The following is a 72,089-nucleotide window of genomic DNA, read 5'->3' as shown; positions in this document are numbered from 1 at the left end:
TGACCTATAAACCCTCCTATAGTCTTCAAACCTCCTTGCCATCATTTCCAAGCCTGCATTGCACCCCATGCATCATTTTTTTCCTGTCCAAAAAAAACATAGGAAAAAACAGTCTTTCAGTAAAAGAAAAAAAACAAAAAATAAGAGAGGAAGTAGCACCATCCACCTCACCTAAAGTCTTCCTACTACCTCTCCATCTTTATCTATACCTATGGCATCATCCTCAAGCTCTAAGCATAGGAAGAAGCTAAATTTTCAAGGGGATAAGCAGCTACAGGAGCTCCTATAGGAATTCCTGTAGTAGTTGATCCCATCAAAACCCAGCACCAGTAGTAGGAGAATGTACACATGAAGGTTAAGAAGTCACCTAAAGCTCAGACCCAGCTAGAGAAGAACTTGCCCAAGACACAGCCACACATCAGCAAGTAGACATCATGCATCAAAATAAATAAAGGCATGCAGTAGAGAGAGAGAGCCACATCACTTCACAACAAATACATTCGGATCACAGGTAAGTAACTAAATCGCTCCTCTGTTTGCATTTGTGCAATTATAAGTCATGCAAAAGCAATAAGATGGTTGAGGTTGAATGAAGGAAAGGTGGCCAATTAACTTGAACACCTTCATCTAGTTGACTCCACTCATCCGAGATGTCACCTACACGTGCGCACAATCAACTCCAGCACAAGATGCCAAGGACAGGTAGTGGAGGAAGTGTGAACTCCGATGCAATGATGGGAGATGATTATGAGGAGGAGCCATGATGACCAAGCAGGTGGGGGCTAACGGTCATAATATGGCCAATGTATACCTTGCCAGCTCACCCCTCATCGCTGGAAATATCCATAAAGGGTAATAAGTACTCCTCCCCGAGCATTCTCACCACCTTTTGCTTCATTCTCTCCTTGTAACTCAGCTACAATAGTCTCCTTGTGCCCCCACAGCCTCGTAACCATTGTCCTCCATCTATCTCTCCCATATTCTTGCTCTCGGCATTTTATATAGAAGGACATACAGGTTCTACAAGAGCACCTACACGAATTCTAGAGGAGGGAAAAGAGGCTTCTATAGGAGAGGCAGTGAGTTGTTTTGAAGGGAGAAAACACGAGTTTTAGCACGATTTTTGGTTTGAAGAGGTAGGGTTCATGCATGGCCCCTATTGAATATGAATATATGAAAGAAGTGGGTTCAATTTGAGGAGGAAATAAAGTCTTTAGGAGAGGAGAAAATACATAAAGAAAAAAAAATATGCTTATTTAAAAAAACAGTCTCCTCTGTTTCTCTGTTTTTCTCAAAATTGTTGTCTCCATCTCCACATTTGGTTTTGCAAAAGAGTATAAAAAAATGATCGGAGGGTTTATGAGAAAGGGGCCCACTAACTCCACTAGGATCCATGCACATCCACAAGTGGTGGACATCTTCACAAGGGCAAATTGGATGAATTTCTTTGAGAAATTCTAGGGGTTTGATGAGGAAATTGCCCAAGAGTTTGCTCTCTTTCTGGTACACCGCACGAGAACTCATGCCACTATCACCTTTAGAGGTTTTTCCATGGAGATAACCACTGAATTTATCAGTAGGGTCACTACCCTTCCTCTTGGGCGGCCTTGGAGTAAGGATGAGAAACCAATTGGCTAGGCTACCAAGAAAAACTTTTTCCAAAACAATGAAACCCCTGTAGAGGAAAAAAATGGAATTAGAAGGGCTAACATACCATATCCTTGGGATAAGGTTAGCTATCAAATAATCAAATACATTTCCTGTGAGAGGAGGTACATCATTGTCTATGGTTATCACTTTAGAATCCTCCATGAATTAAGGTATGGCATGAATACTCCAACACCTCAGAAGCTCAGTATCCCCTACTTCCTCCTGTAGTCCCTCATTGACTCTAGCACTAAGGTTCAAGTAGGAATTTCAGAGCATCTAACTCACCATGGGTTAATCAAAATCCTAGTGGAGGAAGCCCTCCATACATTTACACTCCCTATAGCATGGGAAGTCTTTCGAAACATGACAGCTGAGGATGGCATAAAGGCCTTAACCTATGATGTCAGTCCTACTAGCAGTGAGCAGGAAGAGAAGCAAGGGGGAGAAGGTGAAGCCACTGGTGACTTAGTAGAACAAGAAAGGAAGGAGGAAGAAACTGAAATAGAGGAGGAGAGAGCTGAAGAAATAGAGTAGGAAGAGACAGAAAAAGAGACAAAGAAAGAGACAGGAGGAGGAGAAAAAGAGGCAGAAAAGGCAGAACAAGGAGAAGAGTCCCCTGAGACTCTAGAAAGGGAGGTAGCAACTACCCTCACTACCCTTAGTACACCAATCAAGCCAAAGCAAAAGAGGAAAAGACAGGTCTCCATGTATTTCAGGGCTAGGAAGAGCACAAGAATCAAAACAAGCAAACCTCAACCCTCTTCAAAAGTGCCAATTACAATTGAAGATTCACCCTCTACCAAGGGGAAAGAATCCCCTTCCAAGACACCTATCACATATGAAAGGGGGACTCCTAGATCTTCCACATGGAAGGAAAAGGTAGTACTACAGGACCCAAAAACAGTCCTACAGGAGGCTCAGACAGTTCTACAGGAGACACTGTCAAAACTACAGGAGACCCAACAACTTGAGAAAAGGATAGAAGAACAACCACAGGTGAAGGAGGAAGCACCAGAGATACAAGAACCTGATCCCCAACCTAGTCTTGCTTCCTATTACAATCTACTTGAGGGAGGAAGGATAATCCCACAGAAATTTGCAATACTACTATTATTTGAATTGGATAAAGAAAGAGTAGGAACACATAGGTGGATGCAAATATCCAAATCCAAAGGAGTTGAGGATGTTGGCCATATGAAAAACAAACTCAGAGAAATGGGCAGAAAGTTGAGTGCTCTCAGAGAGACTGAGGCAATTATAAGAAGCCATCTTGAAACTAAAAATGAATTGTTAAGGAGGCAACTGCAAGAGAAAGAGACTCAGCTGGCATGCATGGCCAACTTATCCATGGAGGCATTGCAATGTAGAACACTAGCAAAATCCTATGGCTTCTATCTCAAGGACCAATGCTTACAATTCCAGATAGAGACTCTGGCACAAAGAGGCACAATGCATTTCCAAGATTACAAGTAGTTTATGGATCTGTGTGACCAAAGCACATTAGAGGGCCCTAATGCCAAGCTAGGGGACCTGCAATTAATGGCCATGGCCTCATGGATGAACCATGAAGAATTGAGGGAAGAAAAAATAAAAATATTGATGATAAAGGAGCAGAATGAGCCACTAATGATAAGAGTTGAGCCATCAGATCCTATGACACTCATCAGCACACACAACCTGCTTGCCAATGACCCTCATATTGGCCCCAGATATCTCACCAATTAGGCACAAGCCATTGCACATTTTGAGGATAAGTAAAGGCTACTTGGGGATGACTGTGTGCATGCATGCATGAGGAGATGGAACACCTTACCACATAGTTTGCATATCAGGGAATATCATTCCCCCATGAGGCCGAAGGAGGCATTGAAAAGAGTGCCAATGTACAAGTACTCCATGCAGAGACTGAAGGTCAACTGGATTGGCCTCAAATTGAGTCCTCCACTGCTATTAGGCATGCTGGAGGGCAGAAGGGAAGAAGAAGAGGAAGAGCAGTGGAAGGAGATAGACAGGAAGGTAGGATTTTATGGCAAATATGAGAAGAGCACATCAGAAGCCTGGGATGCTAGGGAGGCCACCAGGGCCATAAAAGATGAGGAGATTGACTAAGTTGCTCAGAGGATGAGCAACACTTTCAGTAGGGGGTGACAATGAGCCTCATAAATGGGTAATTATATGGGCTCATTTTACCTCCTAACCTAGTCAAACCAACCATTCTCTTAGATTATTACATGATTTTCTAATTATATCTATGCTTATAGAGTGAGTTGAGTTAGTTATTGTGCCATGTGGTCTAACATGTATTTAATGCAGATTATTGATGATTTTCAAAGTCAAAGTCAAGGATCCAGTGGACAAATGGAAGCAATAACTCGAAGTGGACAAAGGAGAGGACTTATAGGAGGGAATCCCCTAATTTATTACTCCTTACTTAGAATTCCCCTTCATTCAGCTCAGAGTACAAGTAGCCAAACCATGCACTAGAAGGTAGCTGAGCAAGTGGAGGATGGCTGATGATTATCTCGAGTTTTTGGAGCCACGCCTCCCTAATTTTTAGGAAGTTGTTCGTAGCTTCATTGTATAAGTAGAGAGGCCTAGGGCCTCACTAGGGTTAGATTTTTGTTGGATTTTTTCTTATGAAAACTCTGCTCAAACTTCGAGCTTATTTTTTGTGACAGTTTCATGTAATCTTGCTATTGTTTTGAAAATAAAGATGGAATCATTTTTGAGCTAGCACTAAGTTACCTTAGAGGGCTGAATCTCTTGGGTTAGGGCCCAATCCAAGCATCCAAGCTCCTCTTTACATGTATCTGTATGCTTTGTTTTAGTTTGTAGATTAGTTTGTTGTTAGACATATTTCTTTTGTGGTTAAGAATAGGTTGCTTTTGATGCTTTAGTAGTTTGCTTCAATTTGTGCTTTTTGTAGTAGGTTAAGCAGTGAACAGCACAGATTAAAAAGGCTAGCAATAGTGCCTTGGCTTCTCTTCCTCCCTCTGGGACCATGATTTGAGGCAAAGACTCTCTTGCTGCCCCGAAAACACAGATTTTCCTCCTTCATAGGAATTCTAGTGTTTGCAGCGTTTTAGAAGGTTAATAGTTCAGTTTTGCTTCACTTTAGATCTTATTCATCATGCTTACTTCCTGATTTGTAGTAGTCTTCATTCATGCTTTCCTTTCCTACCGTATTTCTTAACATTTCCTTTCATAGATCATAGTTTAGACACTTTTTATGCAAAACTCTGCTTTTCCTCAATGCATTCGTTTCACTTGTTGCTTGATTTCCTTGGTTGATTGCTAGTTTCTATGCAGCAGATCTCTTCTAGCAGTAGTCTAGCTTATCAGTAATCACACCCTCCATCTAATCCATGCCCTATTGGTCTCCCAAACCTCACCTCAATTCTGCATTAGTTTCCTGCATTTTTCCTAGAACTTCATCCCCTCTCCTTGAGCAAATACAATCATCTTTCTCTCTTTTGGTAGTTCATGGTAGACCATAGGCACCCTAACACCTCATTCCAACCTTCATCCACCTTTTTCACCCATTCTCACACGCTCAAAATAGTGAAAAGTGCTCTCGGCCTCCTCCTGTAGGCCTCCTGTAGAACGTTATTTTTCCTCCTGTAGATTTCCTGTGTCCTCCTGTAGATTTTCCCGTAGGCTTTCTTTTGAAGGCTGAGTGTGGGAAATGTCTCTAGAAGTCCACCTGAGACCTCCTAGGATGCATCCACATCATCCTACATCCTCTCAAGTACCAAAACTTCCCTCCAACACCACCTATTCACCGCTACATTCACACACAATAAATTACAAGCATGTCAATTTCACATAAAAATACATAAAAATCCAAAAATATGTTCTTTGCTTATTTACTTCCAAAAATAGCATAGTTAGATGTTTTTTACTTCCTTGAGTAGGTAGTGGCATTCCTTTCATGGTTTTCATAGTGCTTTATGCAAAAGTAGAATTAGTTGGTTAATTAGGGTTTACTAGGTTTGTTTTACATTTCAGTGTTTCTCCTTTCTGCGGTTAGAATAACATCTGTAGAGTAATATTCCTTTCCTTTCATCACATATAGAAGTTCTTCTGGAATCCATAGAAGTTGGCTTGAGCTCCTAGTGATCTTGCACCGACTGACCAAGTGACAACTTGCAGTGAGAATTAGTACTTGTGCATACAACACCATCACTTCCAAGTTTTTTACGAACTACCGGGTTGATAAGAGTAAAGTAGGTAGCCCAGGGGTTGCAAAATTCTTGCTACAATACTAGTGCTCACCAGTTATCTCGATCTCCTAACCCTGTATCACAAGAGAATTTAAGTCTGAATCTGAATAACTCACTATTCAGGATAATAATGGCTCACCAACCCTTATCAATTGGTTTACATAAAACTTAAGCAACCCATACCATGCAACAACCCCTTTGACTACTTGGTTCAGTTGAAACTGAGACAGAAGGTCCTCAAAATCTCATTCTCACCATAACACTTTGTGGGTTTCCATATCTTCACAATACCATCATACTTTGTGAGTCTGAGAGTCACCAAAGAGCATTTCTAGACCTAAGTTTTACCTTCTAAGAGCCTCCCAGTTTCCTCTCTTCACTAGGTACCCAATGATGAGCCTTGGTATTACAACAGGAATGTTGCAACTCCCGAGGCTACTGACTTTAATTATCAACCCGGGGTTCGTACAAACTTAAGATGTGTGGGCACTATATGTGCGGCATACAATGTGTCATTCCTTTGTTGTCATGATGTAATGGAGTGCATGTACTAAAGTCAAATCCTAAACTAATTGTAGAAAATGAAATGTTCAAAATGGAACCTTAACATATTTCGAAAAAGAAAGTACAAGGAAAGATATGGAAATTCAATGTTAAATCACACCAATTCCTAATTAACTACCAAGAAACTATGCTTTACAATAATGATAAATTATCATGAACCAAATGCTATTATCTAAGCATGGGAATAAGAAGCATCAAACATCACTAATGTGCAAGTAAAGGGACTGAAATAAATCTATTTTTATCTTTTTTCCTTTTCATGCAAAATCAGGTATGCAAACTAATTTCCTTTGGTGATGTGGCAGGTGAATTAAGAATGTTGGATGGAAGTGTTAGGAGATGACTGGATGGTGTGGGAGACCCTTGGGAGGCTTTTGGTGACTTCCTAGAGGTTTTCTCTCAATTCGGCCTCAAAACAAGCCATTTCAAGAGAACCTACAGGATGTACTAGAAACCTACATGATCATTTGGTGACTTCCTAGAGGTTTTCTCTCAATTCAGCCTCAAAACAAGCCATTTCAGGAAAACCTACAAGATATACTAGAAACCTACAAGATGATCCTATAGGAATTACAATGAACCTACAAGATACAACCGAGAGAAAAATGTGAGGTGCTGGAGGTGATGGGAGGCCTAGTAAAGGTGTGTGATGGGTGGAATGGAGTGGGAAAATTCCTAGGATCACTCAAAACTCAAAGCCAAAGTCGGGAGATGGATGGATTCACTCAAAAATCTTGGAGATGTTTCCTTGTGAATGATGAAATTGGTGAGGGTTTAATGACCAAGAAAATCAAATCAAAATTGGATGGGACAAATTTTGTTATTAAATAGGATGTCATAGGTCCCTATTCCAAGTGGAATCACTCGAAAATACCTATGTTAACCCATGCAAAAAAAATAGAAAACATTACTAGTCGAAAATCTAGAAATTTGAGAAATAGTGAGCTAGTAAATCTACAAAATGCCTAACCAAATCAAGTGAAAATGCAATGGGGTAATTTTGGTTCTGAACTAGAATGTTTTTTGATCTAATGCAAGTGGAATCAATTCGATTGAAGCTTGTTAGGATGATGTAAAAAATAGCAGAAATTTACTGTCCTTTGCTAAAAAGGAGGTCCAACAATCTAGATTTGGGATTAAGAAGACTAATCCAAGTAGATCAATGATTACTATGAACTTGTAAAGCTTTTCTGAGGATGAAATAATGCATGTGATCCTGCAAAAGAACTTACATCAACCATTTAACTCAATCCTACAACAAGAAATCATTAATACTAAATGCAGAAATAGAAAGAAATAAAAACTAGAGATGCACGTGAATATGTAATGGAAAGAAAGAAAGAAAATGATACAAAAGGGCTCTGAGGTTACTGGGATGGCCAAGCCCAAGGAAACTTAGATACCTATGGAGGAGAACACGATTTACAAGTTGAACATGACACCAATATTCATTGTTTTCATCAATATAATTACATCCATGCAAGAAAATAAAATGGCGCTGCAAGAATACAAGCTCTCTCCACAATAACTGTAGAGAAAATCTATATCTAGAGGCAAATTCGACTTGGTACTTATACAAAATGATTAGGAATCATTCCCCATGAATAGAGGAAGCTTTCCACACTAAAATCCCTTGATTAGTGGATCTAGTCCCCAATACTCGGAATCCGCATTAAATGGTAAGGAACACATTCCTAGATTTTCTCAATCATTCCCTAGAGGCAAATTCGACCTGGTACTTATACAAAACAATTAAGAATCATTCCCCATGGATGGTGGAATATTTCCCCACCAAAATCCCTTGATTAGTGGATCTGCTCCCTTGATTACTGGAACACATTCCTATATTTTCTCAATCATTGGAGTTCCACAATTTGTGCCATAATTCCATAATATCTTGTTGACTTATTATTTATTATTGATCCTTGAGCAGTAGGAAACAAGTCACTAAATTATCTCCTCCTCCGACTCTTCATAATCTGCCCAATATTCTCATATTATTCCACAAAAAATAAATAATATTAAGCACAAATATTAATTTATTCATAAACCTTTTTAATGAATATATTAAAGTTAAAAGTAAATTATCTAATGCAAAAGGAGAGGTTTAATGTGTTGAAGGACGGTCATAGACCTTAATTTATGTTTTAAATTAGAGGCATGGGCCTTAATTTAGAGGCCCATCATACCCCCTGCTGAAAGTGTTGCTCATTCTCTCAGCAACTTAGTGACCTCATTGTGCTTCATCCATGGCCCTAGTGGCCTCTCTCTTTTCCATTAAGAATCTTGGCTGTAAGTTCTGTAAGGACAAGCCAAAAAATATATTTGTGCAAAGAAAAATCCTTGTTTCTTGAGACCATTAGTTTTCCTTCTTCCCCTTATTCAAGATGGTTGTTGATTATTTTTTCAGTTTGGCAAGGTCTTCCACACCCTTATCAACATTCTACTACCTTGTTCCACAATTTATTTTCCTTGGGACTACCTCCTAGGATTTCTAGGCCACTGTAATTCCTACGAGATCATCGTGTAGAAAACACAGTCCCTTTGTGAACTGATGTAAAGGAGTGGAAAAAATGATAGAAATGGTGGAGGAATGAATGGTAATGAGTGGTAAAATAAAAAGCTGAGTGACAGGGGTATCTTTTTGATCCTCCTTTGCTCTTTGAACATCTTTCTTGCTAACCTGCAAATGGAAATTTCATGAAAATGGAGAGGATGCTCTCTCTCTTTTCTTTTTTTTCAAAGAATGAAATGGGATGGATGAATGATGAATAGATAGTGAATATGAAGTGGATGGAGGGCTTGGAGTTATATGGTGACCTTAACCTTTGCAAAAATTTCTTCTTTTAACTGTTGTCCTCATTCCTTAAAATCATCACCCTTCTTAATTTGACTTTTCAACATTGAATGAGTGAAGGACTGAGTTTCAATTAACTAGCTTAAGGTGGCTGAGATTGCTGACCAATCCTTAGCTTATAAAACCTCATCTCTCATGCATTGACAACAAATTTCTAACTATAATATGCTTAAGAGAAGAGGTGAGGAATATTGCATACATGTACCTACCTGATGGTTGTTGGAGAGACATGCATGATGCTGTTGAGTTGATGTTAATGTGCAGGGGTTGGATGGTGATGTTGATGATCCTGATGCTATTGCTAAGCTCTGGAGGAGGTTCTTTGACCTATGGATCTCATTTAAGCCTGCTCATTATCAATCCTGTAGGTGTTGTTCTGTATCGTGTATGTTTACAAGACAACGACTTGTTTTTCTCATATCTCCCAAATGGTACACTGGACTGAGCTAAAACTTTTTGAACATGTTTCCATCATCATTATGCACCTCCCCATAGAAGTATTTTGATCAATGGATGCACGGATCTCGATAAAAACTAAAAATGGCTGAAGGTGATGGAGGTCAATTTCTTGGAAACCGTGCACTGGAATTTGTTGAAATTTCTTGGGCATGATACCACCATCCATATGCATCTATGAATGAAACAAATTTTGAAATAGATGCATGGATATTGAGAAACTGCACAAATGGCTGAAGGTGACGGAGGCTAATTGCTTTGAATCCATGCACTGGAATTTACTGAAATTGCTTGAGCATGTTACCATCATCTATATGCATCTCCCCCTGAAAAATCTTGGAAAATGGATGCATGGTTTTCAAGTTATGGCAAAACAAATTTATGCTATGTATTTTTGTATCCTGTAGTAAAACAGAGCATCATGTAGTTTTTTAGGACAACAAGGAAAATGAGTGGTAGAATCTTGAGATTAATGGGTGGATTTTGAAAATAGATGAGGGTGATGGGTTGGCATGGCCTTGGCCTTGTTGGAGCATTTGATCGAAGTAGGAGAAAGTCAAATTTTGACTTTTTTTGACTAGGATTGACTAATTTTCTTTTTGGTACCAACTTATTCTTGTTGTTTGCAGATGTTGAAGTGTACATGCATGCATGGAGCAAGGATTCTTTTATTTTTTCTCTTTTTTTTCCTTCTAGGCCTACTAGCCACCTCACTGAGGTATTCAACTAGTAGGTCTGCCTAGGCATCTCAAAGGAGGTTTTCACCTAAGATCTTCTTTTTTCTCTTTTTATTTTGTTTTTTTTTTCAACCCATTGACTGCCTCATAGAGGTTTTCAATCAATGAGCTAATCTGAGGCACCTCCAAGGAGGTTTTCACCTTAGATTTTTTTTTTTCTCTTATTTTTTTTTTTTTTACCCTACTCTACTTGAAAAACAAAATCACTTTCAAGTATAAGAATACTTCCAATGGAGCCATGTGCACATCAAGATGATAGAAAAAATGATGTGGAGGCTTGAAATGTATGCTTTGACATGTACCTGGATTTCAGAGACCAAATGATTTGACTTTGAAAATATCAAGCATAGTCGAGGAAGAGAGTGATGCTGCAACTTTTTTCCGGGGAAAGAAAATTCATAATTTCATAAATAGTGATGCTGCAACTTAGTGACTTTCTGGTACCATATTCAATATAGTTGTGATGCCTCTAGTCCACTTGCTAATTTAGATCATCTTGTATGTCTTATTCTACCATGACCTTCAAGTCTTCCTCTTTTTTCTGATTGATCTCTTGAATACATGGAGGATTTGATGGTAACCATGAGGGATCTCTCTTGATCTCTAATTTTGATGTCTACTCTTCATCAACTGCAACCCATGATTCTTTGATCTTCTCTTTTTAATTTTATTCTTCTAGATGTAGTCCTTCAATTATATTAAGAGAATCCCCAACAACAACACCATAAAGTGATGAGCCTCAGTATTGCAACAAGAATGCTACAACTCCCAAGGCTACCGATTTTAATTATCAACTCGGGCTTTGTACAAACATAAGAGGTGTCAACACTATACTTGTGGCATACAATGTGTCCTTCCTTTGCTGTCATGATGTAATGGAGTGCATGTACCGAAGTCAAATCCTAAACTAATTGCAGAAAATGAAATGTTTGAAATGGAACCTTAACCTATTGCAAGAAAGAAAGTACAAGGAAAGAGATGTAAATTCAATGCTAAATACACCATTTTATAACTAAATTCTAAGAGGCTTTGCTTCAAAATAATTCTAAGTTAACACGTATGCAATACAAATGTCCTAAGCATGTAGATTCAAACCATCAAACCTTCTATTCCTGTGCATGTAAATGAATAAAATAAATTTGTTTTTCTTTTTGTCTTTTTTCATGTGAGAGTGTGAAAGGTAATCTCTTTTGGTGATGTGGCAGGTAGCGTGGAGATGATGGTGAATGGTTAGAAGGTTTGGGAGCCAAGCAGGGACCCTTTGCTAGCTTCCTAGAGGATTTTTCCTCAATTCAGCCTCAGAACAAACTTTCCTAGAGGATGCTACAGTGATTTCCTACAGGATGTACAGATTTACTATAATTCATCGAATGACCAAGCAAATCAAATCCAAGTTGGATGAGACAAATTTTGGTATTAGCTAGGATGTATTAGGTCCTCCTTCCATGTGGAATCACTAAAAAATATCCTTGTTAACCCATTCTAAAAAAATAAAAAAACATTACTAGTCGAAAATCTAGAAATTCGAGAATTAGTGAACTAGTAAATCTAGAAAATTCCTAACCAAATCAAGTGAAAATGAAATGGGGTAATTTTTTTTATGAACTAGAATGTTTTTGTGATCTAATGCAAGTGGAATCAAGTCGATTGAAGCTCGTTAGAATGCTCTAAAAAATAGCAGAAATTTACTCTTCTTTGCTAAAAAGGAGGTCCACGAATCTAGATTTGGGAATAAGAAGATTAATCCAAGCAACTCAATGATTATTATGAACTTCCAAAGATTTTCAAAGGATGAAATAATGCTTGTGATCCTGCAAAAGAACTTAAATCAATCATTTAACTCAATCCTATAACTAGAAATCAATAATACTAAACGCAGAAATAAAAAGAAATAAAAACTAGAGATGCATGTGAATAAGCAATGAAAAGAAGGAAATAAAATGATACAAAGAGGCACTGAGGTTCGTGGGATGGCCAAGCCCAAGGAAACTTAGAGGCCTATGAAGGAGAAAAAGATTTTGAAGTTGAGCATGACACCAATATTCATTATTTTCATCAATATAATTACATCCCTACAAGAAAATACAATGCAGCTGTAAAAATACAAGCTCTCTTACAATAACACTAATGAAAGTCTCCTTAGAGTTAAATTCGACTTGGTACTTATAAAAAATGATTAGGACTCATTCCCCATGAATGGAGGAAGCTTTCCCCACCAAAATCCCTTCATTAGTGGATCTAGTCCCCAGTACTAGGAATTTCCATTAAATGGGAGGGAACACATTCCTAGATTTTCTCAATCATTGCCTAGAGGAAAATTCGACTTGTTACTTATACAAAATGATTAAGAATCATTCCCCATGAATGGAGGAAGCTTTCCCCAGCAAAATCCCTTGATTCGTGGATCTGCTCCCTTGATTAGTGGATCTACTCCCTTGATTAGTGGAACACATTCTTAGATTCTCTCAATCATTGGAGTTACACAATTTGTGCCATAATTCCATAATATCTTGTTATCTTATTATTTATTATTGATCCTCGAGTTGTAGGAACAAAACCCTAAATTATGTCCTCCTCCAACTCTTCATAATCTGCCCAATATTATCATAATATTCCACAAGAAATAAATAATATTAGGCACAAATATTCAATTATTGATAAACCTTCCTAATGAATATATTAAAATTAAAAATAAATTATTTAATGAAGAAAGAGAGGTTTAATGTGTTTAAGGATGGTCATAGGTTTATGTTTTAAATTAGAGGCATGGGCCTTAATGTAAGTCTAATTTATAGGCCCATCATGGACCTTGCAGACAAGCCTGAATTGGGTAGGTGTTGAACCACCGAAGCTAAACCCTCGTCTCATGAAATCCTCCGAATCATCCTAGCCAAAACATAGAATTGTGTTAGCAACAGTAGAGGACACATCTTACTGCAAGAAATTACATGTGAAACTAACAAGGGAAAAAATGCTCTTACTTGAAATGGTTTGGTGGATAAGAAATCTCTGGAGGACATCATGCAACCTTGCAGGAAACACTTCGCCCAGAGAATGACAGAAATGATTCATGGCATGACAGGGCAAACAACAAACTACCGTACCAAACCATGGATTGAAGGGATGAGGGTGTTCATTTCCATGAACTAGAGATGGAGTAGACAGAGCACTCTGTTGAACCAGAGCAAATGTGAAAAGTCACCCAACTGGTAAACAATAAGGGTTTAAGGGGAGTTCTCAACATCATCAGATGAAATTGTTGCGATATGAGCAGTGGATGCAATGACTTTCCCAAGATGAGGGATGACACTACATACCAACGGGAAGAGTCCATAGCGTAATCTCCCACCAGATCATTTGAGAATCCTAAGATACTCTCTGAATTATGGTCATATAACCATAGGACCATACATTAAACTAGAACGCCATCAATCATGTTGTAATTCATTACTAATGCATGTGTATAATGTTATATGTGTATAGAAATATATGCGTATGGTGAAATAAATGTGTAAATGCACATATATCTATAAGTTTTAATCTCAACATAAATATCAGCTAGTTGATATGGTAATTTTGTTGATTACTGTGTAATTTTCTTTTATGGTTTTATTAATGTGTATCTAGAAGTGTGACAAAAAGTCCTTATGAAAAAATAATACTTTTCTGTAGAATATATGACATCTCATTTTATGACATTTAAAAAAATATCTGAAAGCATATTAATATAGATTTCGTAAACTTAATAATAAATTTAATATTTTTTGTATTATAATATATAAACTTATTATTTTATTTTAATTTTTATTTAAGTTTTTTTTTTTTTTTTTCCTTTCAAACTTTTTATAAAATTTAAACAATCCTTATGAAATATTAAAACTCAAATCTCTTCTCGCTATAAAAGATTGTTTGCACCTTAAGAGATTTACTCTGGACCAATTGGATCAAATCTCTTTTCACTATAAAAGAGGTTTTCACCTCAAGAGATTTGATCCCTCTTGTCTCTTTGTAGATCCAAAATTAATATAAATCTAGATTTAGATATATATATAATTGTTATGTAATTTATTTGATTAAAAATGTTTATGTAAGATCATATAATATAACGTTACAACATCTCTTCCGTACTAGGTGCAGATTACCCCTTGATACAACCAAAATGACAAAATGCAAAGAGTAGAAAGTTATTAAAAAAAAATGCAAATCTACTTTTACTTATTGGTAATATATCTATAACATAAGAGTCAACCATTTTTATAAAAACACTTAAATATGAATTTATTAAACCATTCTTCGTGATATTTTGAATAATCATGATTAAGTTCCATTGTCTTTAAAAAAATAAAAACCTCAAATTGTATGTATTTTTTCTCAAATGCTTAATCTTTCATTAATCACATAAATATGTTGAGATTTTCTATTTTGGTCAAATAGGCAAAAATATCTGAAGGATGACAACAATAGGGATTCAGTTCCTAGATTAGCTCCAGGTTGTTGGGAGGGAGTTAATGCCTCCTATATTTGATGTGAGGGAGTTATGAGGCTGTTAGATTCTCTATGCTATATAACAGGCAGTCATTCGGATGATTTGCTATGTGAGTGTGAGGATTTCATGATGTAATCTCCTAATTTGATTAATATATTTCTGATGCCTATGTTTGGTGGACATAGCCCAGATTGGTTGGGTGAACCACGCTAATTCTTGTGTTTATGTGCTTGATATTTTGCTGTGTGTATTTATGTTTGCTGTGCACCTGATCCAACAATTGGTATCAGAGCGATGTTGGAGGGCTGGAGGTGCTGAGATTGCCTGCTGGAGGCGCTGCATGCGTGATTGCTGATGCTGGCGGACTGTGCTGAGGGTTTTTGTGCGGTGCGAATTACTTACTGTCCATGGCTGCGTTCTCTTAGCTGTAGCTCATGCCAATTACAGTCCATTCAGAGCCTGATTGCTGCGTGGAAGCCTTAAAGAAGGTGCGGACTGTGCTGGTGCTGCGCTGATCAAAGTTCCTTGCTGTGCGTGGAGCTGTGCTGGAGAAGCAAGGCAGATACCTAGTATGTTTTTTTAATTGCTGTGCGTGGAGCTGTGCGTGGAGCAGCAAGACAAATACCTGGTATGTTTTTTAATTGCGTGGAGCCTGTTGTTTACATTGCTGGTGCGTATGTAATACGGGTGCGTATTACATGTTTCATTGCCGGTGCGTGTGTAACATGTTACATTGCTGGTGCTGCGTATTTCTATAAACCGTTTTTTTTATATACCTGGTATCTGCTGCGCGAATCGTTTACGGGTGTTGCTAGTACGCATGGTTGCTGCGTTGAAAATTGTTATTATTTTATGGTTTGCTGTTCGTGCCAAGATAAACACATAAAACCTGCATGAAGTATTCAATTATAACCTGCGTGGATGTGTTTTTTAAAAAACATGGTGGATATATGGTTTTTTAAAAACAACGTGGGTATATATGGTATATATGTTTTTTGAAAATAGCGTGGGTCTTTTAAAAGTAAGTGGGTATGTTTTCAAAACAACATGAATATATCAATTAAAAACGGCGACGTGGGTATATTTTCAAAACAGCATGAATCTATCATATAAAACTGGAGCAGCTGTTGCCAGCGTTTAATATAACACAGCGTGGGTATATTTTTTACACAAAGCGTTGATACATATGTACAAACGGTGTGAAAATAGTTATATATCAGCGTGGATATATTGTTTTGGCAAACGGCGTAGTTATATTTGTTAAAAACTACGTATGCGCTGTGTTTTTTATATTTATGTTGCTTGGCACGAATTTTATCATAACAGTCGCACAGGGCAGTTTTTAAAAAACAAAAAAAGGCACAGGTACAAAAGGCATAGGCAGTTTTTTCTTTGTTGTAACAAAGGCATAGGAAATTTTGTTTTTTAAATTGCTGGTATTTCAAATTGAAATTGGAGATTCTTTGACAAGATGGCCAAAACACAAAGTGCCCGTTTTGAAATTGAAAAGTTTAATGGCAAGAATAATTTTGAGATCTGGAAGGTGAAAATGCACGATCTGCTGGTTCAACAAGGTGTGGCGAAAGCACTGTTGGGGAAAAATAAAAGACCTCCTTCTATGAGGGAGGATGATTGGGATGAGATGGACGATAGAGCTCTGAGCGCAATTCGGTTATGTCTGGCGGACGATGTTCTGTTCAACATTGTGTCAGAGAAAACCGCCGCAGGCTTGTGGACGAAGCTTGAGAAGCTCTACATGACAAAATCTTTGACAAATCGAATTCTCCTGAAACGGCAGCTTTACAGTTTGCGGATGAAAGAAGGTACCTCAATTGCTGATCACCTGAATGTTTTTAATACCTTGTTGGTGCAATTAAACAGTCTAGATGTGAAATTTGATTCAGAGGATAAGGCGATAACTTTATTATGTTCATTGCCCGAATCCTGGGATCACTTTGTTACTTCCATAAGTTTTAGTACATCAGAAATTCTTGAATTTGACGATGTTGTTGGAGCCTTGTTGGCTGAGGAAATGAGGAAAAGGTCAAATGCAGACACCTCTACATCAGAGGTAATGATGGCCAGAGGTCGCTCATGAGAGAGACACTCCGGGGGAAAGCATAGTGACTCTCGCTCAAAATCCAAAGGAAAGAAGCCAAAGGTGAAGTGCTGGCATTGTGGCAAGGCTGGACATCTGAAAAAGGATTGCTGGAAGCGAAAGCAGGCTGCTAAAGAAGGCTCTTCGACAGAAAAGAAGGAAGCCAACACCACAAATACAGGTTCAGTATCTCGTTCAGGTATGAGTGATGAAGTATTGTCAGTTAATATTTCAAAACATGATCAACATTGGTTGTTAGATTCCGGGGCATCTAACCACATGTGTATTCATAAAGATTGGTTTAAAACTTATAAATCAATTGATGATGGTGTTGTGTACATGGGTAATGATGTAACATGTAATATTGTGGGAATTGGGAGCATACAACTGCAAATGTTTTATGGGACAACAAAAATATTAACTGATGTGAGGCATGTACCAAATTTAAGGAAAAATTTGATTTCATTAGGAGCACTTGATTCAAATGGATATAAAATTGTAATTCAAGGTGGAGTTATGAAAATCTATAAAGGTATCTTACTAGTAATGAAGGCTAAGAAGGTAGGAAATCTTTTTCAGTTAGAAGGTAGAACTGGGTCAGATCATGTGTCTGTGTCTGAACATGACAATAGTTCCATTCACTTATGGCATCAAAGATTGGGGCATATGAGTGAAAGAGGATTGAAAATTTTGGCTGACCGAAAGTTACTTCCTAATCTAAGATCTGGAAAATTGGATTTCTGTAAACATTGTCTGTTTGGTAAACAAAGTAAACAAAAGTTTAAAACAGGCAAACATACTAGTAAAGGCATACTTGATTATATCCATTCAGATGTTTGGGGTCCAGCTCCTACAGCTTCATATGGTGGTTCATCTTATTTTGTATCATTCATTGATGACTTTTCTCGGAAAGTTTGGGTCTTCATGTTGAAAAAGAAGTCTGATGTTTTTACAGTTTTCAAGCAGTTTAGAGCATTGGTAGAAAACAACACTGGTAGAACTATCAAATGTTTAAGAACTGACAATGGTGGTGAGTTTTCCTCCAAGGAGTTTGACAGCTATTGCAAGGATGCAAGGATCGAAAGACATAAGACCACGGTTTATACTCCTCAGCAGAATGGAGTTGTTGAACGCATGAACATGACTCTTCTAGAGAGAGCAAGGTGTATGCTGAGTAACGCCGGGTTGCCGAAGGAGTTGTGGACGGAAGCAGTGGCAACTGCTTGTTATGTGATAAACCGAACTCCATCAACGACCATAGACTGGAAGGTTCCGCAAGAGGTATGGAAAGGACACCCTTGTGACTATTCTAAACTCAGAGTGTTTGGTTGTGATGCATATGCTCTAGTGCCTAAACATCAGCGAACTAAATTAGATCCAAAGTCTAAAAGGTATATCTTTGTTGGGTATGGTGATGGAACAAAGGGATTTAAATTGTGGGATCCTACTACCCGCAAAATCATCATCAACAGAGATGTAAAGTTTAATGAATCCTCTCTTGTACAGTTAGATGTAGATAGAAGATTGAAACAGGATGATGTATTTGATTTCCAGCATATTTAGTTTGACAGCATTTCTAATGATAGTCATAACGACCATAGTTCAGATTCTAGTCATGAACACGTTTCAGAATCAGATTATGAACAGGGTTCAGATGGAGGACATGAACAGGTCTCAGATGGCGATCATGAAGAAATTCCTATAGTTGATAGACAGCCAGTTGTGGAAGCACCAGAAACATTCTTAAGGAGATCTACCAGGATCAAACGTCGTCCGAGAAGGTATGATGATCATGTTACTTCAGTTGCTTTGATCGCTAATGATGATGAACCTTTATGTTATCAGGAAGCTGTAGAAGGTTCAAATAGTGACAAATGGAAAGCAGCCATGAAGGAAGAAATGATGGCCTTAGGTAAGAATGGCACATGGGATCTGGTTGAACTTCCCAAAGGCAGGAAAACTGTGGGATGCAAGTGGGTGTTCAAGCTGAAACGGGGTGTGAATGATACGGAAGACAGGTACAAAGCTCGGCTGGTTGCAAAAGGGTTTTCTCATAAAGCTGGCATAGACTTTCATGAGATATTTTCACCAGTGGTTAAAATTATTTCAATTAGAATTGTGTTAGCATTAGTGGCTTTGTTTGATTTGGAGTTGCAGCAGTTAGATGTTAAGACTGCATTTCTACATGGTGATTTAGATGAGGAAATATATATGGAACAACCGGAAGGGTTTGTTCAGCATCGCAATGCAAAATTTGTCTGCGGGCTCAAGAAGTCATTATATGGCCTGAAGCAGTCGCCTCGGCAGTGGTATAAGAAGTTTGATTCTTTCATGTTGAGTCAGAAATATGTTAGAAGTGAATATGATCATTGTGTTTATTTCAAACAGTTAAATAATGGCATGTTCATTATCTTAGTGTTGTATGTTGATGATATGCTTTTAGCAAGCAAAAGCATTGAAGAAATCAACAGGTTGAAGACTCAGATGGCAAGGACGTTTGATATGAAAGATCTAGGAGCCGCAAGACAGATTTTGGGCATGGAGATTTTCAGAGGCAGGGGCAATGGTAAGCTGTGGCTGTCACAACAGAAGTATGTTGAGAAAATACTTTTGAGGTTTGGTATGAACAATGTGAAGCCTGTGTCGATCCCTTTAGCTTCCCATTTTAAGCTTTCTTCGAGTTTATGTCCTAATACAGATGAAGAAAAGGATTATATGTCTCGAATTCCTTATGCCAATGTAGTAGGATGTTTGATGTATGTGATGGTGTGTACGCGACCAGATATTTCTCATGCAGTTGGGTTGTCAGCAGGTACATGGCAAATCCGGGTAAAGAGCACTGGTCAGCAGTGAAATGGGTGCTTCAGTACTTGACAGGCACAAGTAGTTATTGTATTTCTTACAATAAGAGTAGTGAATTTGTTTGTGGATATGTTGATTCCGATTTTGCAGGTGATTTGGATAAGAGAAGATCAACTTCAGGGTACGTCTTTACTCTTGCAGGTGGAGCTATAAGCTAGATGTCAAAGCTACAGAACATTTTTGCTTTGTCTACTACTGAAGCAGAATACATTGCTGCTTCTCATGCTTGCAAAGAGGCGGTTTGGTTGAAAGGTTTTCTTGGTGAGTTTGGTAGGTTACAGGATAACATCAGGTTACTTTGTGACAGTCAAAGTGCAATACATTTGGCTAAGAATCCGGCCTATCATAGTAAATCAAAGCATATTCCAATCAAATATCATTTTGTAAGACATGTTATCACTGAAAGGGGAGTTTCTCTTGAAAAGGTGCATACAAAGGAGAACTGTGCAGACATGTTCACAAAACCAGTTTTGTTGGAGAAGCTACGCTGGTGTTTGGCTTCTCTTGGCTTGCAGAAAAGATAAAATAATAATAACAGGGCATCAGGCGAATTGTTGTCAAGGTGGAGATTGTTGAGATTTTCTGTTTTGGTCAAATAGGCAAAAATCTCTGAAGGATGACAACAATAGGGATTCAGTTCCTAGATTAGCTCCAGGTTGTTGGGAGGGAGTTAATGCCTCCTATATTTGATGTGAGGGAGTTATGAGGCTGTTAGATTCTCTATGCTATATAACAGGCAGTCATTCGGATGATTTGCTATGTGAGTGTGAGGATTTCATGATGTAATCTCCTAATTTGATTAATATATTTCTGATGCCTATGTTTGGTGGACGTAGCCCAGATTGGTTTGGTGAACCATGTTAATTCTTGTGTTTATGTGCTTGATATTTTGGTGTGTGTATTTATGTTTGCTGTGCACCTGATCCAACAAAATAATTGGTCTTTATTTATCCTAGAGGAACCCAAGAACCCAAGAAAATGTAGTTACTAGTAAACCTTTGTGGTCTACAACTTGTCCTCCTCTCCATAAATCCTCTGGGTAAATGTAAGGGGGATTTGAACCTTATATCAATAATTGAGCTTCCCATGGGACAAATGTGATTCCCCTAGACTTTGGGTAGATTTAGAATTAAGATGGATTCAAACACTTGGAAAATGTTTAACTACCAGATTTTTTTTTTTTCTCCAGTTCTCTCTCTCTCTCTCTATATATATTATTAAAATATTTTTTTATTTATGATTTTCCACATTAAAATGTTAATACACGTGGTTATTAAAATTAAAATATTACATGGTTGTTTGACTATCTATTTGTCTATGGGTTTGTGTGTATGCGTTATTAATATTTTTAAAATGTTATATGTGAACGCCGTATTAGATATTGAAGTAACCTATTAATGAAATAAATAATGGAAAAATATTTTTTTTTTCTCTTCAATTTTTAGGTATTATATAAACTCACATTAAGATGAATAAGTACATGGCCATTATAATAAAAAAATTTATTCAACTCCTTTATAATAGAAAATTAAATATATGAAAAAAATAAAATAAATTTACTTTTATCTATATAAAACTTGATTATTCAATATGCATATTGAAGTATTTTGTTTATGACTCACACTAAATTTTTATTATCAATATATTTTTGTTTTAATTATTACATGTTAATTAAATATAAACTAAATTACACATTATATAATATCAATGGTATTATTTTTACTTGTTTTGTCAAATCTAATAAATTACATATCTCCCTCACACTAAAAAATAGTTTTTTTTTTTTTTTTTTTTTTCCATATTTGTATATAAAATTAATGTAAAACAAAGATGAAAACTGAAGTATTTTAATTATGACCCACATTGGTTTTTTTATTTTTTGGTTATTACTATTTTTTTAACTTGTTAATGTAAGCATTGTTTTATTATTTGCAAATGTAACACTAAAGAACAACATCTCCCTCACACTTGGTTGGAAAACCCATCTCTGCACAAAACTTTTAAATTAATATGTTACATTTATAAATCAAATCACTTGAATATATCTATATATATATATATATATTAACATAAAACCTATAAAAATATTTAATTGGAGTTATCCAAAGTAGTTGAGAGGAAGAATAGAGATCCTCCTCTTCCAAATTCAAATCTCATATTAATGCACTTTCATGTAATAAACCAAATACTTATATTCCTCCGATATACTATAAGTGAATATAAAAATAAAAATGAATTCACCAAAATCAATATAGCACACTGTATAGCAGAATAAACCTGTACCTCATCTGTTAAAATTATTCTTTTCACCTATTTATACGTAGTTATATATTTGTCCTTTCTTTCATATATATAAAATGCTGAAAACTATACAATAATATATACAAATTGATTCTCATCTATAATGGACAAAATTTCATTATTCCACTGCCAGTATATACAATCCATTGCAACCCATAAAATAAAAAGGATAACCGTCACTAGACAATCCACATGGATGAAAATAGCATGTCTCAAATGAAGGAGACATATTTACAAAATGACTTTCTAATATGCCTAATATTTGAATAAACATGATGACTCATGGTACTTCATTTTTATTTTTTTCATCTTCTGGCACGCCTATAATGTTCAACCCCAAAATCATATATTTTTCCACAACTAAGTGACTAAGTGCTCTCCATCAACTATGTATGTAGACACTTTCATTTTGCATGGCAAGCACTGTGCAGAGGACGTGTATTCCTCACTCTCGATTTTCTCAGGGTGCTCTCTCAAATAATTCATGTAGTTCTGAGCCTCCGGATATCCTACACAGTCTGCAACAATACAGGTTCCTTTGCCAAGCATGCTTTTGTTCTCGAGTAACATAAAATCCGGCAAATAGCAATGTTTGAAGTGATCCATGAACACGAAATCAAAATACCTAGCTGATATTTCATTCAAAATTTCCTCTAATTTGTCATCCAGTTCACTCAGTATACCTTTTAACACTGTCACTTTTGAGGAGAGTCCTGATAGAAACAAATGCACATAAAATTATATTAGAGTTTTAGAAGATACATACATATGAAGTAATTGATGCATTCCATTATTATTTGTCATAAATGTTCATATATAAGCTTTAATGTTTACTGAGACATTAAATTAAAAGTAGGAAGGAGAAAAAGATATTTGTATAGTTGTCGAATTATATGTATATATATATATATATATATATATATATATATAATATCTTTCCTATTGAACATGCGTGTTTTAGAAGGGAAATATAAATTGTCAAACAGGACTATAATACTAAGACTTAATCTGATGACTATGTGAAAACAACATATTTATTTGAATTGAGATGAGAATTGTTAGAACTTTTACCAGCATGCTCTATCATTTCACTGGCAATACCAAAGTTGTGTGAGTTCATCTCTATTGTAACCAGCTTGCTGTCAGGCTCAGTCATCTTTGAAGCAATCCTAATGGCAGAATATCCACAATAAGTTCCAAGCTCTAACGCAACCCTGGGAGCGTAAGTCTGCACGGCATCATCGAGAATATAACCCTTCTCCTTCCCTAAAATTGTCATCCAGGATTAGTCAGTAAAACTGTCAATTGCATCGAGCACGGCCTTTGCATTTCCCTTCTGTGCATTTTGTCGGACATAGTTCATCAGGGCTCGTTCTCTGCAATCGGGAGAATGACCTTTCAGCCTTGCTTGTTTGTCAAAGTAAAATGTGCAGTAAGACACTACCTTCGACACAAGCTCAGATGCCATGGCTTTAATTTGTTTGGCACAATATGACAAAAGACTTGCACCTTTCGATGTTAAGCACAAATACAAATTTGAAGATATATATAGAGAGAGGGGAACGAAAAAGGATGCGATTCTAGGCTTTGTGCACATGTTAGTTATCTGCGTCCTTCGCTTAGTGGTTAATTGGGAAGTGCGTAGATTCCAAGCGAATTTATCCTTGGACTTTCTATGTAGCTTGATGCTTTGCTTGATGCTTTGCCAATTAGATTTTTTTTTGCGAGGGGGAGCAAAATCACAACCCCTTTTCGAGAAGATGTAGACACCTCATAAGATTACGCATGACGGCACAAGTCAAGCTGTGGTCATCTCATGACGCCATGCTCTTTTATGATGGAAGCATGGTGCTTCTGAAATTAAGTTTCAAGAGCGAATCACATGGAAGCATACACATTCAACACAATGGGTAATTTCTCTATGAAGGAAGTTGTAAAGGTAGGTGGGAAAAATGTTTAAACACCTCATAAGATGAGGTATGAGAGCACAATTCAAGCTTTGGTCACCTCATGAAATCATGACTTAATGATTTTATTCTTTATCTTCCCACAATTTCAAGAGCGAATCACATGGAAACATACAAATTCAACACAATGGGTAATTTCTCTATGAAGGAAGTTGTAAAGGTAGGTGGGAAAAATGTTTAAACACCTCATAAGATGAGGTATGAGAGCACAATTCAAGCTTTGGTCACCTCATTCTATTATCCTCCCACAGTCACACATTGAACAACCAGGATGAAGTCTCTCGACACAACACAACACGTCATAAGATGAGGTATGAAGGAACAATTCAAACTTTAATCTTTATCTTCCGGAGACATCGTGGCTTCTTGGGCGTGGAAAGCATAGCGTTTTAAGGAGTAAATCGCATCAAGGCATACACACTGAACGTAACTGACAGTAGTTGCCCCAGAATGGTGTAAAGAATCTCTTGAAATAAGAACGGAAATATATATGTGTTTTCATGTGACTAACGGATCAAATAAAATGCAAGTGTTAGGCCAAATTATTGAGAGAATAAAGAAAAACGTCATTAAGGAATATAAAAAAAAAGTATTTCTAGGTAAATTTAAGGAGATTTTGTGGTTCCCTAAAGAATTAGAAGAGAAAAATATTAACATATAATAATGATGTGGCTAATCTAAATCTAGAAAATAAAACTAAGGAATCAATACTAAAAGTGTAAAGGTACACCTAAAGAGTAGAAATTTGGGAGATCATCATGAAAAACTAAATCACTATATACAAAAACTCATATTTCTAATAGAATAAATATTAAATAAAGATTATTTGAAAAAAAATTAGAAAACTCTCTTATTAAGAGGAACATTCTATTTCAATAGTTGCTACTTCACGATGGAAATTTGTGGTTACAACATTTGGTTATGGTAAAATTATAAGAACATAAAATAACATGAGTGGATTATGTGAGGGTGAAAGTGTTATTTCATTGGCTAGAAAACCAACTTAATTATGACTTATCATAATTAGACTAAGCATAATGATATTAAGTACCATTTTGTAAGGGAGATAATTGATGGAGATGGAGTAGCTTTTAAAAAGATTCACGCTCAAGAACATTTTGTTGATATGCAAATAAAGGAGCTACTAAATAAAATTTATGAGGTTGAGAATGAAAATATTGGGTGCTGAACATAGACAAACAAAGGAGGTAGTGACATTTCATGAAGAAAATGGGGAACTCATGGTTGATATCTAAAATATGAAGGATTACAATTATTGATTGGGTATCAAGTTTGTTTTCTAGCCTAAGAAGCCAAGTTGGGGACCCGTACTGGTTTCTTTGGAAACTTAAAAAAAATGACAACAGATTGCATCTTGCCTAATAAGCAAAAAAATAATATCAACTATAATAGAGAAAATTAAGTTAGAAGAGAGGAGGTTGAGAGATAGAGTTAGAGACTTGGCATAACAAATTGTGGCACTTTATCAAAGAGATGTTTAGTCTTTGAATAATAAGGAAATTAACTTAATAACCCAGGTGAGACAATTTGAATATCACATTGATGATTATAGGGAAAAAATAGAGAATGTTGAAAATGAGATTATTCGGTTAAGGGAATCTCTGCCAGAGTCACTTAAGCAAACAAAACAAACAAAAGATGATGAGGATTCAAGCAAGAAAAATTCCAAGAAAAATAAAAGGGAAAATCATGAGTGGTAGAAATCACTTGTAAGATTTCAAAGGCTACGCAAAGACAAGGAAAGGATCATTGAGGTACATTTGCAAGCTATAAATGAGAAGGCCGATAGTAGCCCACAAGACATAGATGATTGTATTTCCAAACTATAGAGGGAAGAACTGTGATTGATTGGTGTATAGAAAGTTTCGAGCTAGCATTTGGAGAAGTACAATTGGGAAGTTGATGCTCTAAGGAGGGAAAATGGAAGCCTTTTAGAGAGGCTATGGAGCAGGTCGAAAGGATGTGTCTTTGGGTTGATCTTTGATCAAGAGCTATAGGACATACTTGACAAACTACAAGCTTAGTTGCTCTCACTGTTAGATGAAATCATCTTGTTTGCTTCCAAGCTACTAGAATCTTTTACAAAGAATATTTCCAATATTGTTGCATTTGAATCCAATGAAATGGTGTATTCAAAATGTTGGGTAGTTAATAAAAAGGAAAGGAATCATGCCCTTGAACTCGAGATGGGTTTTCAAATATTTGGAAGAAAGGGTGATTCTTGAAAAAACATACGAATACGAAATGAAATCTTAAACGAAATGTCCCATTTATCATGTAGTGAATCTCTTAGACAAGCTGTAGAAGATTCAAATCATTGGCAACTAGAGATAGATTCTTTAGAGGTCTTTTCATTTATTTTTCCATCATTGTTAAGGTTTTCTTTCAATGTAGTCGTATGGCAAAGTACATTTATAATCTGTCAATGGCTAGGGTTTGTCATGAAACAAGAAATAATTTATCTATCCCCTATGCACACCATACACATATCCTATTGCAGGGCACTAAATAATTAGGTGAAGCTTGTAAATTATAGGGAAGCATAAAACCAAACAAACAACAAAATAGGTAATATATTCTATCGAACTATGATATTTCTGGCCTAATACCTCCATTTCTACTTTTAAAAGTCTTATAGCCTTGTAACCTCTACATCTTTACTGCAAGGGTTTAATTAAAAAGGTAATTGAACTCTTCGGGTAGTTCTACTTTTGCTGAGATGCTTAAATGGAATTTCAACTTTGAAGGGAACATTATATTGCATTGCATCACCATGAAATCCATAAAATGAAGCTTAACAACTATGGTGATGTTTTTTATTATATTCATTTCAATTAAATTAAAGTGAAATTTAGGTACAACCTGAGTCCCCATGATATAAGTCGTAAACCAACCACATAAGTGTTACATACTTGTCCTCTTAACTCATAGAAACAATGATTATTATAGGTGGTTTCAAAAGTTTAAATAAAAAAAGTAAAATTGATGCCTTTTTACTTGCATGAAGCCCTGCAAATTGTAAATTTTTCTCTACGGGTAAAAAATTTGCAAGATGAAATTGTTAAGTAACAAACAATTAACATAAAAACACTATATTGGAGATGCTTGTGTTTGTGTTCATCACTTTGGAAAGAACTCTATCCTATCTACCCGCTTGACACCATGGTGAATTGTAGCTACCTCGTGACTCTGCTCTATTGCAATATTCTATCCTGCCTCCCCATTTTTTCTTGTTTTTTTTGAGCCCTGCCCCATCATTTTGGAGGTCTATTCTTATTTTTCTTGGGTACTATTTTTTATACCTTACCTCCAAAGGGCTCAGTTTTTCCCCTAAGGTAGGTCGGCCTTTTGTTCCTGTTTTTCAAAAAGGGTGGTTGTTGGCAAGCTCCTGCAAGGTAATGATTTGCTCAAAATATGGGAAATTGAAGTTCTATTTGAGTTGGATGGTGATTAGATATTAGGTCCCTATGCTCCAAAAAATGATGCCTTGTTCCTTGCATTAAGCCCTGCAAACTGTACATTTTTCTCTACACGTAAAGAATTTGCAAGATTAGGTGCTTAGGTAACAAAAATTTAATATACAACTACTACATTGGAGATTATTGTGTTTGTGTTCATCCCTTTGGAAAGAACTTTGTCCTATCTTCTTGCTTGAAGCCATGGTGAATTTTATGCTACCTCGTGACACTGCTCTATTGCAATTTGTTATGTTGCCTCCCATTTTTTCTTAGCTTTTCTGAGCTCTCCCCCATCATTTTGGAGGTGCATTCTTCTGTTCTTCCTATGGGGATGGATTTTCTCGCTTGCCACCAAATGGCTCAATTCTTCCCTTGAAGGAGGTGGCCCTTTTGTTCCTCTCTTTTCAAATGGTGTGGCTATTTCCCAGCCCCTAGAGGGTAATGATATGCCCAAAATAGCGGAAATTGTTGTGCTATTAGAGATGGATGGTTCTCAACTCTTAGGTCTCTTCGATTTTCTTCTAAAAGTTTATGTTGGGTCCTTATAATACTAGTGATTACCCCCTTATTTATATTGTTGTGCCCCTATTACCCCCATATTGTTATTTCTGTGCCCCATACAATCCCTTTATTGTTATTTTTGTGGCTTTATATTATTATTGTTAGGTCGGCTAGATTATATTGTGACTCCTTAGACTCCTATATATAGAAAGGAGGTTTTGTCATTTGTATCATCCAAGAATTGTTCATTTATGTAATGTAAAGGAGGTTTCCCCCTTGAAGAGGCTGAATTCTAAGGCGTGGATCTCTCTTTTCTATCTTTTTGTGAGCTGGTTTCATAACATTTGGTATCAGAGCTTTGGATTCTAGGGTTTCGCTGCTCCAAACAGGTCATCGTGGCATTTTCGCTATAACTTTGTTTCTGTGACGTTTCAAATGTCACAAAAAAAACCCATTTGAGAAGAAATCGCTTTGAACCTTGGGTCCGAATTTCAAAGCTTTTCGCGCGATATTTTCAGAGATATGATCTGAGGAAGTTGGTCTTTTTGCAGACTCCTGAATTACACTCAAAAAAGGTGACCTGGGGAAAATCGTCATAACATTCTTTCTGAGCATCAGATTGAAAGTTTGTAAGAAGTTACAGAAAGAGGACGGACTGTAGTTTTCTTTTATATATTTTTCAGAGTCAAAGGTTGAAGCAGTGACACGTGGCATTTCATACAAGTTCGCTCTACTGAAATAGTCTATAATCAGGTCACTGCGGGAGATTGTGCATAACTCTTTCTTGGAGAATCCAATTTGGATCAGACTAGTGGCATTGGAAAGAGGACATAGAAGGCTACTACAGGTCACAATTTCAGAACTGGATGATTCGAAATTACAGAGATACATCAGATTCAATATCAGGCTTCTACAAAGTAAAAAAAGGTGTGTAGTTTTTTTTTTAAATTTTTGCATAAGCTTGGTTTGAAGGAATTCAAAGGGCATAGTAAAGCATTATTATCGGTAACTGATGCCCCGAGGAAAGAAAATGCAAACACCTAGTAAGGAACCTGAAAGCTCTAGCATGACTCATGAAGAAGAGGAAGAAATGCTACATGATATATCAAAATTACAAGAACAAGTGCAACAAATGTCACGCTCACAAAAGCTAACAGATGCTAAGATAAATGGCGTGGAATCTAAGATAAATGGCGTGGAATCTAAGATAAAGGGCATGGAAGCTAAGATGGATGATCTGAAGACAGATTTGAGGACAGATTTGAAGACAGACATGGCAGATTTGAAGACAGATTTGACAAATTTTCTACAAGAAATATGTACTAATGGTGAAAAGGTTGTAAAGGAAACTCATGATGTGAACAAAAGAAATGTTAATCATGATTCCATAGACTCTAATGTTGGATCGAAGACCCACCATATTCCAAAAATCGATATGAGGAAGTTTGATGGCAAGGATCCCGCCACATGGATATTACAGATGGAGCAATTCTTCGATCTCAATAATGTGCAAAACACACAAAAGGTACGTATGGAAACTTTATATTTGGAACCAAATCAGTTTGTATGGTATCAATGGCTTTGTTCTCGTAAACAATTTATCACTTGGGCAATTTTTACGGAAGAATTGATAGCACATTATGAGGATACAAAAAGCAACACTTTTTTTAGCCAATTGATAAGTCTCAAACAAAAGGGTTCAATAATGGAGCACATTGAGGAGTTCCAAAAATTGAACATAAGGGTAAAAGATATTCCAGAGGAGCATAGGATTGATGTGTTCATAGGGTCTTTAAAGGATAATATCCAACATGATGTGCGCCTTTGGGAACCTGATTCATTAGAGAAGGCATTCAGGTTAGCAAGAAAAATGGAAAGCAAAATTATGGCAACTAGGAAGCATACCATTCACAACTATAAAGACGGAAGTGTTGTTGCCCATAGTCTTCCACAACCTACAAGGTTGACACCACAACAATTGGAAGAAAAAAGAGCAAAAGGGCTTTGTTACAATTGTGATAGCAAATACACAAAAGGTCATAAGTGTGCTGAGAAGAAATTATTCTACATAGATTGTGAAGAGGAAGAAGAAAAGGAGCAAGAAAGGTCAAAAGAAGAGGATATATTCCAGGAACAAAGCCTAGATGAAGAACAAATAAATCCGACCATATCTTGTAATGCATTGGCGGGAATTACCACTCCTCAAACCATCAAGATAGAAGGACAAATCAAGAAGAAAAAGGTAATAGTGTTGATTGATTCAGGAAGCACCCACAATTTTATTCATTGTAGGGTAGCAAAAGAATTGAATTGCTTCCTATATCCAGCACCAGAGTGTCAAGTGATGATTGCAAATGGAGGAACAATAAATTGCTCTGGAAAGTGCCATAATATCAAGCTATCCATGGGAGAATATGTATTGACTAGCCCAATGCTTTCCATTCCAATGGGAGGTGCTGATGTTGTACTAGGAGTCCAATGGCTACAATCCTTGGGTACAATAGCTTTTAATTTTCAAGAACTTTTCATGAAATTTTCTGTGGAAGGAAAGGAAGTTGAATTAAGGGGTATTGCAGGGAAACCAGGAAAGATAATCAGCTCTAATGGCATGACAAAGCTTCTAAAAAAGGAGCAAAGAGGTGTAATTGCACAATTATGTTCGCTAGATGTTTCCACATTGGAATCATCTATTTCTCCAGATCTCCAAAAAGTCCTGGACAATCATTCCAAGGTATTTGAGACTCCCAAAGGTCTCCCACCTATGCGTGATCATGATCATGCTATTCATCTGATTCCAGGAAGTGTTCCTCCAAACATCAGGCCGTACAGATATCCATATGTCCAAAAAAGTGAAATTGAACGTATGGTTGCAGAAATGCTAGAGGCTGGTATAATTCAACCGAGTCAAAGTTCTTTCTCAGCTCCAGTAGTATTGGTGCACAAGAAGGATGGATCATGGCGCATGTGTCCAGATTATAGGGAGCTCAACAAGCTCACTATTAAAGATAAGTTCCCCATTCCTGTCATTGATGAATTACTGGATGAATTGCATGGATCAATTTACTTCACCAAGTTGGATCTTCGTTCGGGATATCATCAAATCAGAATGAAGATTGAAGACATTCCGAAAACGACATTTAGAACTCATGAGGGTCATTATGAATTTTTGGTCATGCCTTTTGGCCTTACCAATGCACCTTCAACATTTCAAGGTTTGATGAATTCAATTTTCAAACCATTCCTTAGAAAATTTGTGTTAGTATTTTTTGATGATATACTAATCTACAGCAAGTCTTGGAAGGATCATGTTGAACATGTTGACAAGGTGCTACAACTATTGGAGGAGAAACAATTATATGCAAAAAGATCCAAATGTTTCTTTGGAGTCCAGGAGGTGGAATATTTGGGTCATATTGTATCTCATGAAGGAGTTAAGGTAGACCCTAGCAAAATTAAAGCCATTAAGGAATGGAAAATCCCCACATCCATAAAGCATCTGCGAGGATTTCTTGGGTTGACAGGGTATTATCGCAAGTTTGTTAAGAATTATGGGAGAATAGCAGCACCTCTAACAACATTATTGAAGAAAGATTCATTTTCATGGACTCCGGAAGCAACAAAGGCCTTTGAACATCTTAAAGAGGCAATGTGCCAAGCACCGGTCTTAGCTACACCGGACTTCACAAAAACCTTTATTGTGGAATGTGATGCTTCAGGAAATGGAATTGGTGCTGTTCTAATGCAAGATGAAAGACCCATTGCTTTTGAAAGTCGTCCAATCAAGGGAAAGTTTTTAAGCAAAGCTATTTATGAGAAGGAAATGTTGGCAATACTCCATGCACTTAAGAAATGGCGACCCTACCTAATGGGAAGACACTTCAAGGTAAAAACGGATCATGATAGCCTTAAATACTTTTTAGAACAAAGATTATCCTCTGAAGAGCAACAAAAGTGGGTCACAAAGATGTTGGGTTATGACTTTGAAATCATCTACAAAAAAGGGAAGCAAAATGTGGTGGCAGATGCACTCTCAAGAAAGGATGAGGATGTGGAAGCATTGTTGTGTGCCATTTCTATTATCCAACCAGATTGGATAAACGAAGCAAAGGAGGAATGGAAGAATGACGAAGAAGTGTGGGCACTTATTCGAAAGCTACAACAAGATTCCAGTACTTCTGATACATTTAGCTGAAAAAATGATTCGTTATGGTACAAAGATCGCTTATACCTCTGTAAGAATTCCCAGCTAAAACAAAAGATTCTTATGGAATTGCACACTTCTCCCTTAGGAGGGCACTCAGGATTTTTAAAAACTTACCACAGGGTTAAGAAGGAATTTTTTTGGGATGGCCTTAAATCAGATATTCAAAAGTTTGTGGCGGAATGTTTGGTTTGCCAACAAAATAAAGTTGAAACAATTAAGACACCGGGTCTATTACAACCTTTATCCATTCCAAGCCAACGTTGGGAGGAGGTTTCAATGGATTTTATCACAGGTTTACCCAAGTCTGAGGGAAAGAGTGTCATCATGGTGGTAGTTGACAGACTTACCAAGTATGCACACTTTTGTGCATTATCACATCCATTTAAAGCCAGTACAGTTTCTACTGCATTTATGGAAACAGTTCAAAAGCTACATGGAAACCCAAAGATTATTGTAAGTGACAGAGATCCCATTTTCACTGGAAATTTTTGGACAGAATTATTTTCTTGTCTTGGTACTCAGTTAGCTCATAGCTCATCTTATCATCCTCAATCTGATGGGCAAACTGAGATAGTAAACAAATGTTTGGAAGGATATCTTCGTTGCTTTGTATCTGATAAACAGACACAATGGGTCAAATGGTTGCCTCTGGCTGAATGGTGGTATAACACTTCCTTCCATACAGCAACAAAAATGACCCCATTTATGGCACTTTATGGGTATCAACCACCATCAATCACATCATATTTAAGAGAAAATTCTAAGGTTCAAGCAGTGGAACATCACATCGAACATCAACAACAAGTCCTCCAACTCTTAAAGGATAACCTCGTGTTGGCACAAAATAGAATGAAACAACAGGCAGATCAACATCGCAGTGAAAGAAGTTTTGATGTAGGTGATTGGGTATTCCTACGGCTACAACCATATAAGCAAATGTCCCTAAAGCAAGCTAAGAAGGATAATAAATTATCACCAAAGTATTATGGTCCGTACAAGGTGTTGGAAAAGATTGGTACTATGGCATACAAATTGGAGCTTCCTGCAGCTTCTCGATTGCACCCAGTTTTCCATGTTTCATGTTTAAAGAAGGTTATAGGCGACAAGCTCCCAGTTCAAACAATATTGCCAGAACTTGACGAGGAAGGAAAAATTATATTGGAACCGGAAGCAGTCACAGAAACAAGAACTCGACAGCTACGAAATCGATCAATTTCAGAGTATCTTATCAAGTGGAAGAACTTATCCGCTGAAGATTCCACATGGGAGGATGAGAATTTTATGCAGAAGTATCCAGAACTGCTCAAGCGTTGAGGACAACACTTTTTTGAAGGAGAGGGGCATGTTGGGTCCCTATAATACTAGTGAATAACCACTTATTTATATTGTTGTGCCCCTATTACCCCCATATTGTTATTTCTGTGCCCCATAGAATCCCTCTATTGTTATTTTTGTGGCTTTATATTATTATTGTTAGGTCGGCTGGATTATATTGTGACTCCTTAGACTCCTATATATAGAAAGGAGGTTTTGTCATTTGTATCATCCAAGAATTGTTCATTTATGTAATGTAAAGGAGGTTGCCCCCTCGAAGAGGCTGAATTCTAAGGCGTGGATCTCTCTTTTCTATCTTTTTGTGAGCTGGTTTCATAAAAATTTATGCACATCAAAGGCATCAAGTTGACACCGTCAGAATTCCATCTGTGTCCACTTCTAAAAACTTTAATGCCTGTCACTCCACAACAAGCTGGTGGAATTCAGCTCACCTAAAATTCACCTAGAAAGTTGTTATGTGCAACCATTTCTCTCTTGCCTTCATATAGCATGAAATTCACTTCTTCCTGGTTATCACACTTTGTACCACAATAATTCTCTCTTGGAGTTAGAATGAGAGAATTTCTAGGAATGACTGTAGACATGACACCCCCTTGTGACTCCGATTCCAAGACACAAAGGTGTAAAGTAATGAAGGATTAAGTAGATACCTTCATTATTTAAGGAAATTTCCCGAACATTAGCTCGATGTGCAACAACTTTGTTAGGATTTTCATCCTCGACAATAATGGTTGTGTAAATATGAATCATCTTCATAAAAATGAATAGGAGAAATGAAAAGGATAATGAAACTTGCCTATATATGGTATGAGTGTTCCTCTTTTCACCTATGCCCTAGCTGATGGCTTCCGTAGTGAAACTAAGCATGAGAGGTTGAATCCAGGGGACATAATCAAGGTAGGTGAGATTTTCCTACTCATCAAGTAAGTTTTTATCTCATACAAAATCCTTACACTCAAAGCCCACCAACGAGATCCTGTAGCCATTCAAAATTCATCAATTTTAGGGAGGTTTTCACCCATAATGGAAATTTTCACTTCTACTGTTGTATCGTAGTCCTCTTTGGGTTATGGGAAATTCAACTCTGCCCTCAATGCTGACATATTGAGCCCTTTATCCTCTCCACCTGTAGAGAATATTATATCTTCGCCAACATTGTTTGAGATGATGGCTCATGAGCAAGAAATGTTACCCAAACATTCCATTAATACCCATGGAAACACACAAATTTAGTACTCTAGCGCCAACAAGAAAACAACCTCTTTGGCCTCTATGCAAGACAAGCAGATGATGACTTATAACTTTCTATATTGAGAAATAAATCATTACAATACATATAAGTAATCACATACAGAAGCATAATTCATCTTCCATACATGCAAATTTGTGAAAACAATAAAAACTATAGTTAAGAAGATAATTATACTTCCCCTCTCTACAACAAATCATTGCCTTGGAGATATGTCATTAAGTAATCATAGAAGAAGCATAATGGATACTGTGAATATTTCAAGCATTCAAATTTGTGAAATCAATGAAAATTATAATGAAGGAAACCCATTTTTCTCAAGGGAGTGCAAGGAAAAAATAGAATTCAAAGGAGATGAGTGCTTCATAAGTCATTTTTTAATAGAGCGTGACAAATTTTTGTATTCAATATATGACTTAATAAAGGAAGAAGAAATTTTTCATTGACCTTGTTGCATGTATTAACCAAAAAATCTTAGCAAGGCCAACAAAATTTCATAATCTGAAAAAGACATGGTTTTCCTTATCCAAAATTGCTACACTTTCGCATGTCTTGATGACAATGAAAATGGTGAACGGGTTTTGTTTCAACCCCTTGTATTTCCTCTTGGAAAATAGTTTAAGGTTTCCTTACCATACTCATACTGTGCATATCTTGCAATCACTGCAGTTGATGGAATTTCTTTACGTCTAGGGATTATGTTACCGCATAGGCGTTGAGATAGGTCCAAAAATTGTCAGTCTAGGCACCAAAATATTCTCCTTTCAAATCTAGTGATTTTATTATTAAGTCTGGTAGATACTAAGTTTAGAGGATGCCCAAAAATAAGGCATAACATTCTAGTATGTGTTATTACTCAAAAGTGAATTTATCTAACATCAACATCAATTTAACTATGAGAACTGTGACAATCTTTATGGATTAACAAATTAAAGAATGCTCCCATAAGTAGAGGGAAGATCTACACAATAACCTATATAACATGTCTTGCAGAGGAAGGTTTTGTTGTTGTTGTTTATGGAAATGTTTACAAATCAAACATAATCAATTGATCAACTATTATATTAATTAAACATAATGTACTAACAACCAATCAATTAAACAAATTATTATGTCACGAAACATCACTTCCTGGAGGCAAATCTCCATGACAACACATACATCCATTTTGTAGATAAAATCTCTATTTCTCATTTCTAGCTATTAGAAACATATCAACTCAGGAATATGAATTGGTTTATACCCACCTTGAAACATACTCGTTAACTATGCTATCCATGAGCTACTATGACACATTAAATACAAAAATAGAGAAAACACATCCCCATCAATATTATACACTAAAAATGTCAACTATGGAAAAAACCTTTTTTGGTTAAAAATATGTAATGGTGACTGTGGGGATTTCCCAACAAATTGTTCGCTTATTTTATGGCAAGGGTTTTATATCCTCTAGTCTCATCTTTGTTCCTTTCGTCTCTTGCTTTGATAATCAACCCCTTACAATATGGGTTGTGTCCTCCTAAATATAACCTCCCTTTTCCCCTCTCTTTCTCTGCTCTAAACTCATATGCATCTTGTCTCGACAACTAACTCTATTTTTCCCTTATCTATGATTCTCCTTCCATCCATTAGTTGGAAAGAAGCAAGACTAAACTTTTAAAAGAGAAACTTACCAACAATTTCTCCATATTTTTGGTAACTTGTTTTTCCATTTGGGACATTGTCAGTTCATGACATCTGCAGGTTCCACGTGTGAGTTTTTATATGGAGAGAGGAGGAAAAAACCAAACAATCTCATAGGATAAATATACATATCCAAAGCCCCCATAAGGGCACCTTCAGTGTAAATATGTATCTATTTGACTAGCGTAAAAGAAACATCAACAAGAAAATTGGAAATCAGACAGCATCGAAAACACCATAAGATGAAAAAGTCTATCATCTTTGTGATAGTAAGAGATTTGAAAAAATCTATCATCTGTGTGATAGTAAGAGAGTTGAAGATGAAAGTTTGTTTTATTGAAGCATTCAACTTATATCTAAATCAAATCATGATGTCATGATGTTAATCAAAAAACCAATCTTTCTAACCTTCTATGTCATCAAAAGCTATTGTGATCATGCAATGATTTTCTAAATATTTTTTTATCATACAAATAAAATTGTAAAGCAATCCTAAATAATCTAAAATTATTTTTAAGATTAGATAAACCAACTATATCTCAATAAATATTAATGAAGATGATATTCATCATCTAGCCATCAATTTTCTATCATCTAACTCCTAATTTTCTATCCATCTAAACTAAAAGAGTTAATGCATGTTTCTAATTTTAATTTAATACAACAATAATGAAGGTTATCAAACTATGTAAAAATAAAAGTAAACGTAAAGATGAATGCAACAAAAAAAAAAGGGTTGAGGGAGAGAAAAATAGAGATTTCAAAAAAATAATGAATAGGAAAGAAGCATGATAAATGTATGTGAGGAGTCATGTCATTGGTGTTGTTCTTATTCCCTAGCATCCCCTATATCTCTCATAAATTTCAACCTTTGTGGTCTTTTGGCTAAGAGATGAAGAAACACGGAATGTATTCTTTTGGCTAAGAGATGAAGAAACATAGAATGCCACGGAAGTATTGTGATTGGAAATTTCTACATTCCCATTACGTTTTCCAAAATCATAAGCCAGTTATGAATTTTGCTTGAATATTATTCAATGGAATTATAGCTTGGTTTCCTTTTAATGGATTTCTATGGAAATGACACTTTGTATTAGTTATAAATTCATTCTTAGAATTGGCTTGTAAAAATCCTTGAGCTAATTATATAAAATAGTAGTTGTAGATAATTTATTTAAAGTAGCTAAGGGAGAGTCAGGTTTACAATGAGAGAACTATTTCATTCCCTTTGTATATTTCTGATTCCAATTGTTTGTATTGAGTAATTAATCGATTAAGGGTTGTGGTGAGAGAGTTATTTCATTACCTTTATACCTTTCGAATTCTAACTATTTGTACTAAGTAATTAATCCACTTAGTTCATCTCATTATACATTCCCATAAGACTATACCTATCAATCGTTAAGGAAAAGAGGTGGAGTTCATTACCTTGTGCACCATACAATCTTCATGGATTATGATTTCTTTTGATATTTAGGTTTTATTATAATTAAGTGAAATTTTTTCACAACACTCCCATTTAAATATAATCATACATGTAGGAATAAACTATGATATGATCACTCAAATTTTGTCCAATTCTAGTTTAACCTATCCTCAAGTTATAGAGAGACAACTAGAAAGAATAAATTTTTGGGAAATGCGTGTAGAGATTAATTGAGAAATGAGAGTAGAGTTTATGGGAGGCTACACATAGGATAATTTTAGTTAAATGCAGTAATAAACATTGTTCATGGTTGATCTATTACCAATTCAGATGCATGTTAGCCACATATCTAACAAACACACAGAGGGATTACATATTTTGAGCTGAAAACCACATTTATAGTGCAAAACCTAAAAAATATTTGCATCTTGAGAAATTTGATCCATCTCGGTGCTTATAATCTAAAATTTTTCATTTTTTAAATTCCATTTTTGAATGTATATATCATAAAGTAGTTGGAAAATGAATTTTCAGTCATTGTGGTGGTTGTTGAGTACTTGATAAACCACCTAGACAATGGAAATCATAACCTTGTGATGCATGCAATGAAAATACAACTAATAAATCAACTAGGAAGTTGATTCTGACACCTAATACTCATAACACCCCATTTGAACCTTTGGTAAGAATCAACATAGAGGAAAAAGTGAGTCATTCTACTGCCCACTATTAGGAACAAACCATAAGCCACACTAGTGCTTGTTGTAAGTACAACTAATAAACAACCTTGGTGCTTGTTGTTAGAGAGAAATTGATAAGCCAACTAGATAGTGGGCTACATAATCTTAAGTGTTAAACAAATCCTTTGGTGTGAATTCCTTGAGCAAGCATTTCCTCAGAAGCTCAATCTAGCTTGGGGGTGGTCTCCTATAAGAAAGTTGTTGTGTACTTTGTTTATGGTTGGGTGGAGAGTGGGAGTCCCTCCTTCAATTGCTAGCTAATTTAAGATATATAGATAACTATATTACATTTTTATATTTAAATCGTGAAATATGATGTTCAATGATATGCTTATGGTTAGTGTGAGATATTGTGTGTGTATTAATTTTAATGAATGTTTGGAATGTCCTATTCAATATTTAGTTCATGATTGATATGAGAAATTGTGTGTTTATGCTCTGTTATTTAACCACAATGCCTTAAGAATAAAGTAGCTTAGTTTGTTCAGAGGATCAATAATCTTTAAAATATGGTATGCAACTCCTCTTGTATGATTACCTTTGTATTCAACCTCAGTAAATTTATAATCATATCTCTTTGAACAAGTTGAACAAAATTGCAAGATTTTTAGAGAAGTGAGGGAAGTTTATAAGATGTTTTATTCAATTAATGAAATGAACAGTGTAATTGAAATAAAATGTTTTCTATGTACAAACCATTGAATGATATGTACAAGATTAAATGATTGTCCATTAATTAATATTTGATCATCATTATTGGAACTTAATTAAATAAATAAGATAATCACTACTTAAGAATGTAGAATGCGGTACTATGTATCTGGTACCGGTGAGGTAAAGAATATTGAATCACTAAAGTAATGACAAGGATTGAAGAATATTGGCCTAGAGAAGTGATGCAAGGGAGATAAAGAATACCAACCTTGGGTAACTAGTACTATGGAACTAAAGCATGTGAGCTTACTAATATGGTGGGTGCGCGATGTGGAGCCCCACATGGAAATGGTGTGACACCATGTGGGCCAGGTGTGGTAATGTGGGTGCCACATAGATTTATCTTGACGAAATGACCCATTTAATGGGCTAAGGGACTTATATTGAGGTAAAATTTATATCATTGGAAAAATCTCAACGAACTAAACAAGATGGTTGATCTTTGAATAATGTGTAATTTTTTCCTTTTTTGTTTTAAATGAATGTTGATTTGAACTAGTAGTTGATGTGATTACTATCATAGATGGAGTTTTTGTTTGTCCTTTTTTTCTCAAAAAGATGTAACATACATGGGTTGTGGTTGCTTCAATAACTTTAGGTCAACATGCATGGTTTTGGCATACCAAGGTGGGGATTATGCTTGATTTAGTTGACAATTATGTGGGTATGACAACACATAAGAATACATAATGTATAGAATAAAAATAGAAGAATGAAAAACATAATGGTATAATAAAATATGAATAAAACCATTCCTAACCAGGAGGAAGATTTAGTTGGAAATATTTCATAAGAGGATTCCCGTAATTGGATGAATACCCTCATAAGCATGAGAGATGAACTCAGGAGCTACAAGGATAACAATGAAAAGGATTTTAGAGCTCAATAAAGGTAAAAGTGATGAATTCGGTGATATTACAGAGCCAATAATATTCGCAAAGGCAAAGGAAACATGAACCTAGTGGTAGTTAACTAGATAGGCATAAATCCAAGAAAATCCCATTTGAAATACAATAACATGGATTGGAAACCAATAAAGAAAAAGTTAGCAAGTCAAAGAAGAGGCATAAGATTTCATGTGAAGATATAGTGAGGGGGAGAACACCAATTATCACTCTAGAAAGAGAAACAAACATCAATGAAAAGTTATCTAGTTATATAACTAGGTCAAAAAGACACTACCAACAAAGGAAGATGGATATAGACAATCGAAGCATTCAAGAAATTAAATTCCCATGTCTTTGATGGAGAGGTTAAGAAGAGTAAAGAAGAAGAATCTTGAATTTGGGGATTAAAGAAGTACTTCAAAGTCCATGACTATTCTTAGAATATGAAGACCAAAGTTGTCATTTTTAACTTGGAAGGAAAAGTTAACATATGGTGGGAAGATATTAAAAATGTGAAAGGCATCAAAGAAAAGGAATTAAATTGGAAAATATTTGATAAATATTTATATGAAAAGTACCTATCTAAGAGTTATTATGACAACAAAATCAATGAGTTTCATGAGCACAATCTAGGAAAACTAACCTTAAATCCATACACCAACACATTTTAGAACTACTATGTTATGTTCCCTACATCAAGGATGAGAAGGTGGATATTCAGAGACATATGAGTGGTTTACCATAGTCCTACCAAGATATAATTAAATTTAATGAACCAAAGATATTAGATAACACTATCAGAAAGGCCAAGTATTTTTATGATTAACCCAAGCATAGGGATAAATTATGAATACATTGTTAGAAGAAAGACAAAGCCAACTTTAAAGGAAAGGATCACAACCCTCAAGGTACAAGAAAATGGGTAAAAATATCAATTTCAATACATCTACTAAAGGTGTGTTCCAACAGAGCTTGCTCACTACAAATAGAGATTGACTTATCACATCAACATGGGAAGAGGCAGAAGGACCACGAAGGATTCATTACATTATTAGGGATGTGTAGAGGATAAAATGTTGAAATATTTCCCTAACAAACTGTAGAGGGTGAAGAACTTGTACACTTTCCAAGAGGTAATAATAGTGAATGATGTGGCTCAAACCATACCCCATGTGTATGTAGAATAAGATAACATACAAGTAGATCATCAAGCCTTAGTAATCAAAATGGAAGGTATCATTTCCAATTAGCACTAGGTTTTAACATTGTTTATATTAGCCCCCAAAATTATAGAGCCATGCACCTCGTAGAAGAAACCACATGCCCAATCATGGTTGGTATAAATCACCACGAGAGTAACAAGGAAAGTGACTAATTTTTTGAATTCACGCCACTTAGTAACAAGCAACATGTGCACAAAAGCCCCACTTAATATTTTTTTATTGGGTTCATTTGATATCTTATTTGGAATTAATTGGCTAGTTACCCAAAGAACCGAAATTGACTATTATGGTAAATCATTCGAATTCCTCCAAAATGAAGGACAAGAAAATGTACTATAGTGAAAAATAAAGCTTGTTTCAGTAAGAAAAAAATTAGCACTTTATGAGAAGGAATGTAGTAAAAAAATTTGTCTTATGTATGATTCAAGTAACTAATATAGTAGAGACAATGAAGTTAGAATTGAAGATCACCACATCATGAAACAATATAGAGGCCCATCACGGACCTTGCAGACAAGCCTGAATTTGGTAGGTGTTGGACCACCGAAGCTAAACCCTCGTCGCATGAAATCCTCCAAATCATCCTAGCCAAAACATAGAATTGTGTTAGCAACAGTAGAGGACACATCTTGCTGCAAGAAATTACATGTGAAACTAACAAGGGAAAAAATACTCTTACTTGAAATGGTTTGGTGGATAAGAATTCTTTGGAGGACATCATGCAACCTTGCAGGAAACGCTTCCCCCAGAGAATGACTGAAATGATTCATGGCATGACAGGGCAAACAACAAACTATCGTACCAAACCATGGATTGAAGGGATGAGGGCGTCCATTTCCATGAACTAGATATGGAGTAGACAGAGCACTCTGTCGAACCAGAGCAAATGTGAAAAGTCGCCCAACTGGTAAACAATAAGGGTTTAAGGGGAGTTCTCAACATCATCAGATGAAATTGCTGCGATATGAGCCGTGGATGCAATGACTTTCCCAAGATGAGGGATGACAGCTTCATACCAACGGGAAGAGTCCATAGCGTAATCTCCCACCTGATCATTTGAGAATCCTGAGATACTCTCCGAACTACGGTCATATAACCATAGGACCATACATTAAACTATAACGCCATCAATCATGTTGTAATTCATTACTAATGCATGTGTATAATGTTATATGTCTATAGAAATATATGCTTATGGTGAAATAAATGTCCAAATGCACATATATCTATAAGTTTTAATCTCAACATAAATATCAGCTAGTTGATATGGTAATTTCATTGATTACTGTGTAATTTTCTTTTATGGTTTTATTAATGTGTATCTAGAAGTGTGACAAAAAGTCCTTATGAAAAAATAATACTTTTCTGGAGAATATTTGACATCTCATTTTATGACATTTAAAAAGATATTTGAAAGCATATTAATATAAATTTTGTAAACTTAATAATAAATTTAATATTTTTTGTATTATAATATATAAACTTATTATTTTATTTTAAGTTTTATTTAAGTTTTTTTTTTTTTCTTTCGAACTTTTTATAAAATTTAAACAACCCTTATGAAATATTAAAACTCAAATCTCTTCTCACTATAAAAGATTGTTTGCACCTTAAGAGATTTACCCTGGACCAATTGGATCAAATCTCTTTTCACTATAAAAGAGGTTTTCACCTCAAGAGATTTGATCCCTCTTGTCTTTTTGTAGATCCAAAATTAATACAAATCTAGATTATATATATATATATATATATAATTGTTATGTAATTTGTTGGAGTAAAAATGTTTATGTAAGATCATATAATATAACGTTACAACATCTCTTCCGTACTAGGTGCAGATTACCCCTTGATACAACCAAAATGGCAAAATGAAAAGAGTAGAAAGTTATTAAAAAAAAAATGCAAATCTACTTTTACTTATTGGTAATATATCTATAACATAATAGTCAACCATTTTTATAAAAACACTTAAATATGAGTTTATTAAACCATTCTTCGTGATATTTTGAATAATCATGATTATGTTCCATTGTCTTTAAAAAAAAAACCTCAAATTGTATGTATTTTTTCTCAAATGCTTAATCTTTCATTAATCACATAAATAATTGGTCTTTATTTATCCTAGAGGAACCCAACAACCCGAGAAAATGTAGTTACTAGTAAACCTTTGTGGTCTACAACTTGTCCTCCTCTCCATAAATCCTCTGGGTAAATGTAAAGGGGATTTGAACCTTATATCAATAATTGAGCTTCCTATGGGACAAATATGATTCCCCTAGACTTTGGGTAGATTTAGAATTAAGATGGATTCAAACACTTGTAAAATGTTTAACTACCAGATTTTTTTTTCTCTAGTTCTATATATATAGAGAGAGAGAGATTATTAAAATATTTTTTTATTTATGATTTTCCACATTAAAATGTTAATACACGTGGTTATTAAAATTAAAATATTACATGGTTGTTTGACTATCTATTTGTCTATGGGCTTGTGTATATGTGTTATTAATATTTTTAAAATGTTATATGTGAACACCATATTAGATATTGAAGTAACCTATTAGTGAAATAAATAATGGAAAAAATTCATTTTTTTCTCTTCAATTTTTGGTATTATATATCAGCTCATATTAAGATGAATAAGTACATGGCCATTATAATAAAAAAAAATATTCAACTCCTTTATAATAAAAAAATAAATATATGAAAAAAATAAAATAAATTTATTTTTATCTATATAAAATTTGATTATTCAATATGCATATTGAAGTATTTTGTTTATGACTCACACTAAATTTTTATTATCAATATATATATTTTTTAATTATTACATGTTAACTAAATATAAACTGAATTACACATCATATAATATCAATGGTATTATTTTTACATGTTATTTGTCAAATCTAATAAATTACATATCTCCCTCACACTAAAAAAATAGATTTTTTTTTTTATATATTTGTATATAAAATTAATGTAAAACAAAGATGAAAACTAAAGTATTTTAATTATGACCCACATTGGTTTTTTATTTTTTGGTTATTACTATTTTTTTAACTTGTTAATATAAGCATTGTTTTATTATTTGCAAATGTAACACTAAAGAACAACATCTCCCTCACACTTGGTTGGAAAACCCATTTTTGCACAAAACTTTTAAATTAATATATTACATTTATAAATCAAATCACTTGAAAATAAATAAATAAATATATATATATATATATATATATATATATATATATATATATATATATATATATATATATATATATATATATATATATCTTAACATAAAACATATAAAAATCTTTAATTGGAATTATCCAAAGTAGTTGAGAGGAAGAATAGAGATCCTCCTCATCCAAATTTAATTTCCACAAATTTCATATTAATACATTTTCATGTAATAAACCAAATACTTATATTCCTCCAATATACTATAAGTGAATATAAAAATAAAAATGAATTCACTAAAATCAATATAGCACACTGTATAGCAGAATAAACCTGTACCTCATCTGTTAAAATTATTCTTTTCACCTATTTATACATAGTTATATATTTATCCTTTCTTTCTTATATATAATATGCTGAAAACTATACAATAATATATACAAATTGATTCTCATCTATAATGGACAAAATTTCATTATTCCACTGCCAGTATATACAATCCATTGCAACCCATAAAATAAAAAGGATAATTGTCACTAGACAATCCACATTGATGAAAATAGCATATCTCAAATGAAGGAGACATATTTACAAAATGACTTTCTAATATACCTAATATTTGAATAAACATGATGACTCATGGTACTTCATTTTTATTTTTTTCATCTTCTGGCACGCCTATAATGTTCAACCCCAAAATCATATATTATTCCACAACTAAGTGACTAAGTGTTCTCCATCAACTATGTATGTAGACACTTTCATTTTGCATGGCCAGCACTGTGCAGAGGACGTGTATTCCTCACTCTCGATTTTCTCAGGGTGCTCTCGCAAATAATTCATGTAGTTCTGAGCCTCCGGATATCCTACACAGTCTGCAACAATACAGGTTCCTTTGCCAAGCATGCTTTTGTTCTCGAGTAACATAAAATCCGGCAAATAGCAATGTTTGGAGTGATCCATGAACACGAAATCAAAATACGTAGCTGATATTTCATTCAAAATATCGTCTAATTTGTCATCCAGTTCACTCAGTTTACCTTTTAGCACTGTCACTTTTGAGGAGAGTCCTGATAGAAACAAATGCACATAAAATTATATTAAAGTTTTAGAAGATACAGACATATGAAGTAATTGATGCATTCCATGATTATTTGTGAAGTAAAGTCATAAATGTTCATATATAAGCGTTAATGTTTACTGAGACATTAAATTAAAAGTAGGAAGGAGAAAAAGATATTTGTATCGCTGTCGAATTATATATATATATATATATATATATATATATATATAATATCTTTCTTATTGAACATGCGTGTTTCAGAAGGGAAATATAAATTGTCAAACAGGACTATAATACTAAGACTTAATCTGATGACTATGTGACAACAACATATTTATTTGAATTGATATGAGAATTGTTAGAACTTTTACCTGCATGCTCTATCATTTCACTGGCAATACCAAAGTTGTGTGAGTTCATCTCTATTGTAACCAGCTTGCTGTCAGGCTCAGTCATCTTTGAAGCAATCCTAATGGCAGAATACCCACAATAAGTTCCAAGCTCTAACGCAACCCTGGGAGCATAAGTCTGCACGGCATCATCGAGAATATAACCCTTCTCCTTCCCTAAAATTGTCATCCAGGATTGGTCAGTAAAACTGTCAATTGCATCGAGCACGGCCTTTGCATTTCCCTTCTGTGCATTTTGTCGGACATAATTCATCAGGGCTCGCTCTCTGCAATCGGGAGAATGACCTTTCAGCCTTGCTTCTTTGTCAAAGTAAAATGTGCAGTAAGACACTACCTGCGACACAAGCTCAGATGCCATGGCTTTAATTTGTTTGGCACAATATGACAAAAGACTTGCACCTTTCGATAGAAGGTGATGTTGAGCACAAATACAAATTTGAAGATATATATAGAGAGAGAGGGGAACGAAAAAGGATGCATTTCTAGGCTTTGTGCACAAGTTAGTTATCTGCTTCCTTCGCTTAGTGGTTAATTCGGAAGTGCGTAGATTCCAAGCGAATTTATCGTTGGACTTTCTATGTAGCTTGATGCTTTGCCAATTAGATTTTTTTTCTTTGACACCTCATAAGATTACGCATGACGGCACAAGTCAAGCTGTGGTCATCTCATGACGCCATGCTCTTTTATGATGGGAGCATAGTGCTAATGAAGTTTCAAGAGCGAATCACATGGAAGCATACACATTCAACACAACGGGTAATTTCAACACCTCATAAGATGAGGTATGAGAGCACAGTTCAAGCTTTGGTCATCTCATGAAATCATGACTTAATGCTTTTATTCTTTATCTTCCCACAGTCACACATTGAACAACCAGGATGAGGTCTCTCGACACAACACAACACGTCATAAGATGAGGTATGAAGGAACAATTCAAACTTTAATCTTTATCTTCCGGAGACATCGTGGCTTCGTGGGCGTGGGAAGCATAGCGTTTTAAGGAGTAAATCGCATCAAGGCATACACATTGAACGTAACTGACAGTAGTTGCCCCAGAAAAGTGTAAAGAATCTCTTGAAATAAGAACATCGTGGCTTCGTGGGCGTGGGAAGCATAGCGTTTTAAGGAGTAAATCGCATCAAGGCATACACATTGAACGTAACTGACAGTAGTTGCCCCAGAATCTCTTGAAATAAGAACGGAAATATATGTGTTTTCATGTGACTAACGGATCAAATAAAATGCAAGTGTTAGGCCAAATTATTGAGAGAATAAAGAAAAACGTCATTAAGGAATATATAAAAAGAAAAAGTATTTCCAGGTAAATTTACGGAGATTTTGTGGTTCCCTAAAGAATCAGAAGAGAAAAAAAATAACATATAATAATGATGTGGCTAATCTAAATCTAAAAAATAAAACTGGAATCAATATTAAAAGTGTAAAGTACACCTAAAGAATAGAAATTTGGGAGATCACTGGGAAAAACTAAATCACTAAATACAAAAACTCATATTTCTAATAGAATAAATATTAAATAAAGATTATTTGAAAAAAAATTAAAAGACTCTCTTACTAAGAGAAACATTCTATTTCAATAGTTGCTTACTTCACCATGGAAATTTGTGGTTACAACATTTGGTTATGGTAAAATTATAAGAACATAGAATAACATGAGTGGATTATGTGAGAGTGAAAGTGTTATTTCATTGGCTAGAAAACCAACTTAATTATGACTTATTGTAATTAGACTAAGCATAATGATATTAAGTACCATTTTGTAAGGGAGATAATTGATGGAGATGGAGTAGCTTTTAAAAAGATTCACACTCAAGAACATTTTGTTGATATGCAAATAAGGGAGCTACTAAATAAAATTTATGAGGTTGAGAATGAAAATATTGAGCGCTGAACATATACAAACAAAGGAGGTAGTGACATTTAATGAAGAAAATGGGGAACTCATGGTTGATATCTAAAATATGAAGGATTACAATTATTGATTGGGTATCAAGTTTGTTTTCGAGCCTAAGAAGCCAAGTTGGGGACCCGTACTGGTTTCTTTGGAAATAAAAAAAAAAAAAATAACAACATATTGCATCTTGCCTAATAAGAAAAAAAATTATATCAACTATAATAGAGAAAATTAAGTTAGAAGAGAGGAGGTTGAGAGATAGAGTTAGAGACCTCGCATAACAAACTATGGCACTTGATCAAAGAGAAGTTTAGTCTTTGAATAATAAGGAAATTAACTTAATAACCCAGGTGAGACAATTTGAATATCACATTGATGATTAAAAATAGAGAATGTTGAAAATGAGATTATTCAGTTAAGGGAATCTCTGCCAGAGTCACATAAGCAAACAAAACAAGTAGAGGATAATGAGGATTCAAGCAAGAGAAATTCCAAGAAAATGAAAAGGGAAAATCATGAGTGGTAGAAATCACTTGTAAGATTTCAAAGGCTAAGCAAAGACAAAGAAATGATAATTGAGGTGTATTTGCAAGCTATAGATGTGGAGGCCAATAGTAGCCCACAAGACATAGATGATTGTATTTCCAAACTGTAGAGGGAAGAACTGTGATTGATTGGTGTAGAGAAAGTTTCGAGCTAGCATTTGGAGAAGTACAGATGGGAAGTTGATGCTCTAAGGAGGGAAACTGGAAGCCTTTTGGAGAGGCTACGGAGCAGGTAGAAAGGATGTGTCTTTGGGCTGATGTTTGATCAAGAGCTATAGGACATACTTGATGAACTACAAGCTCAGTTGTTCTCACTGTTAGATGAAATCATCTTGTTTGCTTCCAAGCTACTGGAATCTTTTAAAAACGATATTTACAATATTGTTGCACTTGAATCCAATGAAAGGGTGTATTCAAAAGGTCAGGTAGATAATGAAAAGGAAAGGAATCATGCCCTTGAACTCGAGATGGGTTTTCAAAGAATAGGAAGAAAGAGTGATTCTTTGAAAAAAACATACAAATACGAAAGGAAATCTTAAACGAAATGTCCCATTTATCATGTAGTGAATCTCTTAGACAAGGTGCAGAAGATTGAAAGCCTTGGTAACTAGAGCTAGATTCTTTAGAGGCATTTGCATTTATTTTTCCATAACTATTCAGGTTTTATTTCAATGTAGTCGTATGGAAAAGTTCATTTCTAATCTGTCAATGGCTAGGGTTTGTCATGAAACAAGAAACAATTTATCTATCCCCTATGCACGCCATATACATATCCTATTGCAGGGCACCAAATAATTAGGTGAAGCTTGTAAATTATAGGGAAGCTTAAAACCAAACAAACAATAAAATAAGTAATATATTCTAGCAAACTATGATATTTCTGGCCTAATACCTCCATTTCTAGTTTTAAAAGTCTTCTAGCCTTGTAACATCTACATCTTTACTATGAGGGTTTAATTAAAAAGGTAATTGAACTCTTTGGGTAGTTCTACTTTTGCTGATATACTTAAATGGAATTTCAACTTTGAAGGGAATATTATATTGCACTGCATCACCATGAAATCCATAAAATGAAGCTTAACAACTATAGTGATGTTTTTTATAATATTCATTTCAATTAAATTAAAGTGAAATTCAGGTACAACCTGAGTCCCCATGATATAAGTTGTAAACCAACCACATAAGTAATACATACTTGTCCTCTTAACTCATAGAAAAAATGATTATTATAGGTGGTTTCAAAAGTTTAAATAAAAAAAGTAAAATTGATGCCTTTTTCCTTGCATGAAGCCCTGCAAATTGTAAATTTTTCTCTACGGGTAAAAAATTTGCAAGATGAAATTGTTAAGTAACAAATAATTAACATAAAAACACTATATTGGAGATGTTTGTGTTTGTGTTCATCACTTTGGAAAGAACTCTATCCTATCTACCCGCTTGACACCATGGTGAATTGTAGCTACCTCGTGACTCTGCTCTACTGTAATATTCTATGCTACCTCCCCATTTTTTCTTGTTTTTTGTGAGCCCTGCCCCATCATTTTGGAGGTCTATTCTTATTTTTCCAAGGTACTATTTTTGATACCTTACCTCCAAAGGGCTTAGTTTTTCCCCTAAGGTAGGTTGGCCTTTTGTTCCTGTTTTTCAAAAAGGGTGGTTGTTGGCAAGCTCCTGCAGGGTAATGATTTGCTCAAAATAGGGGAAATTAAAGTTCTATTTGAGTTGGATGGTGATTAGATATCAGGTCCCTATGCTCCAAAAAATGATGCCTCGTTCCTTGCATTAAGCTCTGCAAATTGTACATTTTTCTCTACATGTAAAGAATTTGCAAGACGAGGTGCTTAGGTAACCAAAATTTAATATACAACTACTACATTGGAGATTCTTGTGTTTGTGCTCATCCCTTTGGAAAGAACTTTGTCCTATCTTCTTGCTTGAAGCCATGGTGAATTTTATGCTACCTCGTGACAATGCTCTATTGCAATCTGTTATGTTGCCTCCCATTTTTTCTTAGTTTTTCTGAGCTCTCCCCCATCATTTTGGAGGTGCATTCTTCTATTCTTCCTATGGGGATGGATTTTCTCGCTTGCCACCAAATAGCTCAATTCTTCCCTTGAAGGAGGTGGCCCTTTTGTTCCTCTCTTTTCAAAGGGGGTGGCTATTTCCCAGCCCCTGGAGGGTAATGATATGCCCAAAATAGTGGCAATTGTTGTGCTATTAGAGATGGATGGTTCTCAGCTCTTAGGTCTCTTCGATTTTCTCCTAAAAGTTTATGCACATCAAAGGCATCAAGTTGACACTGTCAAAATTCCATCTGTGTCCACTTCTAAAAACTTTAATGCTTGTCACTCCACAACAAGCTGGTGGAATTCCACTCAACTAAAATTCACCTAGAAAAATGTTATGTGCAACCATTTCTCTCTTGCTTTCATATAGCATGAAATTCACTTCTTCCTGGTTATCGCACTTTGTACCACAATAATTCTCTCTTGGAGTTAGAATGAGAGAATTTCTAGGAACGACTGTAGACATTACACCCCCTTGTGACTCTAATTCCAAGACACAAAGGTGTAAAGTAATGAAGGATTAAGTAGATACCTTCATTATTTAAGGAAATTTCCCGAACATCAGCTCGATGTGCAACAACTTTGTCAGGATTTTCATCCTCGACAATAATGGTTGTGTAAATATGAATCATATTCATAAAAATGAATAGGAGAAATGAAAAGGATAATGAAACTTTCCTATATATGGTATGAGTGTTCCTCTTTTCACCTATGCACTGGCTGATGGCTCTCGTAGTGAAACTAAGCATGAGAGGTTGAATCCAGGGGACATAATCAAGGCAGGTGAGATCGTCTTGCTCATCAAGTAAGGTTTTATCTCATACAAAATCCTTACACTCAAAGCCCACCAACGAGATCTTGTAGCCATTCAAAATTCATCAATTTTAGGGAGGTTTTCACCCATAATGGAATTTTTCGCTTCTACCATGGTATCGTAGTCCTCTTTGGGTTACGACAAATTCAACTTTGCCCTCAATGCTGACATATTGAGCCCTTTTTCCTCTCCACCTGTAGAGAATATTATATCTTCGCGAACATTGATTGAGATGATGACTCATGAGCAAGAAATGTTACCCAAACATTCCATTAATACCCATGGAAACACACAAATTTAGTACTCTAGCGCCAACAAGAAAACAACCTCTTTGACCTCTATGCAAGACAAGCAGATGATGACTTATAACTTTCTATATTGAGCAATAAATCATTACAATACATATAAGTAATCACATACAGAAGCATAATTCATCTTCCATACATGCAAATTTGTGAAAACAATAAAAACTATAGTTAAGAAGATAATTATACTCCCCCTCTCTACAACAAATCATTGCCTTGGAGATATCTCATTAAGTAATCATAGAAGAAGCATAATGGATACTGTGAATATTTCAAGCATTCAAATTTGTGAAATCAATGAAAATTATAATGGAGGAAACCCATTTTTCTCAAGGGAGTGCAAGAAAAAAAATAGAATACAAAGGAGATGAGTGCTTCATAAGTCATTTTTTAATAGAGCGTGACAAATTTTTGTATTCAATATATGACTTAATAAAGGAAGAAGAAAATTTTCATTGACCTTGTTGCATGTATTAACCAAAAAATCTTAGCAAGGCCAACAAAATTTCATAATCTGAAAAAGACATGGTTTTCCTTATCCAAAATTGCTACACTTTCCCATGTCTTGATGACAATGAAAATGGTGAACGGGCTTTGTTTCAACCCCCTGTATTTCCTCTTGGAAAATAATCTAAGGTTTCTGTTAGAGACATTTTTGGGCCCTACAACCCCAAGCATGAACTGTCCATAAACCAAGGGCTCCTAAGTCCCTAAAAGTGTTGTTCTAAACCCTAAAGGAACAAGGTCAACAAATTACAGCTTCTCCCAGAAGTTCTCCATGAAAAACTGCTCATAATTGGTCAAAACAGGATCATTTCAGCTGCTCCACTGGCTAAGTGCGTTGCATCTCACCTAAATACACTGTGTGGGTGCATTGAATTTCAAAAATCCCTTCTGTGGGGTGCGATGGGCGAGAAATGACAAATGGCAGTGTCATTCCGTGAGGTGGAGAGGCAATGGAAGCTTCCAGAATCTTCTCTTGTGACACTTGCCTCACTGAATTCGACCAAGGATGAGTAAGAGACCATCAATCTCCAAGTGGAAGCAAGAACTATCAGAGGGAAGACACTAATCAAATCTTGAGCTGACTCATCTCCATTACAAACATCTATATATGGATCCCTCATCCCAGAGATCCAGAGGCTGGAATTTTGCATATTGTAAGGAATTGATGTTGGTTTCTTGAGACAAACATCCGATTGTTGGGTGATCTAAGCTTTGTTTGAGGTGAAGAGGGGCCTCTTTGCTGGGAGGTTGATGTTGGGTTAGAACAACTGGTTGTAACTCCTCTTGGCTCTTTTCTTGTTTATCAATTAAAGCTATTCAAGTTTTCCTCCATGCTTTTGTGTCATTGATGCTTGCTACATTTGTATTGTCAATTTACATCTGATCCTAGATTGTTTATGATCATAGATCCATGTCTTTGTATAGTGCTATGCTTCTGTGATCTTATAGGTACTTTGTGAAGCTGGGCATGCAAGGGAGCAGGTAGCTGAAGACTATCAAAGAAGAGAGGGATCAAATCAGCAGATTAGCACAAGACAGAGGTTGGTGTTTCTGTTCCTCTCTATCTATAATTGATAAAGGAAAAACGAAAGTAGCTTTTCTCTATTTGTTTCTAAGGCAGTTGTCACACCTTAGTGGGATAGAGCAGTTCTATATAGACACTTTTCCCTGTAACAAAATGGCGACTCCGCTGGGGAGCTAATGAGTTTGTTTGTTTATCATTCTTTGTTGTTTGGTTCATAAACTTACAAGTAGCGTTCGAACTGCATTTGCCATAACAAATGCAAAGTAGATAAATGCTACTTCAATCCATCTACTGGATCTGTTTATGAGTTAAACAACTGATTCACAAACTATCTGATTGCCCTTGTGATAGCTCTTAGATCCTCCTTAGATCTACCCCTGATTGTTGGATTACTGATTTCTTTTTGCTCGGCCAAAACCCAAGAACTGAACTGCAAACTATGTCCTGGAACCCGAACAGAGTCTCGTTTCTAGCCCAACGCAGTACTGTTCAGAGATTCTGAACTTTAGCGCACTTCCCGAGTGGACAAGTTGCGCTGCATTTCAAATTCTCTGTGTTACAGGTGCGCTGATCAGACTAGCTCTGTGCATTTGTGGCTTCTGTGGTTCATTCTTTCCAGTTCTATTCCTGAATTTTGCTGCCTGTGATCAATATATGTCTGTTTGGAACCCGTTTTCCTTGCTGTTATTCCGCCTCCTTTGTACAAAAGAACTGTAGATGTTTTTGTGTGTTTGTTGAGTCATTTACAGTTATCCTTTGCAAAACTAGCATAATCGTACTATCATCCTTTGATTTGAAATTGTCGCAAGTGTCGATTTCAATCGTAGGAAAGAGTTTGATTGTTGTTGATGGTCGATTATCCTGTTACTATTGCTTTTGGTCTGAATTTGTAATTTTCTAGTGTCGAGAACAAGTATTTAGTTCAAAATCGTAAAGTGTTGTGATCGTCTCCATTTTTTATTTCAAAAAGAAACTTGTTGATATTTGTCACTTGAAAAGAAATTCAGATTTGTGCACCAACTTTCTTTTTAGCATTCATATACTAAGAAAGTTGAAAACAAATACATGCATGTGCATTTGCATATAGATAGTCTGATTGGCTTGATTTAGGAAAGTGCATTCAGAGTGTGCTCTTTGCTCTTTGTGAAAAGATTCTGTCTTTCTTTTCCTTAGTAGCTAGGATTTTCATTGCACAAAGAAGATAAAAGTTCGTTTATCATCTTAGATTGCATTTTAGGAATTACATCTACATCTCGTGGTGAACCTGAAAGGCAAACTTCATAAACAAGATCAACTTAAAATAAATTCAATGAATCTAACAACGTTTTGGAACTTAATGCACAACATTTAGAAGTCTAGGCTAGAGACGTATTACGGCGTCGTAAAGCCTGGTAACTGTTGTTCTCACTGATGGTTGGGTGATTCCTCCACTTTGAGACGATAAGTGCCAGTACGGACTTGTGCTCCCACGTACCATCGAGTATATTTTGGGAGACCCCAATAGGCTTAATCCTTTATCCATAGGAAGCCGTGTCTACCGCCCTATCGATCGCAATGCACTGAACACAGCATTCGGGAAGATTGACTGCCGTACCATAAAAAGTATTATGTAGTTTTGCGATTGGTTTGGTAATCCCTCTACCTAGATTTCTAGAGCAGTCCCTTTCATTCCTTTTTAGACTCCTTAACAGAAAAGGTCCATCTTAGCACTTGTCACTTCAGGCTCATTAAAAATCGAAGGCGACTAGAGTCATCTTTTGTTTTTTCTCGACTCTTAAAAATTGAAAAAACAAGTTGTGTCAAAGTATCTAAAATTTATTTTAAACAGAATATTCATTACCCTTTCCTACGTTGATCTTGGGTTGAGAAAAATGGAATCCACCAACCAAGGAATTCCCCTTGGAGGAAATCCTAGTCCCTTCTCCTCTTGGGGAGATGTTGGTGCACCCCATATGGCCACATTGTCGCTTCCAAGACTGACAATTGGTTTGCCTGTATGGCTCTTCTCAACCTCTGTCGTTCATAACACCACAATTCTTGAACAATCGAATCAGCAACTAGACGAGTCCAGAGTTACCCACTAGCCTTCTACTTCCTCTAATTCTTCCTCTCCTCCTTCCTCTTCGCTTGATGGCGCTGGTAAAGCCAAAAGTCATGTACCTAAAGAGAAGAAGGAAAAGAAGAAGAAAGAGAAGAAGAAGAAGGAGCCAAAAGCGAATGGGGGCAAACGAGTGTCGTCTAGCGAAAATCCCCACACTGCGCCGACCAGGGCTAAATCGCCATGTGTCATTTGCAAAGGAGACCACTATCACAGAGATTGTCCTTGCATCCCTCGGATCTTAAGGGACTGGTCTCCTCATTTGCACAACCCGGTGTCGTCAACCTCTGATGGTCATCTTGAAAACACACCGTCAACTAGTGAAAGTGAAGCCCCAGGACAAAAAGGAAAATATAGATTTCCTTGTAAACTGTGTGAAGGCGATCATGCCGTCCACCAGTGTCCCTTCTTAGATGAGGCTAAAAGAGTTTTGGATGATCGTCCAGTTTCGCCGTTACGACTTCCTCATGGATATAAAAAACTCTTGCCGAGTCCGTCACTAGTTGAAAATCCGGCTGGCCCGCTCAGGTGGTCGGCTGAAGCATCTATCATTGAAGACAAACCTTTTGAACCCATACCAGATGAAAGTCAAAAGGTCGAGGCAGCAGTTGACCTGGTCTTGCCTTCAGAGGTTCCGTCTTCAGATGATACAGTCACTAAAGAGAACAAGGATGACACTGTCCAAATTCTTTTCATAAGCACAGACTCCAACGAACATGGGGGCAATTTACCCATTCCTTTACCGCAGGAAGGAAGTTCGTCAGAGTCGTACCCGGTCGTCTATTCGGTCCCACCTCCAAGCAATCTAGTTGTCTCCTTCGACTGGAATCAACTAGGCAGACCCTGTTTAATAGCTAGTATACCATTCTGAATCATTGTTCAAATATATAGAATGGTTATGGCTGGTACCATCATAGATGAGGGGGATTCTGTGAGTATCCTTTCCTCAACTGCTTGGAAAGCGCTTGGTTCGCCATCGCTTTTTCCTGAGATGAGAAATCTAACAGGTTTTGATAAAGGAACCAGTCGACCGTTAGGGATCTTTCCCAATGTGCCCATAACATTGAGAGGAAAACCGTTCACATGAACGTAATGGTAGTTCAAGGACCCCTGGATTACAATCTACTCCTTGGACGAGACTATATTTATTGCATGAGAGCCATTGTCTCATCACTCTTTAGAGTGATGTGTTTTCCGCACGAAGGAAGAGTGGTCAAGCTCGTAGACCATCTTTCATTTCCTGGATCACGCATAGAAAATAGTCATATACCATCCCTAAATGGTCTTTTCACGCAAGAAATGTCTCAATCTCCATTCCGTCCACCCGATGAGCACGAGTGATGGGGGGGGACATGACTAAAACCCAAGGGGCATGCACCTTGGTCTGTTTCGGCAGGAAAACTTCGGGTATAGGGTAGGTTTCCACGAGAGAATATGACTAGTCTGTACCCCCGTCTGTGATTGGAAGAGGGGGTTATTCTAGAACAAGATTCTCTTGTCAAAGTTATGTGAGTGGAGTAGCATCCTTCACTCACCTTTGTCTATTTTGGTAGACATCGCCGAAGAAGTGTTTTGTTTGCGTTGTGAACAGGACGATCTTTGGGTAACTTGTAAGAGGTAGGACTCTCTCGGTAAAACAAATGCTTTAACTGACTAAAGAAGGGGTAACCTTGAAACTCTTTTTTATGCCCGGGGGCATGCAAACCTTTTGGCTTGCGAGTGAAGAGCGACTATTTTTTTTTTTTAATTTGTAGGTCCTCTAACCCTTTAAACTCGTAGGATTGGTCGTTTCCTAACTTGCATAAAGAAAGGATGTGGGGAAAAACTCTAAAAGTTGCCATTTTTATATGAGACATTCTTATCACATGACTGGATTAATCGAGCAGTGTTACCGCAAGGTTCAAGCTTGTTAAAAAATAAACCCGCATCGAGCAGTTTTAGCACATAGTTCAAGCTCGTTAAAAAATAAACATAAGCCATGAGCAAATGTTTCCCCCCGCATTTAAGCTCGTTAAAAAATGAACTATTTTCCGGTAAATAACCATCGTGAATGTAGTACTTCAGCCATTAAAGCCTTGGTCGTGTTTGCACCGTCACCTCCACTTTTTCATTGGCCGATCATTCACCCCCATTTGATTGTTTACCCATTTTGAGGAACAGCTGCGAAGAGTGATCTCACTAGCCATCCTTGTGACACTGCCGTGATTGGAAAATTCCAAACCTTACCTGGAATCAGCTGCTACCCATTTTATCACTCGTTCCTCAAAAGACGAGTCTCCTTTAAGCTCTATTCAACTGACTCGTAAAATATGAAAATATTGCCGAGCCATTGGCCTCTCCAGCTCGTTAAAGGGACAGGAAGTGCTATCCCTCTAGATTTTAATCTTTTTGGACCTGAGGGATTATTACACAAAAATATCGAGCGCTTGTTTTGTTCGGCTTGTTAAAAGTATCGAAAATTCATCCCTTCTGTATTGTTTTATACTTTTTCGGACTTAAGGGATTAGATGACGAAAAAGGAATTTTGGAGTTACCTTTACGTTCCTTTTCAGACTCTCTAAAATTGAAAAGTTCCGAGTTATCTTTGTCATTAAACTTGTTAAAAGTGTAATAGCGACAAACTTGTCTATAGACGAGAACGAGTTTCACTATCGCTAGGCTCGTTAAAACATAGAGATGGGTTTGTCCGAAGGGAAAATTATAGAACAAGCATATGTTATCCTCCTCAAGCTTGACAAAAATAAATAGGTACTGGTCAGCAATGACTGGGGAAAATTGGGAAGAAAACTTGAAGAAACTTTGTTGGTAGCAAGTCGCTCTTGAACATGACACTTCCACTCCGTGTCCGAGTCGGGTTGGGTTGTTTCATTTACCGGTCACATCACCATGGTCCCATCATACCATCCACATTTTTGGTTAATGCTACCAATCCATCACAATAGTGTCGCCGATATGTTCAAGAGAAGTCATTCAGAGAATTCACCTGTGTCTCACCCACTACCGTACATTATACTCCATTCTTTCATGACCGCCACCCTGAACCTTATATCACCAGATTGTTTTCACCTCCATTAAAATCATTTGCTCCGTTCCATGTCATTGATGTGGGATTCATTAAGGCCGTCCTGTGACGGATCACTTCTTGTCGACATCAGCTCATTATCCAAGAAGTTGATCTAGGAACACCCCATTTAGTACTTTGAAGCTTGCATGCCTCAATGGCAAGTTTCTCACTTCCGACGACAGGTTTACATCAATGGCCTTCGACCGAAAGATTTTGCGTGGTGTTCGACGCCAAGTCCTTTATTCACACCACGTAAATTGTACTGCAGTACCTTGAGGGTCATTATCATTATCGGTGATTCCTCTCGCGCTTGTTAACAATTTACATCATTGGCTGGTAATCAAGCGATTTATTTCCATGTTCGACTTCAGAACATTTCTCACATGGATCAACTTGTACTCCGAGTGAAGATCGAACGAGATTGAAGACCCCGGATCTAGTTTCATCCATCCAGGCTGCGATATATATTCAGGGAAAATAAAGACATCAAATGTACATCATTGCTGCACAGATAATCATCCAATCAAAAGGATGATGGCTATATCAGAATCATCAGTCTACACTCAGACGATTGTTTGTCCTATGTACATGAAAATGAATTTATAAAGCTGAGCATGGGAATGCCCGCCTCAGCTAGATCATGAAAATATTATGAAGATAATGTATTGTATTGTATCTTATTACAGGTCTCCTCCCAGCATTGGAAGAACTTTGGATCCTCATAATAAAGCATTTCACCCGACATCAAAATATTAACGACCTCATGCTTTAGGGGGCAACTGTTATAGACATTTTTGGGCCCTACAACTCCAAGCATGAAATGTCCATAAACTAAGGGCTCCTAACTCCCTAAAAGTGTTATTCTAAACCCTAAAGGAACAAGGTCAACAGATTACAGCTTCTCCCAGAAGTTCTCCATGAAAAACTGCTCAGAATTGGTCAAACAGGATCATTTCAACTGCTCCACTGGCTAAGTGCGTTGCATCTCACCTAAATACACTATGTGGGTGCGTTGCATTTCAAAAATCCCTTCTGTGGGGTGCGATGGGCGAGAAATGACAAATGGCAGTGTCATTCCGCGAGGTGGAGAGGCAATGGAAGCTTCCAGAATCTTCTCCTGTGACACTTGCCTCACTGAATTCGACCAAGGATGAGTAAGAGACCATCAATCTCCAAATGGAAGAAGGAACTATCAGAGGGAAGACACTAATCAAATCTTGAGCTGACTCATCTCCATTACAAACATCTATATATGGATCCCTCATCCCAGAGATCCAGACGCTGGAATTTTTCATATTGTAAGGAATTGTTGTTGGTTTCTTGAGACAAACATCAGATTGTTGGGTGATCTAAGCTTTTTTTGAGGTGAAGAGGGGCTTCTTTGCTGGGAGGTTGATGCTGGGTCAGAACAACTGGTTGTAACTCCTCTTGGCTCTTTTCTTGTTTATCAATAAAAGCTATTCAAGTTTTCCTCCATGCTTTTGTGTCATTGATGCTTGCTACATTTGTATGGTCAATTTACATCTGATCCTAGATTGTTTATGATTATAGATCCATGTCTTTGTATAGTGCTATGCTTCTGTGATCTTACAGGTACTTTGTGAAGCTGGGCGTGCAAGGGACCAGGTAGCTGAACACTATCAAAGAAGAGAGGGATCAAATCAGGAGATTAGCGCAAGATAGAGGTTGGTCTTTATGTTCTTCTCTATCTACAATCCATAAAGGAAAAATGAAAGTAGCTTTTCTCTGTTTGTTTCTAAGGCAGTTGTGACACCTTAGTGGGATAGAGCATTTCTATATATAGACACTTTTCCCTGTAACAGTTTCCTTACCATACTCATACTGTGCATATCTTGCAATCACTGCAGTTGATGGAATTTCTTTACATCTAGGGATTATGTTACCGCATAGGCATTGAGATAGGTCCCAAAATTTTCAGTCTAGGCACCAAAATATTCTCCTTCAAAATCTAGGGATTTTATTATTAATCCTGGTAGAAACTAAATTTAGAGGATGCCCAAAAATAAGGCATAACATTCTAGTATGTGTGATTACTCAAAAGTGGATTTCTCTAACATCAACATCAATTTAACTGTGAGAACTGTGACAATATTTATGGATTAACAAATTAAATAATGCTCCCATAAGTAGAAGGAAGATCTACACAAGAACCTATATAACATGTCTTGCAGAGGAAGGTTTTGTTGGTGTTGTTTATGGAAATGTTTACAAATCAAACATAATCAATTGATCAACTATTATATTAATTAAACATAATGTACTAACAACCAATCAATTAAATAAATTATTATGTCACGAAACACCACTTCCTGGAGGAAAATCTCCATGACAACACATACATCCATTTTGTAGATAAAATCTCTATTTCTCATTTCTAGCTCTTAGAAAATATCAACTCACGAATATGAATTGGTTTATACCCACCTTGAAACATACTCATTAACTATGCTATCCATGAGCTACTATGAAACGTTAAATACAAAAATAAAGAAAACACATCCCCATCAATATTATACACTAAAAATGTCAACTGTGGAAAAAAACCTTTTTTGGTTAAAAATATGTAATGGTGACTGTGGGGATTTCCCAACAGATTGTTCGCTAATTTTTATGGCAAGGGTTTTATATCCTCTAGTCTCATCTTTGTTCCTTCGGTCTCTTGCTTTGATAATCGACCCCTTACCATATGGGTTGTGTCCTCCTAAATACAACCTCCCTTTTCCCCTCTCTTTCTCTACTCTAAACTCATATGCGTCTTGTCTCGACAACTAACTCTATTTCTCCCTTATCTATGATTCTCCTTCCATCCATTAGTTGGAAAGAACCAAGAATAAACTTTTAAAAGAGAAACTTACCAACAATTTCTCCATATTTTTGGTAACTTGTTTTTCCATTTGGGACATTGTTAGTTCATGACATCTGCAGGTTCCACGTGTGAGTTTTTATATGGAGAGAGGAGGAAAAAACCAAACAATCTCATTGGCTAAATATACCTATCCAAAGCCCCCATAAGAACACCTTCAGTGTAAATATGTATCTATTTGACTAGTGTAAAAGAAACATCAACAAGAAAATTGGAAATCGGACAGCATCGAAAACACCATAAGATGAAAAAATCTATCATCTTTGTGATAGTAAGAGATTTGAAAAAATCTATCATCGGTGTGATAGTGAGAGAGTTGAAGATGAAAATTTGTTTTATTGAAGCATTCAACTCATATCTAAATCAAATCATGATGTCATGATGTTGATCAAAAACCAATCTTTCTAACCTTCTATGTCATCAAAAGCTATTGTGATCATGCAATGATTTTCTAAATGTTTTTTGATCATAGAAATAAAATTCTAAAGCAATCCTAAATAATCTAAAATTATTTTTAAGATTAGATAAACCAACTATATCTCAATAAATATTAATGAAGATGATATTCATCATCTAGCCATCAATTTTCTATCATCTAACTCCTAATTTTCTATCCATCTAAACTAAAAGATTTAATGCATGTTTCTAATTTAATTTAATACAACAATAATGAAGGTTATCAAACTATGTAAAAATAAAAGTAAACGTAAAGATGAATGCAACAAAAAAAAGGGTAAAGGGAGAGAAAAATAGAGACTTCAAAAAAATAAGAAAAATGAATAGGAAAGAAGCATGATAAATGTATGTGAGGAGTCATGTCATTGGTGTTGTTCTTATTCCCTAGCATCCCCTATATCTCTCATAAATTTCAACCTTTGTGGTCTTTTGGCTAAGAGATGAAGAAACACGGAATGTGTTCTTCTGGCTAAGAGATGAAGAAACATAGAATGCCATGGAAGTATTGTAATTGGAAATTTCTACATTCCCATTACGTTTTCCAAAATCATAAGGCAATTATGAATTTTGCTTGAATATTATTCCATGGAATTATAGCTTCGTTTCCTTTTAATGGATTTCTATGGAAATGACACTTTGTATTAGTTATAAATTCATTCTTCGAATTGGCTTGTAAAAATACTTGAGCTAATTATAGCAAATAGTAGTTGTAGATAATTTATTTAAAGTAGCTAAGGGAGATTCAGGGTTACAATGTGAGAACTATTTCATTCCCTTTGTATATTTCTGATTCCAATTGTTTGTATTGAGTAATTAATCGATTAAGGGTTGTGGTGAGAGAGTTATTTCATTACCTTTGTACCTTTCGAATTCCAACTGTTTGTATTGAGTAATTAATCCACTTAGTTCATCTCATTATACATTCCCATAAGACTATAACTATCAATCGTTAAGGAAAAGAGGTGGATTTCATTACCTTGTGCACCATACAATCTTCATGGACTATGATTTCTTTTGATATTTAGGTTTAATTAAGTTTTATTATAATTAAGTGAAATTTTTTCACAACACTCCCATTTAAATATAATCATACATGTAGGAATAAACTATGATATGATCACTCAAATTTTGTCCAATTCTAGTTTAGCCTATCCTCAAGTTATAGAGAGACAACTAGAAAGAATAAATTTTTGGGAAATGAGTGTAGAGATTAATTGAGAAATGAGAGTAGAGTTTATGGGAGGCTAGACATAGGATAATTTTAGTTAAATGCAGTAATAAACATTGTTCATGGTTGATCTATTACCAATTCAGATGCATGTTAGCCACATATCTAACAAACACACAGAGGGATTACATATTTTGAGCTGAAAACCACCTTTATAGTGCAAAACTTGAAAAATATTTGCATCTTGAGAAATTTGATCCATCTTGGTGCTTATAATCTAAAATTTTTCATTTTTTAAATTCCATTTTTGAATGTATATATCATAAAGTAGTTGAAAAGGAATTTTCAGTCATTGTGGTGGTTGTTGAGTAGTTGATAAACCACCTAGACAATGGACATCATAACCTTGTGATGCCTATAATGAAAATACAACTAATAAATCAACTAGGAAGTTGATTCTGACACCTAATACTCAGAACACTTGATTTGAACCTTGGGTGAGAGTCAACGTAGAGGAAAGAGTGAGTCATTCTACTACCCACTATTAGGAACAACCCATAAGCCACACTAGTGCTTGTTGTAAGTACAACTAATAAACGACCTTGGTGCTTGTTGTTAGAGGGAAATTGATAAGCCAACTAGATAGTGGGCTACATAATCTTAAGTGTTAAACAAATCCTTTGGTGTGAATTCCCTGAGCAAGCATTTCCTCAGAAGCTCAATCTAGCTTGGAGGTGGTCTGCTATAAGAAAGTTCTTGTGTACTTTGTTTATGGTTGGGTGGAGAGTGGGAGTCCCTCCTTCAATTGCTAGCCAATTTAAGATATATAGATAAATATATTACATTTTTATATTTAAATCATGAAATATGATGTTCAATGATATGCTTATGGTTAGTGTGAGATATTTTGTGTGTATTAATTTTAATGAATGTTTGGAATTTCCTATTCAATATTTAGTTCATGATTGATATGAGAAATTGTGTGTTTATGCTCTTTTATTTAACCAGAATGCCTTAAGAATAAAGTAGCTTAGTTTGTTCAGACGATCAATAATCTTTAAAATATGGCATGCAACTCCTCTTGTACGATTACCTTTGTATTCAACCTCAGTAAATTTATAATCATATCTCTTTGAACAAGTTGAACAAAATTGCAAGATTTTTAGAGAAGTGAGGGAAGTTTATAGGATGTTTTATTTAGTTAATGAAATGAACAGTGTAATTGAAATCAAATGTTTTCTACGTACAAACCATTGAATGATATATACAAGATTAAATGATTGTCCATTATTTAATATTTGATTATCATTATTGGAACTTAATTAAATAAAGAAGATAATCACTACTTAAGAATGTAGGCCCAAAGAATGCAGTAATATGTATCTGGTACCAGTGAGGTAAACAATATTAAATCACTAAAGTGATGACAAGGATTTAAGAATATTGGCCTAGAGAAGTGATGCAAGGGAGATAAATAATACCAACCTTGGGTAACTAGTACTATGGAACTAAAGCATGTGAGATTACTAATATGGTGGGTGTGCGATGTAGAGCCCCACATGGAAATGGTGTGACACCATGTGGGCCAAGTGTAGTAATGTGGGTGCAACATAGATTTATCTTGACGGAATGACCCATTTAATGGGCTAAGGGACTTATATTGAGGTAAAATTTATATCATTGGAAAACTCTCAATGAACTGAACAAGATGGTTGATCTTTGAATAATGTGTAATTTTTTCGTCTTTTGTTTTAAATGAATGTTGATTTGAACTAGTAGTTGATGTGATTACTATCATAGATGGAGTTTTTGCTTGTCCTTTTGTTTTCAAAAAGATGTAACATACATGGGTTGTGGTTGCTTCAATAACTTTAGGTCAACATGCATGGTTCTGGCATACCAAGGTGGGGATTATGCTTGATTTAGTTGACAATTTTGTGGGTATGACAACACATAAGAATACATAATGTATAGAATAAAAATAGAAGAATGAACAACATAATGGTATAATAAAATATGGATAGAACCATTCCTAACCAGGAGGAAGATTTAGGTGGAAATATTTCATAAGAGGATTCCCTTAATTGGATGAATACCCTCATAAGCATGAGAGATGAAATCAGGAGCTACAAGGAAAACAATGAAAATGATTTTAGAGCTCAATAAAGGTAAAAATGATGAATTCGGTGATATTACAGAGCTATGAATTCGGTGACACAACACAACACGTCATAAGATGAGGTATGAAGGAACAATTCAAACTTTAATCTTTATCTTCCGGAGACATCGTGGCTTCGTGGGCGTGGGAAGCATAGCGTTTTAAGGAGTAAATCGCATCAAGGCATACACATTCAACGTAACTGACAGTAGTTGCCCCAGAAAGGTGTAAAGTATCTCTTGAAATAAGAACGGAAATATATGTGTTTTCATGTGACTAACGGACGAAATAAAATGCAAGTGTTGGGCCAAATTATTGAGAGAATAAAGAAAAACTTCATTAAGGAATATAAAAAAAAAGTATTTCCAGGTGAATTTAAGGAGATTTTGTGGTTCCCTAAAGAATGAGATAAAAAAATTAATATATAATAATGATGCGGCTAATCTAAATCTAAAAAATAAAACTAAGGAATTAATATTAAAAGTGTAAAGGTACACCTAAAGAATAGAAATTTGGGAGATCATCATGAAAAACTAAATAGCTAAATACAAAAACTCATATTTCTAATAGAATAAATATTAAATAAAGATTATTGGAAAAATTTTTAGAAAATTCTCTTACTAAGAGAAACGTTCTATTTCAATAGTTGCTTACTTCACTATGGAAATTTGCCGCTACAACATTTGGTTATGGTAAAATTATAAGAACATAGAATAACATGAGCGGATTATGTGAGGGTGAAAGTGTTATTTCATTGGCTAGAAAACCAACTTAATTATGACTTATCATAATTAGACTAAGCATAGTGATATTAAGTACCATTTTGTAAGGGAGATAATAGATGGAGATGGAATAGCTTTTAAAAAGATTCACACTCAAGAACATTTTGTTGATATGCAAATAAAGGAGCTGCTAAATAAAATTTATGAGGTTGAGAATGAAAATATTGGGTGCTAAACATATACAAACAAAGGAGGTAGTGACATTTCATGAAGGAAATGGGGAACTCATGGTTGATATCTAAAATATGAAGGATTACAATTATTGATTGGGTATCAAGTTTGTTTTCTAGCCTAAGAAGCCAAGTTGGGGACCCGTACTGGTTTCTTTGGAAACTTAAAAAAAATTACAACAGATTGCATCTTGCTTAGTAAGCAAAAAAATAATATCAACTATAATAGAGAAAATTAAGTTAGAAGAGAGGAGGTTGAGAGACAGAGTTAGAGACTTGGCATAACAAATTGTGGCACTTGATCAAAGAGATGTTTAGTCTTTGAATAATAAGGAAATTAACTTAATAACCCAGGTGAGACAATTTGAATATCACATTGATGATTATAGGGAAAAAATAGAGAATGTTGAAAATGAGATTATTCAGTTAAGGGAATCTCTGCTAGAGTCACATAAGTAAACAAAACAAGCAGAAGATGATGAGGATTCAAGCAAGAAAAATTCAAGAAAAAATAAAAGGGAAAATCATGAGTGGTAGAAATCACTTGTAAGATTTCAAAGGCTATGCAAAGACAAGGAAAGGATAATTGAGGTACATTTGTAAGCTATAAATGAGAAGGCCGATAGTAGCCCACAAGACATAGATGATTGTATTGCCAAACTGTAGAGGGAAGAACTGTGATTGATTGGTGTAGAGAAAGTTTCGAGCTAGCACTTGGAGAAGTACAAGTGGGAAGTTGATGCTCTAAGGAGGGAAAATGGAAGCCTTTTGGAGAGGCTATGGAGCAGGTGGAAAGGATGTGTCTTTGGGTTGATGCTTGATCAAGAGCTATAGGACATACTTGACAAACTACAAGCTTAGTTGCTCTCACTGTTAGATGAAATCATCTTGTTTGCTTCCAAGCTACTAGAATCTTTTAAAAAGAATATTTCCAATATTGTTGCATTTGAATCCAATGAAATGGTGTATTCAAAATGTTGGGTAGTTAATAAAAAGGAAAGGAATCATGCCCTTGAACTCGAGATGGGTTTTCAAATATTTGGAAGAAAGGCTGATTCTTGAAAAAACATACGAATACGAAATGAAATCTTAAACGAAATGTCCCATTTATCATGTAGTGAATCTCTTAGACAAGGTGCAGAAGATTCAAAGCCTTGGAAACTAGAGATAGATTCTTTAGACGTATTTTCATTTATGTTTCCATCACTATTAAGGTTTTCTTTCAATGTAGTAGTATGTAAAAGTACATTTCTAATCTGTCAATGGCTAGGGTTTGTCATGAAACAAGAAATAATTTATCTATCCCCTATGCACACCATACAGATATCCTATTGCAGGGCACTAAATAATTAGGTGAAGCTTGTAAATCATAGGGAAGCATAAAACCAAACAAACAACAAAATAGGTAATATATTCTATCGAACTATGATATTTCTGACCTAATACCTCCATTTCTAGTTTTAAAAGTCTTATAGCCTTGTAACCTCTACATCTTTACTGCAAGGGTTTAATTAAAAAGGTAATTGAACTCTTCTGGTAGTTCTACTTTTGCTGAGATGCTTAAATGGAATTTCAGCTTTGAAGGGAATATTATATTGCATTGCATCACCATGAAATCCATAAAATGAAGCTCAACAACTATAGTGATGTTTTTTATAATATTCATTTCACTTAAATTAAGTGAAATTTAGGTACAACGTCAGTCCCCATGATATAAGTTGTAAACCAACCATGAAAATGTTACATACTTGTCCTCTTAATTCATAGAAAAAATGATTCTTGTAGGTGGTTTCAAAAGTTAAAATAAAAAAGTAAAATTGATGCATTGTTTCTTACATGAAGCCCTCCAAATTGTAAATTTTTCTCTACAGGTCAAAAATTTGCAAGATGAAATTCTTAGGTAACAAACAATTAACATAAAAACACTATATTGGAGATGCTTGTGTTTATGTTCATCACTTTGTAAAGAACTCTATCCTATCTACCCACTTGATACCATGGTGAATTGTATGCTACCTAGTGACTCTGCTCTATTGCAATATCCTATGATGCCTCCCATTTTTTCTTGGTTTTTCATAGCCCTCCCCCATCATTTTGGAGGTGTATTCTTATATTTCTCTCGAGGTACTATTTTAGCTACCTTACCACCAAAGGGCTCAGTTCTGCCCTTGAGGTAGGTCGACCTTTTATTCCTGTTTTTTCAAAAAGGGTGGTTGCAGGCCAGCACCTGGAAGGTAATGATCTGCCAAAAATATGGGAAATTGATGTTCTGTTTGAATTGGATGGTGATCAAATATCAAGTCCCTATGCTCCAAAAAATGATGCCTTGTTTCTTCCATTAAGCGGTTCAAATTGTAATTTTTTATTTTCACGTAAAAAAATTGTAAGATGAAGTGCTTAGCTAACAAAAAATTGGAATACTACTATTAAATTGGATATTCTTGTGTTTGTGCTCATACTTTTTGAAGGAACATTGTTCTATCTTCCCGCTTGAAACCACGGCGAATTTTATGCCACCTCGTGACAATGCTCTATTGCAATCTGTTATGTTTCCTCCAATTTTTTCTTGGTTTTTCTGAGCTCTCCCCATCATTTTGGAGGTGCATTCTTCTGTTCATCCTATGGGGATGGATTTTCTGGCTTGCCACCAAATGGTTCAATTCTTCCCTTGAAGGAGGTGGCCCTTTTGTTCCTCTTTTTTCAAAGGGGGTGGCTATTGCCCAACCCTTGTAGGGTAATGATATGCCCAAAATAGGGGCAATTGTTGTGCTGTTAGAGATGGATGGTTCTCATCTCTTGGGTCTCTTTGATTTTCTCCTAAAAGTGTATGCACATCAAAGGCATCAAGTTGACACCATCATAATTCCATCTGTGTCCACTTCTGAAAACTTTAATGCTTGGCACTCCACAATAGGCTGGTGGAATTCTACTCAACTGAAATTCACCCAAATTTTTTTTTATGTGCAACCATTTCTCTCTCACCTTCATATAGCGCAAAATTCACTTCTACTTTATTATCACACTTTGTACCACAATAATCATCTCTTGGAGTTGGAATGAGAGAATTTCTAGGAATGACTGTAGACATGACACCCCCTTGTGACTCTAATTCCAAGACTCAAAGGTGTAAAGTACAGAAGCATTAAGTAGATACCTTCATTATTTAAGGAAATTCCCCAAACATCAGCTTGATGTGCAACAAGTTTGTTAGGATTTTCATCTTCGACAATGATGCCTGTGTAAATATGAATCATTTTCATAAAAAATGAATAAGAGAAATGAAAAGGATAATGAAGCTTGCCTATATATGGTACGAGTGTTCCTCTTTTCATTTATGCCCTGGCTCATGGCTCCCTTAGTGAAACTAAGCACGAGAGGCTCAATCTAAGGGACATACTCAAGGCAAGTGAAATCATGATGCTCATCAAGTAAGGTTTTATCTCATACAAAACCCTTAAACTCAAAGCCCGCCAACGAGATCCTCTAGCCATTCAAATTCATCATTTTTAAGTAGCTTTTCACCCATAATGGACTTTTTCGCTTCTAACGTTGTATCATATTCCTCTTTGGGTTACGAGAAATTCAACTCCACCCTCAATGCCGACATATTGAGCCCTTTCTCCTCTCAACCTGTAGAGAATATTAGATTTCACCAACATTGTTTGAGATGATAACTCATGAGCAAGAAATGTTACCCAAGCATTCCATTAATACCCATGGAAACACACAAATTCAGTAATCTAGCACCAACAAGAAAACAACCTCTTTGACCTTTGTGCAAGACAAGCAGATTATGACTTACAACTTTCTATCTCGTGTAATAAATCATTACAATACATGTAAGTAATCACATACAGAAACATAATTCATCTTCCATACATGCAAATTTGTGAAAACAATAAAAACTTTGGTTAAGAGGATAATTATACTTCCCCTCTGTGCAAAAAATCATTGCATTGGAGATATCTCGTTAAGTAATCATAGAAGAAGCATAATGGATATTGTGAATATTTCAGGCATTCAAATTTTCGAAGTCAATGAAAATTATAATGGAGGAAACCTATTTTTCTCAAGGAAGTGCAAGAACAAATAAAATTCAAAGGAGATGAGTTCTTCATAAGTCATTTTTTTATAGAGCATGACAAATTTTTGTATTCAGTATATGATTTAATAAAGGAAGAAGAAATTTTTCATTGACCTTGTTGCATGTATTAACCAAAAAATCTTAGCAAGGCCAATAAAATTTCATAATCTGAAAAAGACATGCTTTTCATTATTCCAAAGTTGCTACACTTTCCCATGTATTGAGGACAATGAAAATGGTGAATTAGTTTTGTTTCAACCCCCTGTATTTCTTCTTCAAAAATAGTTTGAGGTTTCCCCACCATGCTCATACTGTGCATATCTTGCAATTTGATGGAATTGCTTTATGTCTAGGGATTATGTAACCGCATAGGCGTTGAGATAGGTCCCAAAATTGTCACTATGGGCACCAAAATATTCTCCTTTCTAATCTAGGGATTTTATTATTAAGTCTGGTAGAAAATAAGTTTAGAGGATGCCCAAAAATAAGGCGTAACATTCTAGTATGTGTGATTACTCAAACGTGAATTTCTCTAACATCAACATCAATTTAACTGTGACAATCTTTATGGATTAAAAAAATAAAGAATGCTTCCATAAGTAGAGGGAAGATCTACAGAGGAACCTATATAACATGTCTTGCAAAGGAAGGTTTTGTTGTTGTTGTTGATGGAAATGTTTAGAAATCAAACATAATCAATTGATCAACTATTACATTAATTAATGGTGGAGTCACTGGCTAGGGTTTGATGCAGGGTTTTCCCTTGGCAGGCCTGCGACAACGACAGAGGGCAGGGGAGACCACAGTAGATTAGGATAAGGGAGCATTTCCACGGGTCATAGAGCGAGATCGATTGGGGTAGGTGTGGATTGAGCCTGCCTAGGGGGGAGTGATGCCCTCCTACAATAATGTGATGACAGGAGAAGCAAGCAGAAATGGGACTACGGGAAGTCAGGAAAAAAGGGGCAAGGTCGTACTGGTCATGGGAGTGCGCTAGCAAGCTGCTCTGGGAGGAAAATGCCTACCTAGAGCAGCAAAAAAACCAAGGTTTTTCATCCCCAACAACAAACTGGACGAATATAGAGGGTTTATGAAAGACCATGCACTGATCTGCAAATTCAGAGGGGCCTAGCCTACAGAGAAGGAATTGGTTAAATAGGTACAACAACGTTGGCAACCGAAAGGGCACATAGACTTTTTTTTTGTGTAAGTCAGCTTTTTATATTAACATAAAGAAAAATATAGTACAAAACTTCTGCCTCTACAGACTAAGGGCCACTTAACAACAGGCCTACCTTCAAAAAGATCAAAAAGGATCCTCAGACTAACTGAAAACTAACAACAGCACACCTTGCATGGTGGCAGAGTACCAAAGCTAACAGGATGACACAAACAGCTGAAGACTTGTCGGAAAAAGACATTTGACAGGCTCCCTAGATAGTAAACAAACGAACCTGCAAATAAGAAAGCCGCAAGGATAACTAGCCCCTGAGACAAAGAAACTGATCGCTGAGGATATAGCTCCTAAGACACTAAAGTATCAGATACTGTTTGGAAGTCTCCGGGACTGGTACAGACCTTGACATGCTGACCTGTCCAGGATTAGGTTGATTTCCCTGCTGATCTCTTGTCGGTTCACCCTTCTGCACTTCAGCTGGCTTGCTGTCTTGACCAATGACATGCCTTAAGAGTTTAATCAGAACCGTGAGCTTCTTGTCGATTGTGTCAACCTGTTGATCCAGCACACTCAGCAT

General features: G+C 35.8%; 1 protein-coding gene and 1 pseudogene across 1 annotated transcript; both read right to left on the bottom strand.

Annotated features, from left to right (window-relative positions):
- Positions 1 to 22,594: 22,594 nt before the first annotated feature.
- LOC149210371 (uncharacterized) lies at positions 22,595 to 23,702 on the bottom strand (annotated as a pseudogene).
- A 21,711-nt stretch (positions 23,703 to 45,413) lies between these two features.
- LOC149210370 (uncharacterized) lies at positions 45,414 to 46,687 on the bottom strand. The gene is made up of 2 exons (XM_089394422.1): positions 46,260 to 46,687; positions 45,414 to 45,895 (listed from the first exon to the last, which is right to left on the bottom strand). Exons 1-2 carry the CDS (start codon positions 46,654 to 46,656, stop codon positions 45,543 to 45,545), a joined length of 750 nt encoding a protein of 249 aa, XP_089250548.1. The 5' UTR covers positions 46,657 to 46,687; the 3' UTR covers positions 45,414 to 45,542.
- Between the last annotated feature and the right edge of the window lie 25,402 nt (positions 46,688 to 72,089).

The sequence above is a fragment of the Pinus tabuliformis genome, chromosome 1_2 (assembly GCF_031772625.1).
Source record: "Pinus tabuliformis cultivar Carrire ecotype Pingquan chromosome 1_2, CPIR1, whole genome shotgun sequence".
In the NCBI taxonomy this organism is placed as follows: Eukaryota; Viridiplantae; Streptophyta; class Pinopsida; order Pinales; family Pinaceae; genus Pinus; species Pinus tabuliformis.
Note: the sequence above shows the minus strand (reverse complement) of the source record. Positions and strands in the feature narration are given on the sequence as shown.

Excerpts from the sequence above, each read along its gene's own strand:
- LOC149210370 (XM_089394422.1), bottom strand. The coding sequence starts at position 46,656 with ATGGCATCTGAGCTTGTGTCGCAGGTAGTGTCTTACTGCACATTTTAC. Across the intron at positions 45,896-46,259 it reads TGAAATGATAGAGCATGCAG|GACTCTCCTCAAAAGTGACA; the intron begins GTAAAAGTTCTA and ends TGTTTCTATCAG.